Here is a 72089-nt window from a genome sequence, read left to right as displayed (position 1 = left end):
GTGGCATCATTTAAAAAGTGTAGCCTTAGGTATTTTAGAAATCACTTATAAAACGTAGCCTTATCTAAATATCTATAAATACACTTTTTTCATCAAAGGGAACGCTTTTAAAAAGTAGCTTATTTATTCTATTTCGGGTGCGCTTTTAAAATGTCTCCTGATATGAGAATCCTCAATAAACACTTAGTAAAAAAATTTGTTGGCCCTCCCCCTCACTCACGCAGCAGTGCAGCACACACTCTCATCCTCACTCAACATACACAAACACAAAAGAGAGAAGAAATCAGAGAGGAGAAGGGAAGGAAGGAAAGAGAGGACGACGCCGTCTAGGGCTCCGCCACCGTCACCGTCGTCGTCGAGCGCCAATGAGATAGAGAGCTCGAGGATGAGAGGAAACGCGATGGAGGAGAGAAAAAGGATGTGCTCCGTCGCCGCTGAAGCTCCACCACCACTGCTAGGGCTTGTTTAAGTCGCCGTTCTGCCACCGTCGGGCTTCTTGCCCCCGCCGAGGAGCTCGAAGGGAGGAAGGAGGGATGTATCGCCGCCTTCGTGCTCTGTCGCGGCGCTGCCGTCGATTGGAGCTCGCCGCTGAGCTGCTGCACCGTCTCCAAGCCGTTGCGTCGCCGCTCATCTCTTCACTGTCACTGCTCAACACCATCGTCGTATCCTCTGTCACCAGGTAAGCATTCTCTATTCGGTATCCTCTCTTTCTTGCTCATTCTCTAACTCGCTCTCACTTTGTAGTTCGAAGGTGTGTATGATTTTGATAGTGATGATGAACTATAATGGCTAATTGAGATACAGAAGGTATGTATCAATTTTCAATTGGTTCTGTGAATTTTTGGGGGTTTTGGGTTCTAATTTTAGGTTTTCTAATTTTGGGGGTTTCGCCTTCTGATTCTCAATTTGTTATGATTTCTTTCTGTGTTTGGCATAAACGGAAGCAATAGGTGCTGGAAATTTCATACGTGCGTGCTAAACTAGGGAAATCATTCTGTAGGAAAGTGTCGAGCTGCAGGAGTTTTCATTGGGTTCATGCCCTCCTAGTATGGGTCTTCAAGGGATGCGTTGGTCAACTATCATTGATCAGGTTTTACTTCCTTCACATTTCAATATTATAACCTGAAAAATAGTAGTTTTAGATATTTTATTAAGAATATTTGACATGATTAGGTTTTAATTCATGATATCCCTATATCATGAATTATTTTTCCACATGGTTTGAGCTAAAGTTGTTCCTGTGAAATCACATGAATGAATTTTTATCCTAAATCTTGATGGTTCTAAGTGAATGAATTGCTCAAGTTTCCAACTGCACTTTGCCAGCTTCAATGAGTAATCAACATTATGTTCCATTTTAGTTTTCTTTTGCACCATCTTTTAAGTGATCCATCTCTACTAGTCCTAGAAGCTGTGCATTCTTTTATACATTGAGAGGGGTTTGTTCTTGTTTGAGATTCAATGTGTTGAATCTGAGGCATATGCACACGATTGACATATTTTTTTATGTACTTGGAATTAATTGAAATCCTCTTGAACTTGTTGCAGTATTCAGGTGGTTGCACGAAATGGCTAAAATCCACATCGCCATCATCTTATTGGGGCTCTGCCTAGTATGCAATTCGGCAGGTTTTGATTCAGACACAAATGAAATGAGCATTTTCTTGGTATTTCACAGCGAGTCCTAAAACTGGGTTTAGATTGGGACACAAATGAAATGAGTATTTTGATGTTTGCTAAGCTTGCAAAGCCATTGATCGGAACTGTTGGGATTGTGATTAATAGTCTTCGTATCAAGGTTGATGTGTGTAAAAGCAATGTCTACATTTTGAATTTTGAAGAAGCAAATTTAGAGAAAAAGAAAACATGTGGATATCTTATCTTTACTTCTGGGGCTATGAACTATTGAACTGATTTTCATGCATTAATTAAAAACATGGTTTGGTACTTCATCTTTTTGTTATTAAAATTCATATTCATTTTGCAGTTTCTATTTACACCAATCCTGGATGGAAAAGCACTTTTGTATTCATTTGTATCCTGAATGGCCTGGTGTTTCTTCTTGGCTGGTATGTTTCTACTACGTTTGATTTAATATAATTGTTGTAAGAAAAATAATAAAATTTGAGTTGTGCTATTTTCCATAAAAGACTTCTGTTTGCGGTGCTTTTGTAGACAGAATATGAACTTCGGTTTTGATGCAACTCTTAGAAATTGTAATGCATTGTGGATTATGAAGCTGATTCTATGTAAATGGATATCAGCTTGATGCCTTTCTTGTAATCATGCTTATTTTGAATTTAAATTTTTGTAGGGAAAGCTTTTTGTGAGAGCCATTCAAGAGCTATGGCAGTGGTGGTCGTGGTTATTGCGCGTGGTGGTGGATACAGAGGAGGAGGAGGCGGTGGTGATGGTGCTTGCTACAGCTGCGGTGGTAGGTACAATGGCGGAGGCGGTGGTGGAAGCTGTAACAAGCTCTTGCTGAAAAATATAAGTATACAGCTTTAATTTCTCTGATCATTATGTTGTGTTTGAAAAATAGTAGTTTTGCAGAATCTTGTGTCTTTCAAGTAGGATTGATTGAAAATTTTTGGTACCTTTTTGGTTAAAAAATGATGTTAAAACTGAATTTTTGGTTAATTGTAATGATTTTAAAACTGAATTTTAAGATTGAGAAAGCGACTCCGTAGAGCACAGGAGCAATTTCAGATGGTTTTAGAGGAGAAAAGCAGGTTATCTCTCTTTGTTTTTATCTTTATTTTCTTATTATTTATGTTTTATTTTCTGTCTTTAATCTTTTTGTTACTTTGAATATATTGGGTACTGGATTAGAGTAGCCATAAATAAGAAGAAAATAACATGAAGCTAGGATAAAAGATAAGATGCACAATAATTTCTGTACGTATGTTATTCCCAAACATAATATGAAAATTGCACGGAGTATTAGAGACATATTCTCCTGTGTCCCGATCCAATTCTTTATTGCCTCTAACAAGAATTTCCAAGGTAGGGATCTTCTTGAACCACATTTCATGAGATGTGTAGTTTAATGCAGTTATTGTGCCCCAAGGGGAAATTTTCCACCGGTTTTAAACAGATGAACAAACTTCGAATATCTTATTAAATTTTTTGGTTAACTTAGAAAGGCATAGAAGGCTCATTTACAGATTCCTGTTTCTTGTTGATCTTTCAGATTTGCATTCGATGTTGATCTTGATGCTCCAAAAGTTAGAATTCCTCTCAGATCTCGTGGTTCAGCCAGATGTGATAGTCATTTTCTTTTGGACTTTGGTCATTTTACACTACACACTGCGGTATGCTGCTTGAGCTGTGGGGAATTGAGTTGCACTTTTGTTGTTTGGCCTTTTTATTGACAACGTTGTTTGGCCTTCTCTTGTATGATTTGGTGTTTTTACAGGAAAGCCAGTCTGATGAGCAGAGGCATAATCTTTATTCTCGATTTTACATATCAGGACGTGATTTTGCTGCCTTTTTTACGGACTGTGGCTCTGATTTTGGGAGTTGCAGTTTGGTTAAACTAACTCATGATAGTCAAATAATAAGCTCACCACGGGCCAAAGAAGCTGATAATGTGTATTCTGTCATTGATAGGTGTGGAATGGCAGTACTTGTTAATCAGGTTTGTCTGTCGTGTACTTATCAAAACTGTACTACAGTAATGATCTGCATCGCATTTTTGTTGAGCATAATTTGTTCTTATCTTGTTTGTGCCTCTGGTTTTCTGAAGATTAAAGTGCCTCATCCAAGTTACCCATCGACATGTATATCCATTAAAGTGCCAAATCTTTGATGGTAGAATTCTAGTTTCGAAGGTACTTCTGCAAACCTTTTAAAAATGTTTCCGTTAGCGATTATATTTGAGGTAATAACTTTTTTGGTTAAATCAGAAACCTAAATAGCCCTCATCTTACAGGGAATTGGGAATTCAATTGCTACGTGGCAAACATGTTTTCTGGTGCTTTCGGGGTCATATCTTTATGTATTTGAAACTGCAGAGTCTCAGAGTTACCAGCGATACCTAAGGTTTTAAACCCAACCCTCCTCCTCCTTTCCTGTTTTAGAACTTTGATATTATTTCCTATTTTAAATTGAAGAGAAGAGAATAAAGAAACATTTATATGGAGAGTGAAATATAGAAATATACTCCAAAGTAGGATGGCCAGTCCATTTGCATGTCCGAAATGGGAACTTCGTTAAAAGTTCAAACAATCATGATGCAGTAATGTAAAGAGGACAGTTACTGATGAGAGAGGCATCCTGGTTTATATTGGCATTTTTTTTCTCTTTGAAAATGCATCAAGTGGTTTATTTTAAACTGCTTTGTCATAAACTTGACATTCTTTTCTGTTCACCTTATCCTTGATATATTTATTTATTTATTTTTGAAAAAATAAGAATTTCATTAGGAAGAGAGTAGGATAATACAAATTGGGGATAAGGGTTCCCCCATACAAAAGCAAAGCAAACAAAAGATTTATCTATGAAGCATGAGTTGCATTTATTTATTTAATATATTTGTTTTACCATGAGTTGCATCAATTGTTGCTGCTGCAATGCCAGATGTATAGTTCAGTTGAATAAAGTGTTGTGCATGCTCTGTTCTGTTGTAAATTAGATAGGAAGAAGAATAACTTAATATTATTGATATTGTTATGTTTATAATTCTAGAGGTTATATTTCTCTAGGAACAGATGAACTTAAATTTATCAATTGTCAATCATGTGCATTATTGTTATGAAAATATTGTGCTGATTTCGATTATCTTTAAATGGGAACAACTACAATTGAGCTAAGCCCAATTCTATCTAATCTGATTTTTAACTTTTCATGAGACATAGTGCACACTATTTTCGAATGCTTATCAGTTATCATTATTTTTTGTTGTTGGTAAGATATGTTGATTGCAACATTCAATTCCTTTGTTCATATGCTTTTGCTGCAAAGTCGATCCAAGCAAGAAAGAGAACCAGATGCGAGCACAAATAAAACTTCTTCCGAGGGAAGCAAGTACACTGTCACAGTAAGTAACTCGTGTTGGCCATTGTCTCTGAGGGAAGCAAGTCACACCACCCGTTTTTTTCAATGAAAAAGAACCAACACTAGTAATTTATTTATTTTACTTTCTCATGATCTATCATGTGGATTGAGCACTAATAATAAAAAGTTAGGAATGACTTTAACATTTTGAATTTGGCTTATTTCTAAGCCAATTAAGGGTAGAAGATAAGCATATATTCTAGGTGTGTTTAGTGGAAAGCTCGTATCTACATTTGTCCTTAGGGAAATTAAAGGCGAAACACCCCATGAAAGTCTCAATGTTGAAAAGTAATTAAGTATATCTGAACAATTAATTTATATTTTATATCTGAATTTTTGCCTTGTTAAATAATTATTTTAATTTTTTTTTATAATTGCAAATGTCATTATAAATGTTTTTTTAATTATTTTTCTATATAATTATGCAGGATAATATTGAGGATGATAATGAAGATTAATCTGTTTATGATTGTGGTTTATTGACTAAGATGGAGTAGTGTTCGGAATGAATATATGTATGGTTGACTAATAATTTTTATTAGAAGATATTTATGTAGGATATAATATTTTAATTTAGTTTTTCGTAGAGTATTAGTAGTAAATTCTAAGTGATTTCATGCTTATTTTGATAAAGCTATGCTTAATTTAGTGTGAGATGTATGAATATTCAAAATGATCATTGTAAATATATATTGTTTATAGATAATTTGTTATTTAGAGAAATTATATATTTATTTTTATTTTGTAATATTCAACTCATTTAAATAAAAATGCAGAATTATTATACATGTAATCATATTAACTATTATACTATTATGTTGTATTAATAATTATTAGATAATTATATATATACAAGATCTAAGGCTACACTTATATACAGTAGTTATAGTATGCAAAAAAAAAACAAGACCTAAGGCTACACTTATTTACAGTAGCTATAGTATACAAAAAAAAAAAGAGGGACCTAAGGCTACGTTTATAAAAAGTAGCTATGGTATACAATGTGGCTACGCTTTATGAGTGATGCAGTAGCGTTGAAAAGCGTAGCCTATTCTAGAAAAATGAAAGCTGAAAAGCGTAGCCTTTGATCTTGGATAGCATCACTTGAAAAACGTAGCCTATTCTCAAACGCCAAAAGCGTAGTCCTTGGTGCAGAAAAGCGTAGCCTTTGAGAATAGGCAACGTAGGAATCACCCCAAAAAGTGTAGCCGTAGCCTAAGACATCATTTTTTTTCCCTTTTGGCTACACTTTTCAAGTATACCTGAATGAGTGTTTTTACCGTGAAACCACCCTTATTGCCTTCTACTTGGAGACCTCTGCCTCCCCTTTAATTTCACTTTCAAATTTGTTCTAGACATTAAACATTTTTGTTGAGAAATACATCTAACAATTTAAAAAATTATATTTTAGTCAAACTACCCGTTTAAATTATTTTTAGCTTATTTGTTCACTAAAAATAACAACGGATGTTAATAACTGCCGACAAAAAAAATATATACAAGTGGTATAATGCATGAAGGTGTAGATCAAATAAATACATAAAAAAGTAATTATTTAGTTATTTGGCTATACTATTTATGAAGCATACCTGCATTAATATATAAATAACTAACGATTTTACTTCCAAAGTAACTCAACAAATGATACAAATAAATAAATCAATAAATATATAGATCTCCTCCCTTTTTATTTTTTTAGAAAATAAGTCATTGTTCATGTTATAAATGATAAAAATAATATTTATACCAAAAATTAGTTATTAAAACAATAATTATGTATTTCCATATATATATATATATATATATATATATATATATATATATATATATATATATTATATATGATGTCCAAATGTTTTTGAATGGTCTGTCTGATGTCTTTTTCAATGAGGATAAATTCATCTGAGTTGTTTGTGAAGAGGTAGGGGTGGTACATGAAAGGGACTCTGATGGTTAAGCCAGCAAGGGTTTTAAGCAGGTTTTTAGTAGATTGGGTTCGAAGTATACCTAGGTAATCGTTCCCTTTTGTTTAGAGAGGTGATGAATCCATATTTGACGATATATTTTGTTTGACTTGAGTGGATTCCATCACATAAACCCACATTTATTCATCTAAATAGCATGCTTTTGAGATTTCTCCCTAAATTGTGCCTAATTGTGAAAACATGCTATTTTGAGCTTAAATTAGTGATTTTAATCCCACATTTATGCCATTCGGATGTAATACAAAAGTGGGAAAATTTGGGTAAGTAGGTAAGAGAACTTTGAAATTATATAAAGTATGTATGTTAAGTGAGATCTTAGACTAATCAAGGATTCACTTTGTTAGCTCACTTAGCCTTATATATACATCCTTACCCTTACCTTAGCCCCATTACAACCTGGAAAAAGACCTCATGATTTTTGTATGTCTATATTCAATATTTGTTGATTGGTTAGATGAAGAACAAAGTTTTAGAAAGCATGACTAGAAAAGAAGAGAGTGATTAACCCCAAACACTGAGTGATTAGAGAGTAAATACAAAAATCCAGTGAGGGTTCAATAGCTCATTCTCATATATCCATGTTTAATTATTATTTGTCTTGCAAGTTTGTGAACTATCTTAACTCAACTCAATGGTGACTGTACTTTAATGTGATTTGGCTTTAATTGTACATATATGATTCCTTGAGGATATGAATCAATTTAACTACATGTAAGCTTTATATATAAGTGAATAATAACTAGAATTGCATGACTCATTTAAGTAGTTTACATTTAGAGTAGATTGCATTGCATAAGATTCCACCACTCTACCTCCATTCTCTTTTCTTGGATTTAGCATGAGGACATGCTAATGATTAAGTGTGTAGAGGTTGATAAACCACTATTTTGTGATTTATCTTGTGCTCAATTGAGTGATTTTATCAATTCTTCACCCATTTATTCATATGAATTTGCATGGTTTTACAATTCCTTCCATATGATATGATAAATGTGAAAACATGTTTTCTATGCTTTAGAATTATTAAATTTAATTATCCTTTATTACCATTCGATGCCGTGATCTGTGTGTTAAGTACTTGCAGGCTTTATAGGGCAGGAATGGCTTAGAGGATGAAAAGGAAACATACAGAAATGGAAGGAACGCACAAAACGGAGTTTTTGAAGAAGTGGCAGCGACGCAAACACGTGGACGACGCGAACGCGCGCTCTGCGCAAAAAGGCATCGACGCGAACGTGTGGACGACGCGAACGCGTGCCTCGCGCGAAACACAACTGACGCGAACGCGTGACTTACGCGGACGCGTGGAAGAGCGAAACTCCAGATGACGCGGACGCGTGACCCACGCGGGCGCGTGACGTACGCGATCTGCAGAATTTACAGAAGTTGCCCCAGCAATTTCTGGACCACTTTCGGCCCAAATCCAAGCCCAGAAAACACAGATTTGAGACTATAAAGTGGCAGAATCCATTCATTCACACATACAGAATATACAACATTAATAATAAATAATTTTAGGATTAGATGTAGTTTTTAGAGAGAGAGGTTCTCTCCTCTCTCTTAGATCTTAGGATTAGGATTCCTCTTAAAGGATTTAGGATTTATTTCTTCGTCATATCAGGTTCAATGTTTCCTTACTTTAATTCCTTTTATGCTTTTATTTACTCTAATGCTTTTATGTGTATTTGATTTATGTTGCCAATTTGGCTTATGAACTTTTTCATGTTAGGATTTTCTTAATTAATATAATTTGAGGTATTTCAGACTTATTACTTCTTTTATTAATTGTTCTCAATTGATGTTTTAATTTATATTTTCTCTTCTTGGCTTTGGTTGAGTAATTGGTAATGCTTGAGTTGTTGAAATAAAGCAGTGGTTGAAATTGGCAATTGCTAATTGATTTAGATCGCTCTAAAAGTTGACTAGGACTTGAGGATCAATTTAATTAGTCCACTTGACTTTCCTTTATTTAATTAGGGATAACTAAGCGGGATTAAAACCCAATTTCAACACACCTGATAAGGATAACTAGGATAGGAATTCCAGCTCTCATACCTTGCCAAGAGATTTTCCTTAACTATTAATTTATTTTTCTTGCCATTTAAATTACTTGTTCTCTATTTCGAAAACCCAAAAATATATATGTTTTCCATAACCAATAATAAGAACACCTCCCTGCAATTCCTTGAGAAGACGACCCGAGGTTTGAATACTTCGGTTTATAAATTTAATTGGGTTTGTGACTTGTGACAACCAAAACTTTTGTAAGAAAGGGATTCTTGCAAGTCTAGAAGCTGTACTTACAACGAGGATTTATTTTGTGAAAGTTCTAGACCGCGCGAGAGTCTCATTCTTCACCAGCCCACCGAGATCTGTTTCCTCTGTTACCGTTGATGAAGAGCGTAGGGAAGGGAGAGATCGAGACCAGGTGTGAGATAGAGACCGTGAGAAGCAAGAAGATGACCACCACCACCACCCGAGGGACCAGATGCGGTTCCATTTGCTTCTGCCGCCAGCGAAGCGAGCGCAGGGGCATGGGACCGTGACGACGATCAAGGTGAGTGGACGAGGTGAGAGACTGAGAGAGCGACGAGGTGAGGCCATGAGAGACTGAGAGTGACGACTGTCAAGGTGATGGGAGAGACGAGAGAGGGACTATTGAGTACTGAGTTCTGACTGCCGAGCTAGAGACGGAGAGAGCACAGAGATTCAAGAGTCTTAGATTTGGCATTTGGGCATAGAGTTTCATCGAAAGGGGAAGGGGAGGAGGGGGTTATGAAACGACGCCGTTTCAGGTATTAAGAAGAAAAAAAAAACGACATGGACCGGGTTAAATTAATCAGTTGGGTCATCGGGTTTCACGATAACCCGTCGGGTCGAACCAGGTCTGTTGCACAATCGGTTCAATGATTGGCTCGATCTAGTCAGGTGACCAGGTGATCGGGTTTTCGGTCGAATCGGCCGAGTCGAGCCGAGTTTGATAACTATGTCTACAATAGACTATAAATAAAGACACAAATATCCTACATAATATAATTTGCAACATTCATATACAGGTCTCCAACATTCATTAAAAGTTTTCACCTATCGTCATTTTAATCTACATTATTATTTAATAGACAAAAAATTACAGCAGATGGATAGCTTTTTGTCATCTCCCAAAGCAATCACTCAATATTTTCTCACAACATTCTTTATTATTTTTTCTCCATCTTTTGTTATATGTCCATTCCCTTTGTAGCATTTAGTAACATGATACATATATAGAGATATCTTTTAGTCATCACAATATATTTTTAGATGTCCTTTATATCAATGTATATCTCGACTTTCTTTCTTCGTTCTTTCTTTCTCTTTTTATTTCTTTCTCTTTTTTTGCTTAACTCATTTTCTTCCTTGACATCTTTTGATTGTAAACTATTAATTTTTTTTAATCCAAAATGGGATGAAAGTGATCCCAGAGATTGTGTTTCTTTAACTTCTCAACTTTTTCAATGAATAATAATATTCTATGTGATTTGATATATTTCTATTAACAAATTAACATAGACAATAATAAAAAACAGGAATATGGTTGGTTTAACAAGCAGTCATCAATTGCATAGCCATAAAAGAGTCTCATTACATGAATAAAAGACAAATTGAGAATTGTAAATAATCATATGCAAGACACTTATTACATTGTATTTAATGAAGATGGATTAGTGAACCTAAATGGTAAGCAAAACCGAAGCAAACTAAGGCCTTCATTCTTCCATTTGTCTTTAATTAAATTCAAATGACAAGCAAATTAAGGCCCCAGAATGTTAACTAGTTCATTCTTTTATAAAGCAGCAAGGTTTAATCATACACAAGCAAATTATGCCTCTATTTGGGAAGAAAACATCACAAATATTAAAAAGCTCTCACTAAATTTAATAAAGTTTAATCGCACTGTATTTTCATCTCATAACGAGGCAACCTAGAACTAATCTAATAAAAAAGATAGATGAACAAAGAAATTTAAAAATTGAACTAATCCATATTCTTAACTGATCAAGTCATCAATATTCAATAATCAATTAATCAAAAATCAAGAGATGCACAGAAAAGTAGAAGAAGAAACACGCCATCAATGTCCATTCCATTAAGCAAATTCGAGTGCCAAAGTTCTATCATCCAGAAAATGACACAAAACAATCATACAAAATACAATAGTTTAAAAATAAATAAATTCAATTCACAGAGGAAGAGAAAAAAATATTTAGATAAAATAAAACAAGAGACATAAATTTAGGTTCCAAAATGAGAAATGACAACAAATAGAAGATGAAGAAGGAGAACACATACCTAATTTTTTGAAGGAAGGAGACATTCGTTGTAGTGCTGGCAGCACAGTTTGCAGGCAGCGGCGGAGGCTGCTAATGGATAAAACAGCGGCGGTGCGCGTAGAGAAAGCAAAAGGTTGGAGAGAGAGTACAGAGTAGAGAGCACAACAGCAGCGGAGAGAGGATAGGAGAGCAGATCGGCATCGAGCTCAAAGATTGCAGCGTCAACAGTAACAACAACGGTGTACAATGAAGAAATTGGAGGGATGCTGGAGAAAGAAGTGGCTGCCGTTCTGGTTTATGACAGAGTGAGAGACTCAAGGACTGTGGAAGAAGAAGATTGGGGATTTGAAAGTAGTGGGTATTGTTGGATAAGCAAAGAGAAAATGGGATGTCTAGTTGTTGGGGTATTTTTTGGGGGGTTTGTCACTCATGTATTAATTTGAAATTTTTAGATTTTTTATTTTTGTTAATAGTTTATTAGTTTAACAATATTTCTTTATATTTAAAGATAAAACTAAAATTATGATTAAAAATCAAATATTTAAAATTTAAACAATAAAATTTAAGAGACTAAATTGGAATAATTTAAAATAGTTTAAATATTTTAATAACAAACTATGTCAAAATATGACAAATTAGAGGAGGAGAGATTGAGTGTGACTAACTTACATCCTATATATGTATATTTTATAAAAATATGTTATAGGTGGGTATTAAACCAAGGACCTCTCACTTAGTGCAAAACTCTAGAAATACCCTAGAAAATCCTAAAAAATCCTAAAAAATTCTAGAAAACCCTAAAAAACCCTAAAAAAATTATGAAAAATCCTAAAAAACCCTACATAACCCTAGAAAACTTTAGAAAAATACTAGAAAACCCTAGAAAAACCCTAGAAAACAATAGAAAAATCCTAGAAAAATCTAGAAAATCCTAGAAAACCCCTAAAAAAATTCTAAAAACCATAAAAAAATCCTAGAAAATCCTAAAATCCTAGAAAACCCTAGAAAACTTTAGAAAACTCCAAAAAACCCTAGATAAACGAAGAAAACCCTAGAAAACCCTAAGAAAATCCTAAAAACCCATAGAAAATTCTAAAAATCGTAGAAAACTCTAGAAAACCCTAAAAAATTCTAAGTATCCTAAAAAACCCTAGAAAACCTTAGAAAACTCTTGAAAAACCCTAGAAAATCCTAGAAAACCCTAAAAAAATCCTAGAAAAATCCTACAAAACCCTAGAAAACTCTAGATAACCCTAGAAAACTTTAGAAAATCCTAGCAAACCCTAGAAAACTCTAGAAAAACCCTAGACAAGAATAGAAAAACTCTAGAAAATCCTAGAAAAATCTAGAAAACCCTCGAAAAACTCTAAAAAAAATCCTAAAAACTATAAAAAAAACTCCTAAAAAATCCTAGAAAACTATGGAAAACCCTAGAAAAACCTTGAAAACCTTAGAAAATCCTAGAAAAACCCTAAAAAATCCTAGATAACCCAAGAAAATCCTTGAAAACCCTAGATAACACTAAAAAACCCTAGAAAAACCATAGAAAAGCCTAAAATACACTAAAGAACACTAGAAAACCCTAAAAAGCCATAGAAAATACTAAAAACTCTAGAAAATCCTAAAAATCTTAGAAAACCTTAAAAACACTAGAAAATCCTAAAGAAACCTAAGTACCCAAACAAACCCGAGAAAATACCAGAAAACTCTAAAACACCCCAGAAAATCCTAGATAACCCTAGAAAATCTAATAAAAATCCTAGAAAACCCTAGATAACACTAGAAAACTCTAGAAAAACCCTAAAAAACCCTAGAAAAACCCTAGAAAATCCTAAAAAAATCCTAGAAAATCCTTAAAACCCTAGAAAACTCTATAAGATCCTAGAAAATGCTAGAAGATCCTAGAAAATTCTAGAAAAACCCTAGGAAACCCTAGGAAACTCTAGAAAATCCTAAAAAATACTAAAAACCCTAAGAAAACCCTAAAATCCTAAAAAACTCTAGAAAATCCTAGAAAATCGTAGATAACCCTAGAAAACCCAAGAAAAACCCTAGAAAACCCTCGAAAAACCTATAAAACCCTAAAAAACCTAGAAAACGCTAAAACTTCTAGAAAATCTTAGATAAACCTAGAAAACTCTAGAAAAAACTACTAAATCCTAAAAAATCCTAGAAAACCCTAAAAAACCCTAGAAAATCTTAGATATCTCTAGAAAAACCTAAGAAAACCCTAAAAAATCCTAGAAAACCCTAAAAGCCCCCTAAAAATTCCTAAAAACCCTAGAAAATCCTAAAAAACCATAGAAAATCCTAGATAACTTTAGAAAAACCATAAAAAATGCTAGAAAATACTAAAAAAATCCTAGAAAACCCTAGAAAAAATAGAAAAACCCTAAAAATGATAGAAATTCCTAGAAAACTCTAAAACTCCTAGAAATCCCTAGAAAAAACCTAGAGAACCCTAGAAAACCCTAGAAAATCCTAAAAACACCCTAAAAAACTCTAGATAACCCTAGAAAATCATAGAAAATCCTAGATAACCCTAGAAAACCTTAAAAACCCTAGAAAATCCTAAAAAACTCTAAAAAATCCTAGATAATCCTAGAAAACCCTAGAAAAACCTAGAAAACTCTAAATAACCCTAGAAAACCTTAGATAACCTAGAAAATTCTAAAAATCCTAGAAAACCCTAAAAATCTTAGAAAAATCCTAGGAAATCTGAATAAACCCTAAAAGTTCTAGAAAACCCTAAAAAACCTAGAAAAACCCAAGAAAACCCTAAAAAAATCTTGAAAAAGATTAGAAAAATCCTAAAAAATCCTAGAAAAAACTATAAAATCCTAGAAAATCTTAAAAATCCTAAAAAACCCTAGAAAAACCTTGAAAACCCTAGAAAAAATCTAGAAAGCCCTAGAAAATCTTAGAAAATTCTAGAAAACCCTAAATAACCCTAGAAAACCCTAGAAAACTCTAGAAAAATCTTAGAAAACCCTAAAAAAATCCTAGAAAACCCTAGAAAATCTTTGATAAACCTAGAAAAGCCTAGAAAAACCCTAGAAAACCCTAGATAACCCTAGAAAATCCAAGAAAAACCTAGAAAATCCTAGAGAATCCTAAAAAACCCTAGAAAACCCTAGAAAATCTTAGAAAAACCTAAAAATCCGTAGAAAAGCCATAGATAATCCTAAAAAAGCCTAAAAAATCTTAGAAAACTCTAGAAAACACTAGAAAATCCTAGAAAACCCTAGAAAATCCAAGAAAATCCTAAAAAACCCTAGAAAAACTCCTAGAAAATCCTAAAAAATCCTAGAAAATCCTAGATAATCTTAGAAAATCCTAGAAAAAACCTAGAAAATCCTAAAAAACCCTGGAAAAACCTTAGAAAATCCTAAAAAAATCTTAGAAAATCCTAGAAAACCCTAGAAAACCCTAGAAAACCATAATATACCCTAAAAAACCATAGAAAATCCTAAAAAATCCTATAAAACCCTAAAACCTCTAGAAAATCCTAGATAACCCTAGAAAAATCTAGAAAATCCTAGAAAACTCTAATAAACCCTAGAAAATCTTAGATAACCCTAGAAAACCCTAAAAAATCCTATAAAATTCTAAAAAATCCTGAAAAATCCTAGAAAACCCTAAAAATTCTAGAAAACCCTAGATAATCCTAGAAAACTTTAGAAAAACCCTAGAAAATCCTAGAAAAACACTAAAAAATGCTAGAAAATAATAGAAAAATCCTAGAAAACCCTAGAAAAATCTATAAAACCCTAGAAAAACCCTAAAAATCCTAAAAACTATAAAAAAACCTAGAAACCCAAAAAATCTTAAAAAACCCTAGAAAAAACCTAGCAAACCCTAGATAACCCTGGAAAAGATAACCCTAGAAAACCCTTGGATTCCGGTCACCATCAACCACGTTCACGTCAACGCCGAGAAGAATTCCATCGGAGGGTTATTCCCTTCAACAAATAGGGACGATGCCGAGACTTCAGGTTCTGTCCCTTTCAACAAATAACTTTTTAGGTTCGGTCCTCACTTCGTTGTTGTGCGATTCTTTGTCCATTCAAATTATTAAGCTTGTCTTTAATTTTCTCACGAGAGTTTTCGAGCTGCAAAGTACAAAGAACTGCATTAACTCGGGTTGAAGTGAGTCTTTGAATTAGAGCAACTTGGTGGGTTGTTGTTGTTGTTCTTGTTCTTGATTATGAAGGTTATAATCTTCTGCCATTTTTATTTTTTTGAATCAGTTTATTGAGATTTTTCGATTTCTTTTCTTTATTCTGTTTAGAAATAAGATTAAGGGGAAGATATGATGATAATAGTGGCGGTAGTGGTAAGGGGTTTGGTGATGGGGTATTTGGAAGAGAGACAAAATAATATTTTGGAAATGATGAAAGTAAATAGATTTTGAAGGGTAAAATTGAAAAAAAAATAGTGTTGACCATAGTTTGATCAGAAAATTTGAGAATAAGGATAAAATTGATGCAAATCGAAAAAATTAAAGATAAAATTGAAACAAATTAAAACTTAAGAATATTTTTAAAATTTTTAACAAATTTCAAGAACAAAAAATATACTTTACCTTAAAAATTATACATCTTCAATCTTTGTTTTTAGTCTGTATCTTCAACCTTCTTCCCCCATCTACCCCCAAGTTGCAATGGTAATAAACTAGGCCAATTCTTGCATAAACTTCTTTTGTTATTCTAAAAAGAACCACATCATTGTATTTTACCATGTGGTTTTGTTTTGTACATAGATTGTAGGAGCATGCATTTTACAACTCAAAATTCATGCCAACGATACCCTTTTTTTTTCTAAAAGTTAAAATAATCATCGAATACTAACAAAACTAGTGGTTCAATTTGTCAATATGTTTTTCTTCCTTCTTGAGATTCAACACGTATTGTATACTAACAAAATCACGATGGTAAATAATAAATATGCGCAATTTGAAAATTTAAGACTGAATTTTTATACAAAGGTTTTGCCGAATGAATTGATGAAAGAAAATTAAAACGAGCAGACTCAATGATGTAAATAAAAGCCCAAACTCTACGAAACGCTGTAGTTACAATGGGCTAAAGCCCAATCTAATAAAAGCCCGTTAACAATAATTACTGTCCATGCATGATGCATGGTGGATAGAGCTGTTTGGTTTAGGTAGTCGAGAAGAAGAGAACAAGGCAACCAGCATCATTAGCAATTTGCAGCATTGCCAAATGGCAATGGCAATGCCCATGACCTCATCCTTAATGTTATCAACAACTTGTTCTTTTAATTTCCCTTCTATCACTATATGCATTTCCTCTTACAACCCTAACCCTTCTAGAAGACTAGTTCTCTTTCACCTTCTTTCTGGTCCTTTTGGTAATTAACCTCCATTCACATCATCTTTATTATTATCCATTTGATACTTAGAGTTAATTAATTATATTATTACTCTGTTTACATTAACAGAATTGTTATGGCAATTTTTTTAGCTATTCCACAGTCCCAATCTCTGTTATTTGGTGTAAAAGGTTCAGAATTGTTTAGAGTAGCAAAGGCTAATGCAGCAGAGAATCTAATTCAACCAGAGCAAAACTTGTTTGAATGGGTCAAAAATGACAATAGAAGATTCTTACATGTTGTGTACCGTGTTGGGGACTTGGATAAGACTATAAAGTATGCTACCTATGATGCTTCAATCGCCCTAAATTAATGCAATTATTATACTATATTCTTAAATCTTGATTACATTTTCAGAATGTGTATATATATTTAGGTTTTACACTGAGTGCCTTGGCATGAAGCTGTTGAGAAAACATGATATACCTGAAGAAAGATACACAAATCCTTTTCTTGGATATGGCCCTGAAGATTCCAATTTTACAGTTGAGCTTACCTACAGTGAGTTTAGATGTGCAAGATACAAACTTTTGTTTAGCATAAAATAGTTTGTGCTTCTCATGTTTCTTGTTTGTATTTCTTGATCATTGCAGATTATGGAGTGGACAAGTATGACATTGGAAATGGGTTTGGTCATTTGGGTGTTGTAGTTGAAGATGTAAGCTCCTATTATAGAACAATTAGAAAACAAAGCATGATTGTTGATATTGTAGAATTAAGCAACAACAACTTAAAACTCAAATAGAGTCTCCAATTGAACACATTGGTGCATTAAGAACCAATTTATATTTTTCATGAACATTAGTTACCAGCTTATCTAACATCACCAGCCAATTAATCAATGTGTGTTGTTATCTTCAAACTATGAAATTCTCACAGGAAGTTAAAAACTAAATGGTCTTTTTAAGAGTGGTTTTTGGTACATTTCCTTTTATTGATGCTCAATTTTCATGTATGCTGCATGTCTCTGTCAAATTTCTGACTTTAATTATGATGATTATTGTCCTTACTCCAATTTCTAGACTGCCAAGGCAGTTGATCTGATAAAAGCAAAAGGTGAAAAGGTTATCAAGGAACCAGGGCCTGTCAAAGGTGGCAGCACAGTAACTTCTTTCATCCAATATCCTGATGGTTATGAATTTGAGCTCTTGGAAAGAGGACTTACTTCCGAACCCCTATGCTAAGTATCACTTCGTGTAGGCGATCTTGACCATGCCATAATCTTCTATCAGAAAGTGAGTGTTTTCTACTCCTGATAGGATGAAAATGTGAAAGGTTCTTTCATGAAGTGAATTCCATCTTTCTTTCATGTATTAATATTTTTCCTTGTTTTTATGGATTTCAAAAGTCTATTGGCATGCAACTTCTGCGTAGGAAAGACAATCCTGAGCACAAGGTAAACTTATGCTGGTGGCAATTATTAATATCATGCGCAAGTTGGCTTGTTTGGTTTCTGTTTTCATTTTCAGTAACTTTTGCTTATTAGATTTTGTGAAGAAAAAAAAGTAAAAACAAAAAACATGATTTTATTGATTTTTAGCTATCAATTGTCATTGGTTCTGATTGGTTTACAGAATACAGTTGCCACAATGGGTATGGTCCTGAAGATAAGAACACTGTTCTAGAACTTACATATATCTACGGAATCCCTAATTATGACAAAGGAAATGGCTATGGACAGGTAGATACTATTTGTTTTCCATTTTCGAAAGTGGTTTTATTGATTTTTGTGTTGTTCTCCGTGTCTATTTTCTATATCTTACTGTTAGAATGTAACTCATTTATGTGTTTGCACATATTGCAATAGGCACAAATGATGTGTATAAGAGTGCAAAGCAATCAAACTGTGTGGAGGCAAGATTATCCGTGAACCTGGGCCGCTGCCAGGTATCAACACCAAGATAGCAGTTTGCTTAGACCCTGATGGTTGGAAATTGGTATGCATAACCTTTCCATCTATTTGATTGTATGGGATTTATTATGTGCTTCTTCTAAGACTTCAACCAGGTCAACTATGTTGATGAATTCATGGGTGGTTTGTGTTTGATATGTAATTAGAGAGGAATGAATCATATGTGAAATAACGTGAGAAATACTAGGCAAATATATTTTATTTTAAACACCATGCCGACTCACACTATCCACGGTTGAACGGGGTGAGTCGGATGACTTGCGATGCAAGATATGTACACCAAACATAACTCAAAATACTATTTACCACTACTGCTTTTTCTCTATACCTATCATCTGAGTTCTCCTTTCATTTATACCCGAAACTTTGGCATAGAATGATACCATCTTATTGTATTTTAAAGTTTGACTTGTGTATTAATTATGTAGGCTTTTGTTGATAATGCTGATTTCCTGAAGGAATTAGAGTGACAATGTAACAGTTCTAGATCCTATGCCTCTTCATTGAAATCATTGTACTCTATCAATGTCCTTGGCAAAATCTTACAGTTATTCTATCAAATGTACATCTTTATAAGCATCTCACAAAGTAAAAGTAAAAGAGAAGTAGAAAAAGCAACCCCATATCAGCCATTTTATTTTTTCTTATTTTTTGTTTATATTTATGCCGCTTTGGCATGGCAATTCAACATATACTGAATCCCATCAAGCCAGAACTGTTTGTCTCTTTTACTCTCACATTCAAACTCTATTATCCTTTCTGCAGTTTTAATTCCGAAATATGCCCTCTTTTCTATTTAGTCTTCCTTCTCTCTTCCCGGCCAAGCTTAGACATCACTGCAGACTCCGGTGACTATACCTGCGATTTTATAGGCCATACCTTAAAGCATTGGTTTTCAGATTGTGGGAAAGAATAGTTATGAATGAAACTTTGAGCTTACATTTCTTCTTTTTGGTGAATGTTCCTGCCATGTGCTTGCTCTTCATTTTTGCTATAACCTGTTGTAATTTTGTTAGAACATTCCATGTAACTATTTAATTAGAGATATCAACAAAATCAGTGGTTATGATTATCTCCTATGCCTATTATTTGTTGATGGATTTTTGAGTTTCTTCTAGCAATTACCTGTAAATTTGAATTCATATTGAAAGATACTTGCTTCAAGTGAAGATCTCCTGCATTTGACATTCAGAAAGAAAGGGATACTTTGTGTTATAAATATAAACTTCTATGTGCATTTGCCATTTGTTTTAATTTATTTCAATTTCTATAAATATTTTAAGGATACCTTTTCTTGTACGCTTTAGAAGCTCCCCTCCTTCGAAAACAGAGTCCAATGCCAGCAAGATGTTTGCTTCTCTTCCTTTCTCGCATTTTTCATCGACTAGAGGGATTTTTAGGGTTTTTCCAGGATTTTCTAGATTTTTCTAAGGTTTTCTAGGATTTTTCTATTATTTTCTAGGGTTTTCAAGTATTTTTCTAAAGTTTTCCAGGATTATCTAAGGTTTTATAGGGTTTTGTAGGGTTTTCTAGGATTTTTCTAATGTTTTTTAGGATTTTTAGGATTTTCTAGGGTTTTCTAGGATTATCTAGGGTTTTCTAGGATTTTTTAGGGTTTTTCTTGGATTTTCTAGGGTTTTCTAGGGTTTGTTAGGTACTTAGGTTTTTTTAGGGTTTTCTAGGATTTTTCTAAAGTTTTCTAGGGTTTTCTAGGGTTTTTTAAAGTTTTCTAGGGTTTTCCAAGATTTTTTAGGGTTTTGTAGGGTTTTCTAGGAGTTTTATAGGATTTTTTAGGATTTTATAGGGTATTTTTTAGGGTTTTGCTCTAAGTGAGAGATCCTTGGTTTAATACCCACCTATAACATATTTTTATAACATATACATATATAGGATGTAAGTTAGTCACACTCAATTTCCAATCCTCTAACTTGTCAAATTTTGACATAGTTTATTCGTAAGGTATTCAAACTATTTTAATTTATTCCAATTTAGCCTCTTAAATTTTATTGTTTAAATTTGAAATATTTGATTTTTAATCATAATTTTAATTTGATCTTTAAATATAAAGAAATATTGTTAAACTAATAAACTATTAACAAAAATGAAAAATCTAAAGATTTCAAATTAATACATGAGTGACAAACCCCCCAAAAAATACCCCAACGACTATGACATCCCATTTTCTCTTTGCTTACCCAACAATACCCACTACTTTCAAATCTCCAATATTCTTCTTCCACAGCCCCTCAGTCTCCCACCCTGTCATAGACTAGAACGGCAACCACTTCTTTCTCTAGCATCCCTTTGATCTCTTCATTGTACACTGTTACTATTGCTGTTGAGGATGCAACCTTTGAGCTCGATGCCGATCTGCTCACTTCTCATCTCTTCGCTGTTGTTGTGCTCTCTACTCTGTATTCCCTCTCCAACCTTTTGCTTTCTCTACTCACACCGCCGCTATTCTAAAGAAAAGTTGAGATATTCATTTATATAAAAAAAATCTAAAAACACATTGTGATGACTAAATTAAAAGATATCTCTATATATGTATCATGTTGCTAAATGCTACAAAGGGAATGGACATATAACAAAAGATGGAAGGAAAATAATGAAGGATGTTGTGAGGAAATATTGAGTGATTGCTTCTGAAGATGACAAAAAGCTATCCACCTGCTTTAATTTTTTGTCTATTAAGTAATAATGTATATTAAAATACGATAGGTGAAAACTTTTAATGAATGTTGGAGACCTGTACATGGATGTTGCAAAAGATATTATGTAGGGTTTTTTAAAATTTTCTAGGTTTTTCTATGGTTTTTTAGGATTTTTCTAGAATTTTCTAGGGTTATCTAAGGTTTTCTAGGGTTCTCTAGTATTATCTAGGGTTTTTTTAGGGTTTTATTAGGGTTTTCTAGGATTTTTTATGGTTATCTAGGGTTTTCTAGGTTTTTTCTAGGGTTTTCTAGAGTTTTTGGGATTTTCTAGAATTTTTTTTCATGATTTTTAGGGTTTTTTTTAGAGTTTTCTAGTGTTTTCTAGGTTTTTTAGGATTTTGTTAGGTTTTTGAGGAGTTTCAAGGATTTTCTAGGTTTTGTCTAGGTCTATCTAGGGTTTTTAGGATTTTTAGGGTTTTCTAAGATTTTTTTAGGGTTTTTTAGAAATTTTTTTTTGTTTTTTCTAGGATTTTTTAAGGTTTTCTAGGGTTTTCTAGATTTTTTCTTAGGTTTTCTCGGGTTTTTCTAGGATTTTTCTAGGGTGTTTAGCATTTTTAGGATTTTCTAGGATTTTTCTAGGGTTTTCTTGGGTTATCTAGGGTTTTCTAGGATTTTCTAGGATTTTTTTTTGTATTTTCTAGGGTTTCCTAGGAATTTTTTTAGGATTTTCTATGGTTTTTTTAGGGGGTTTTTAGGTTTTTTTGTATTTTCTAAGGTTTTCTATGGTTATTTAGTGTTTTCTAAGGTTATATAGGGTTTTCTAGGGTTTTTTTTTTATGTTTTTTTAGGTTTTTCTAGGGTTATCTAGGTTTTTTAGAATCTTCTAACGTTTTTTTTGTTTTTTAGAGTTTTCAAGTGTTTTTTAGGTTTTTTCTAGGGTTTTCCAGGATTTTCTAGGGTTTTTAGGACTTTCAAGGGTGTTTTTATGGTTTTTAGGATTTTTCAGTATTTTTCTAGGATTTTATAGATTTTTCTAGAGTTTTCTAAGGTTTTTCTATTATTTTCTTGGATTTTCTAGGTTTTTCTAGGGTTTTCTAGGACTTTTTAGGATTTTTTAATATTTACTAAGATTTCTAGGGTTTTTAGGGTTTCTATTATTTTCTAAGATTTTTTAGGGTTTTCTAGGGTTATCAAAGATTTTCTAGTGTTATTTAGGGATTTCTAGGGATTTCTACGATTTTCTAGGATATTTTAGGATCTTCTAGGATTTTCTATGGTTTTTCTACAGTTTTCTATGATCTTCTAAGTTTTTCTATGGTTTTCTATGGTTTTTCTAGGATTTTTTAGGATTTTCTAGGATTTTTTAGGGTTATCTAGGGTTTTCTACAGTTTTTATGGTTTTTCTAGGATTTTCTAGAATCTTCTAGGATTTTCTAAGTTTTTTCTAGGATTTTTCAGAATTTTCTATGTTTTTTAGGGTTTTCTAGGGTTTTTTATGATTTTTCTAGGGTTTTTATGGTTTTTTCTAGGATTTGTTTTTATGATTTTTAGGGTTTTCTAGGGTTTTCTAGGGTTTTCGAGGATTTTCTAGTGTTATTTAGGGTTTTCTAGGATTTTTCTAGGGTTTTCTAGGGTTTTCAAGGGTTTTCTAAGGTTTTCTAGGTTTTTCTAGGGTTTTCTAAAATTTTCTAAGATTTTTAGGTTTTTAGGATTTTTTTATGGTTTTTAGGATTTTTAGAGTTTTTCTAGGATTTTCTAGATTTTTCTAAGGTTTTCTAGGATTTTTCTATTATTTTCTAGGGTTTTCTAAAGTTTTCTAGGGTTATTTATGAATTTCTAGGGTTTTGTAGGATTTTCTAGGGTTTTTCTAGTGTTTTTTAGGATTATCTAGGATTTTGTAGGATTTTCAAGGATTTTCTAGTAATTTTTAGGGTTTTCTAGGGTTTTTCTAAAGTTTTCTAGGGTTATCTAGAGTTTTTTAGGGTTTTCTAGGGTTTTCCAGGATTCTTTAGGGTTTTTTAGGGTTTTTTTAGGAGTTTTCTATGATCTTTTAGGATTTTTAGGGTATTTTTTAGGGTTTTGCACTAAGTGAGAGATCCTTGGTTTAATACCCACCTATAACATATTTTTATAATATATACATATATAGGATGTAAGTTAGTCACACTCAATTTCCAATCCTCTAATTTGTCATATTTTGACATAGTTTATTCGTAAGATATTCAAACTATTTTAATTTATTCCAATTTAGCCTCTTAAATTTTATTGTTTAAATTTGAAATATTTGATTTTTAATCATAATTTTAATTTGATCTTTAAATATAAAGAAATATTGTTAAACTAATAAACTATTAACAAAAATAAAAAAATCTAAAGATTTCAAATTAATACATGAGTGACAAACCCTCCAAAAAATACCCCAACGACTATGACATCCCATTTTCTCTTTGCTTACCCAACAATACCCACTACTTTCAAATTTCCAATATTCTTCTTCCACAGCCCCTCAGTCTTCCACCCTGTCATAGACCAGAATGGCAGCCACTTCTTTCTCCAGCATCCCTCTGATCTCTTCATTGTACACCGTTACTATTGTTGTTGAGGCTGCAACCTTTGAGCTCGATGCCGATCTGCTCACTTCTCCTCTCTTCGCTGCTGCTGTGCTCTCTACTCTGTACTCCCTCTCCAACCTTTTGCTTTCTCTACGCACACCGCCGCTATTCTATCCACTAGCAGCCTCCGCCGCCGCCTGCAAACTCTGCTGCCAGCATTGCAACAAACGTCTCCTTCCTTCAGAAAATTAGGTATGCGTTCTCCTTCTTTATCTTCTATTTGTTATCATTTCTCAATTTGGAACCTAAATTTGTGTCTCTTGTTTGATTTTATCTAAATATTTTTTTCCTCTTCCTTTGTGAATTGAATTTATTTTTTTTATACTATGGTATTTTGTATGATTGTTTTGTGTCATTTTCTCGAATAATAGAGCTTTGGCACTAGAAATTGCTTAATAAAATGGATATTGATGACGTATTTTTTCTTCTACTTTTCTGTGCATCTCTTGATTTTTGATTAATTGATTATTGAATATTGATGACTTGATTAGTTAAGAATATGGATTAGTTCAATTTTAAAATTCTTTGTTCATCTATCTTTTTTATTAGGTTAGTTCTGGGTTGCCTCTTTATGAGATGAAAATACAGTGTGATTAAACTTTATTCAATTTAGTTAGAGCTTTTTAATATTTGTGATGTGTTCTTCCCAAATAGAGGCTTAATTTGCTTGTGTATGATTAAACCTTGCTGCTTTATAAAAGAATGAACTAGTTAACATTTTAGGGACTTAATTTGCTTGTCATTTGAATTTAATTAAAGACAAATGGAAGAATGAAGGCCTTAGTTTGCTTTTGTTCTGCTTACCATTTAGGTTCACTTATCGATCTTCATTAAATACAATTTAATAAGTGTCTTGCATATGATTGTTTGCGATTCTCAATTTATCCTTTATTCACGTAATGCGACTCCTTTATGGTTATGCAACTGATGACTGCTTGTTAGACCAACCATATTTCTGTCTTTTATTATTGTCTATGTTAATTTGTTAATTGAAATATATCAGATCACACAGAATATTATTATTCAATGAAAAAGTTGAGAAGTTCAAGAAACACAATCTCTGGGATCACTTTCGTCCCATTTTGGATTAAAAAAAATTAATAATTTACAATCAAAAGATGTCAAGGAAGAAAATGAGTTAAGCAAAAAGAGAGAAAGAAATAAAAAGAGAAAGAAAGAAGGAAGAAAGCAAAGTTGAGATATGCATTGATATAAAGGGCATCTAAAAACATATTGTGATGACTAAAAGATATCTCTATATATGTATCATGTTGCTAAATGCTACAAAGGGAATGGACATATAACATAAGATGGAGGAAAAATAATGAAGGATGTTGTGAGGAAATATCGAGTGATTGCTTTGGGAGATGACAAAAAGCTATCCACCTGTTGTAATTTTTGGTCTATTAAGTAATAATGTAGATCAAAATGACGATAGTTGAAAACTTTTAATGAATATTGGAGACCTGTACATGGATGTTGCAAATTATATTATGTAGGATATTTGTACCTTTATTTGTGGTCTATTGTAGACATAGTTATCAAATCCGGCTTGACCTGGCCGATTCGACCGAAAACTCGGTCACCCGGTTACTTGGTCGGGCCAAGCCACTCATTGAACTGGTTGTGCAACAGACCCGGTTCGACCAAACGGGTTTTCATGAAATCCAATGATCCGGCTGGTTAATTTAACCCGATCCTGGTCATTTTTATTTTTATTTTTCTTCCTATTACTTGAAACGGCGTCCTTTAATAACCCCCTTCCTAACCTTTCCCTTTAGATGAAACCCTATGCCCAAATGCCAAATCTAAGACTCTTGACTCTGAGAGTCTAAGTAAAACCCCCTAACCCAGCCAGTCTCTGCGCTCTCTCCATCTCTAGCTCGGCAGTCGGAACTCAATACTCAGTAGTCCCTTTCTCGTCTCTCCCCTCACCTTGACAGTCGTCACTCTCAATCTTTCATGGCCTCACCTCGTCCCTTTCTCAGTCTCTCACCTCGTCCACTCACCTTGGTCGTCGTCGCGTCTCGTGCCCCAGTGTTCGCTTCGTTGGCGGCAGAAGCAGACGGAACCGCATCTGGTCCCTCGGGTAGTGGTGGTGGTCATCTTCTTGCTTCTCACGGTCTCTGTCTCACACCTGGTCTCGATCTCTCCCTTCCCTGCGCTCTTCGTCGCCGGTAATAGAGGCAACAGGTCCCGGTGGACTGGTCTTCATTGTCGTCTTCTTGCTTCGAGCCTTGCCGTTAGCTTCTCCCTCGCCATCAGCTTCTCCTTCGCCGTCAGATTCCTTCGTGCAACCCGATTTGGTGAGTTCCCCCTGATCTTTCTGTTTTAATTTTGTTGCTGAAAACCGAATGTGTTGCTGAAATTTGTTACTGATTATCATGAACCTTGAATTTGTTAATGAGTTCCCCCTGATCTTTCTATTTCAATTTTCTTGTTTTTTTTTGTTGTTTCCTGAAAGTTATCATAGTTTATATTTTTGTTGCTCCCTGAAAGTTATCATAGTTATCATACAACGTAACTAGTTTCTTGTATCTCTCTCTTCAAACTCTTTTTTCTCTTATTCTGATGTTCTGCATAACATCATAATGCAGTGTTTCTTATGAAAGATATAGATGCAAATCAAAATAAGAAAAATGTTGATCAAGCTCCAAATTTGTCATATGAAGATATAAATTTCAATTTTAAGATCACTTGGACTTGATTATCAATTATGTTATCTTTTGCTTGCTCTTGTTTATTTAAATAGAGAAAGTATTTTGTATTAAAAACTAATTTATTATCTTTTTTTTACATCATTAGTTGTCTAAAAATTAACATTTGATTATTATTATATTTGTAAAGACTTACATTTTAAGTCTTAGTATGTAATTTTAATTTTATTTATATAATTTATATTTTTTAAATTATGACCGGATCAACCGGGTAAACCAGTGACCCACCGGTTGATCCAGTAATCGGGTCACCTGGTCATTTGGTTCTGATAACTATGATTAATATTATATTAAAGTGTGTTTATGTATCGATTAGGATATACTAGAATTAATTAAGATCAATTAGGACTCATCATGTTCTTCTTTATTATATTATAATTATGAGTAATAATTTATTAGTGTATATAAATCTAAAAATTGAGGAGTTCATTAACCTTTTTCACATTATAATCACCGTCAAAAAGTGGTATCAGAGGCAAAGCATAGGTTTTGTCAGTTTTTTCAAAAAGCATTCTGTCAGTTTTTCTAGCCACTAATTAAGATGACTTAAAAACTCTTAACCTAAATTAAAATTTAATAAAAAAAAAAATCTGACATCGTATACCATAGATAAAAATATCATAAATAAACCAATATCAAAGATAGAATAAAATAAACCAATATCATAAACCAATACCATAGATAAAATTATCATAAATAAACTAATATCATAAATAAACCATTTGAAAAGAGAAACAAGGATAGAATAAAATAAGAACCCCACTTGTTAATGTCACCAGCAACAGCTCCTTGGAATTCTGTTGGTACTTTCAGCTCAACAAGCATAACAGGTTCTAATATAAATGGCCTGGAAGCTGTATAGCACTGATACAAATATCAAAGAATATGGTCATTACTATGAGAAAAAAACTATGGACAATATTATCAGGATGATATGTGCAATGTTATGAATATGGATGCAGAATTGTAAAGAACCTGTCTGAAAGCATAGATAGAAGCCAACTTAAATGCAAGTTCACTAGAATCAATGGCATGAGCAGCACCATCTATCAAGACAACTCTAAGATTTTCGACAGGATGTCCAATTAAAGCCCCCTGTATGAAAGCAACATTACGTTACCATAAAATGAGTATTGTAATACTATCATGGCTGAATCGCATAATAAAATTGATGTTTCGTAAATATGCCAATGAATGAACTTTGGCTTCCTTAATATTACATTCTTAGTCCCCATAAATTACTTTTGAATGCTCACTTATTCCATCATTACATTTTTCGGTGGTCTTTATTACATTCATGGGGAATAAGATAATATATGTTGAACAACAATTAGACTAAAAGTAGAAATCACAAATAAGCAATGATGAAAATTTCACTCACGAGTTGGCGGCTTCCTTAAAACCTTTTTCAATTGCAGGGATAAAACCTGATGGAATAGCTTGCCCAACAAGGAGGTTTTCAAATTCGAATTTAGTTGGTGATCCTGCTCGAAGTGGTTTAATATACCTGCAAACATAGAACATAGTGAATTCACTAAGCATCAAGAAACAAAAGGTGATTAGGGATAAGTTGGAACATCACAAATTCACAATCAGCTGCTATCATAAAGTAAGATATACTTTATACGGAAGCCATTAGCCCAGAACCAGAACCATAGCAAAGAGAAGAAGGCTTTATCCAATTTGTTTTAAATCTAAGGATTATTACACTTTTATTGAGAAAAGAAAAAGGATATTTATACACATGGAGAAGTCTGGAAGTAAATGAAAATCCCTATCTAAAATTTGATTGCCCTTGAATACCAGCAATTTTCTGTTCCTAAGAGACATGCATTTAGTTTGGATGACATTGTTTGAAAATCACGATGTATACTTTCTTCATTTATTAATTCACAACACCTTTTATTTAAAAAAACTTTTTTGACTAACTTTAATTTTTTTTAATAACGCATCAACTTAATTTTATTTCTAACCACACAGAAAAGAATATAAATTGAGACAAATTTGTTTAAAAACTAACATGGACAAAAATGCCTCTTTTGTCAAGCGCTTATATTAAAAGGAACTTCTCAAAAAGTAATTTCTGAATAAACAATTTGCTGTAAGATTAATATAAGTTACTTTTTTTTATCTTTTAGAAAGTACTTATTGAGCCTAATACAAAAAATATATAATTTAAACACTACAACGGCATATTTATCTTGTAATATTCAGTAAGTTAAAACTTGGGGAAAAATAATTAAAGAATCTTGTAATGATCAAACAGTTCTTCAAACAGTGCCTACTCCCTAATCTTGCCTTGCATGCAAGGTCTATGCATATTTAGACATGCAGTTGTTTGAGAGAAAGTTAATCAAGACTAAGTCACAGTCATTATATTTCTTGCAAGGTTGGTTCACATGTTCTATGCTCCAACCATAGGGTATTGAAAATTGTAATTGTAATTGCAATTAAACTTTATTTGGAGTTATATCTTTGATGCTAACAGTTTGTCAGTAAGTATCTCTCCTAAAGTTGTAATTATTGTAATTGGATAAAGGTAAAACTCAAAAGAATGGTTTAATATCGAACAGGCCCCTTCACACGAATGTCGCTTATTCTTTTTGAGTTTGAAGAATGGACAATGCACAGGTCCATCCTATCTTGGGATGCAGCTTTTATTAAGAATAATTGAGAGACAACAAGGATTGAACCCTCTGTCTAGTCATAGAAGCTCTTACACCATTATTGAAACTCAGTCACTCTAATTAAACTTTAAAAAATAGCTCAAGGGAGAGGGTTGCCCTAGACTTGTAAAGGCTTCTACCACACCTTATCCTTAGGACATGTGGAACTATAATATACCTTCTCATGCTCAAGACTGGACAAAGACTTGCTATTTGGTTGACTAGACATTTTGGGGTGACCCAAAAACAACCATAGAATAGGTTCTGGTACAGTAATATACCATGATATGAACCATCTTTCCCATGAACTTAAATTGTTGGTCAGTGACACGATTTTATATCTAACACTTTCATGAGAAACAAATCCAAATCTTGATTATTGATTTTGTAAATGTGAGATGTAAATTAGTGGGATACAAATAATAATTATAATTAGAGCATATGACGATCATAGTGCAAAGTGCCACTCTCGGGCAATCCACATGTCTAATATGATTTTAATAAAAAAAAATCTTATGTATGGTAACTAATATAAAAATTACCGATACATACCCGATTACCCGTCCATATTGACCTTGCCCTCCAGATTGCTTCTTGTGTAAATAATCAAAATCAGCACGTTGTGTAACAGTCTGAAGTTTACATGGGGCTTTCCAATAGTTGCATCAACCTTAACAAGTAGGAACATAATAATGAAACTCTAGAAGCAGGAAATATAAAACCAGTATCAGCAAGGATTAACAACATTAATGCATGGGAAAGGAATAGGTACCTTATACTCTCTTCGACTACGTTCAACATAAATATCTAAATGTAGTTCTCCCATTCCAGAAATGATAGTCTAACAACAAAGGTAAACTATGTCATTGCAAGTACAACAAATTTGCCACTTTTATGATCTAGAAAAATAGAATAGAACATTACCTGCCCACTCTCTGGGTCTAAACCAACACGGAATGTAGGATCCTCTTTCTAGAAGTGATTCAAAGCTTTTGAAAACTACAAGTGATATACCAAGAAAATCAAATACATGATAAGCTGGGACAGGGTGGTCAGTGTGTTACATAAAGAAACTACTTACTTGCCCTCCAGAATCTTTTGAAACTGGCTGTACAGCTAATGACATTACAGGTTCAGGAACATTCATGGAAGTCATTGTGTATTTAACTGATCCATCGGTAAAAGTATCTCCTAATAACCAATGGATGGAAAAAAGTTAGACAAGTAATCATGTATTAAGGCCAATATAAAACTAACTTAGGCAACATACTACTACAAGATTAAGTTCAAAATTGAGTGCAATTCATTCTCTACATCAATAGGCAGAGACTGCTAACAACAAAAGACTCAATTATCAGAAATTCAGAATGTTTAACAGCTGTTGAGAAGGATTGACAGTAATTAAGCCTAAAAAATTGATTAAACTATACAATTAGAGCCTTACAAATTAATTTAAAAGATTTAACTTGAGAGTTTCCTATGGGCATTGGTTAAGAGAGAAAATAGAAAAGTTTTGGTTTGCATTAAGTGCACAGAAAAATTAAAAAAAAATTAACATTTACTTGTTCTTATAGTATTCTTAGTAAGCGCCTTAACACTTGTTAACAAGACCCTTAATTAAATCTTGAATAAATAAAGGTACAATATAGGATTCCAGAAATCAATATTTGCCCTGCATGAGCCTCTTGAATGTCCTGCAATTTGGATAAAATCCTAATTGAATATTAAATATATTTAATTATTGAAATATATTAAATAGTCTTCGTAACAAATCAAGCAGGGAAAGGTACCCCTACCAAGTTACTCTATAGCAAAAACAATAGCCTATAACCTACCCAACAAAAGTTTCTTTTTCTTTTCTTTTCTTTTCTTTTTTGTTTTTTCTTGATAAAAGAAGACTTTTTTTAATATGAAGAGAAAACTAAACAAACTGGGTAGGACAAGGGGATAAGAGTTCCTCTTTACCATAAAAAAATAATGAGAAAAAAATACCAATAACATGAAAATCCTATATTATTATTATTATTATTTAATGAATATTTTATGAATTAAAAAAATTATTTATTTATTTTTACCAACTTATAAATTTTATTTCTATTATGTTATTGTTGATTTTTAAATATACTATTGAGATTCGTTATGCTGTTGTTTGTTATTTAAAATTTGATGTTGAAACTTGTTATGTATGTTTAATTTTGTAATTTACAAAACCACAAATCCGATTCCATCCAAACCGCACCTCAAGTAAAATTAGTATTCGAATCAAATGAGTGTTTGACTCAAAACCGATCCAAACTGCACGAACACCCATACCATCGACGTCGTCTCTCCCTCCCCTCTTCTCTCTTTCCTTCCTCTTCTTCCCTATCTTTTCATTCAGTCTCTGCTCTCTCTTTCTTTATTTCTTTCGTTTTCAATGTGTGGGATGACCGAATAGGAATTTTATTCTAATTTTAATTTTTTATTAATAAGGATATTTTAGTAATTTTGTTTATTTCAATTTCTATATTTATCTTCAACTAAACAGGATACTAACATATAACTCATTCTTATAGACTTTCCACTAAATATAATACAGAGACTTTATCTTTGAGCGAAGAGTGTGCCAATAGTCAGACCATGGATTAAACACCAACTACTTCAAGAAAAAAAAATACCAACTATTTGCAACATAAGAGAAAATATTACGATGTAAACTCTGTTAAACTCTAAAGTGGTCATTAAAATTGGCAGCTTGCACAAAAAAAATCACCGAAATTTTAATTGCACTATACAAATCTCCAAGATTAAAAAAATTGCACCACATGGTTCCTATCCCCTCTCTGTCGAGTTACACATCATATCTTGAGTAACTTGACTTAGACAAAAAGACGTTACTTTAGTTTTGACGATAAATATTTGTTGAAATGATAATAATACAATTTTTTTAATCTTAAAGATATTCATAATATATTTAAAATCTCAAAAACTTTTCCGGTGCAAACGAACAATCTCAAAAACTACTTTGGACTTAATCTTAATGCTACATTGCAAACGTCGATAGGGTGAAAAAGGAGAAAGATTTATTGCACAATCAACTTACGTCTACCTTTTTCTTTTCTTTTTTTATGGGATTGTATGCCGCTTGCTATTATTCTATTGCTTCTGCTATTACTTTCAGATTAAATACTACATGATGGTTTTCATAACAATATAAAACATCTATTAGCAAAGAGAATACACAATTCAAATTATTAAAATTTATAACATGAAGGGTTAACAAATGTCAATAGCCAATGGAATGCACGGAGGCTCAGACAAATTGAGTAGGATGGGAGAAAAATCTAAGCATAAATTTAAAATGAGGTTGACCGATACAATCAATCATAGCTATCACTTACATACTCATTTTAAGTAGTTTGTACTACTCTTAACAGAATGAAACCAATCCTAACATACATATTTAGGAGAATAATTCTCATTACTGACTAAATAACTGAACCTCAATGTAACTATGTAATAATCTAATAATTATGCTTCCCCAAGTATAAACCAACACTGAATTTGAAACTATATGGTATAAGCAACTTTGTAGAATGGTCTAGCAACTGAAAACCAATACTTGCATTTCTTCGATCTAATTAGTCAATGGCATTAATCTAAAACTGTAGAACATTAAATGAAAAATGATGAACTAGGCGCCACCAAATTTACATGGCCATCCTCTAAGGAGATGAAGAGGATGGTACTGTTAGTGCGCATAATAGCTTTAGCAGGCATTTAACCTTCTTCTGACTCTGCAGATAATAATAGATATCATAACTAGAGTATTCTGGAAGATTCCAAGATTTTCATTCAGTGTGAAAGAACAAAAACAAAATCAAGGGTTGAAATTATGCAAAGTCAACCCCAAAATTGACAATGCTCAAACTCAGCTTGATAATATTTAGCTCAACTCATGGTTTGACTGATTTATTATTGAGCTTAATCTTATTATGGAATCTTGATGCACGAGTAAAATTTCAAAGACCATTTTAAACATTAACCCTTAGATATTAATTAAGCTTTTGGCTATAAGTACATACTTATTTTCAACATATTTAATCTACAAGACACATTATGCAAATAATTGAGATATTATATATTATTATTGATAATATATAATGATATAGGTGATATTATGCCAAGGTCTCAGGCATCTACATATCTATGTGAACCGATAAATGAATATACAACCCTGCTCATGGAACATAGCAAAGTTAAGTTTGACTCATTTAATAGATGAGCTCAAATTTTTAGCTCAAGCTCAGTAGCTCACCGGCTCAAGAGCTTAGCTTATAAGGTAACAAACAAATTGAGCTAAAAATAGCTCACATGCTATTAGGAATAAGGTAAACTACCGAAATTGCACCAAAAAACTCATATTGCTATGAAAAATAATCAAATAAGATTTCTATGAATGACAAAGAAGTCTCAAAAGATTTAAAAACGTGACAAAATTAACAAAAATATCATATTTTTTTTACATAAATGATAAAGGAATTTTGTATTTAGCAAACAACTTGTGCATTTTATTTTAAATTCAATCATTCACAAAAAAACATTGAAAAAATTCCTTGACAAATCACCAAATTTTAACTATGACAAAGTCTCATTTTTCTAATAATACTTACAAAAAATCGCATCGAAATCTAATATCTAAAGTATTTTATGAAAAAATATGACTAATATCCGGTTAGTTTTTTCACTTTTTAAATCTTTTGGATCTTATTTGTTATCTTTCCAGGTTATTTTTATTAGCGGCATAAACTTTCGAGTACCATCTTGGAAGTTTATTTTTGGAAAAGTATGCAGATGTTAAACAAAAGGAGTTGTCGCCTTCTCTTAATGCAACAAGGAAACTAAATGAATAAGATATAGCATTAGTTTCAAATAGAACATTTGCTTTATACCATATATAGCTTCCATGTTATTCTCCTTTACAAGCGTACATCTTGCAAGTTATGTTCACCGCATTGTGATGCTTTGAATTGGTAGGATTCTTGGACTATCATGTCACCTTAACCCTATATATTCCCATATATTCTTGGAGGATAGATTCACCCTTGACCAAGTAGGTAGATGCATTTGCATTAGTTGCATTCCACAACTCTCTTTTCCCTATATCCTTTGGTCTTCTTATCTTTAGCATGAGGACATGCATGGTTTAAGTGTGGGGAGGTTTGATAAACCCTAATTTTGTGGTTTATCTTGTGCTGATTTGAGGGAATTTTGTCAATATTTTCCGCACTTATCCACTTGAATTGCATGGTTTTGTATCTCCATCCGTGTTTGACCTTGTGATTGAAAACATGCTTATTTGAGCCAGAATTGCTATATTTTGATCTCTTCTATTACCACTCGATGCCGTGACGTGTTTGTTCAGTGATTTTAGAGTTTCCAGGGCAGGATTGGTCTAGAAGAGGAAAAGGAAGCATGCACAAGTGAAGAAACATAGAGCCTTGGAGCCTTGGAGTTCAGTCATCAATGCGCACGCGCACCTGGCGCATACACGTGGATGCGTACTATTGTGGCCACTCGCATATAGCTGACGCTCCTGCGCACATTGGAAGAATCGTCATCGGCGCGCACGCGTGGATTCAGGAGCTCATCGGCGCGCGCGCGCACCTGGCGCGCACGCGTCGCGACCAGCACGTGACCTCATTAATGAAATCGTGGCTGGCGATTTCTGAGGCCTGGAGGGGCCCAATTGAAGGCTAGCTCTGCATGGACATGACCCAGGGATTGTAGGAGCAAGGGGGATCACACATTAGACACTTAGACACATTTTGAGTTTTTGGGTAGTTTTTGTTCATCTAGAGAGGGAACCCTTCTTCCTCCCTAGATCTAGCTTGATTTTGATCTCCCATTGTGAAATTGCTGGATTGGATCTTGTTGTTTGATACTCTTGTTTACTCAATTTGAATCCTCTAGTGTTATTTTGTTTAGATTTTATCTTGATTGTGTTGTCTTGTTGCTTTTCAATTTTCTACCCCAATTCATGAACATTGTGGGTGTTGATTTCTATGAATATGTTGGTGCTTCTTGTGATTGCTAGTGTTAATTGTGTAGTTTCTATAGATGATTGTTAGTGGGTCCTCATAATTCTCAATTTAATTGTAATTTGAACATGTCTCTAGTTAGTGCATTCTATGTGTTTGATAAAATGTTTGCTTTAATTATGGAGTAGTTTTTTTTACTCTTGGTCTAAGTTATGAGAATTGGGTGACCTTGAGTCATTGGGTCTCATTGGATTGTTGATTGGAGAACCCTTAGTGACCAAATTAACACCCATTAACACCAACCCACTACTAATTAGTAGATTGGTTGGGACTTATGGGTTGAAATTGGTCAAACCACTTGACGTACCTCAACCCTAGGAGTAAATGTTACGTACTTAAGGTTCTTTGAGGTAGACTTAGTGAGTTTGGTTCGTCACAATTGGCTAATTATAGTTGAAGACAAGGATAGAGACCCCAATTCCCATACTTAGTCAAGAGTACCTTTGATTCATATTTGAAAAACCAAAATTCTTAGTTGCTAGTTCTTGATTTAGTTAATTGCTTAAATTTAGAGTTTCTTGCATTTTAAGATTTCTTGCATGACAAGCTTGGTAGTTAATTTTCATCACCATGATTCTCAACCCCGTATTTCTGATCAATGCTAAAGCACATGCTTGCCCATTCTTCGTGAGATGACCCAGAGTCTAAATACTCCGGTTACATTCTTATTTGGGGTTAGCACTTGTGACAACCACCCTTTCTTAATTTGGGATTGAGGATTGATTATCGGTTGGGCTATACTAACAACGGAAGTATTTTGTGGAATTCCGAACCGGTATACCTTCCATAAACTCTACCAAATTAATGGCGCCGTTGCCGGAGAATGAGTGCAACATATGCCTTAGCATTGGTTATGTGAATATGTTGATAGTGTGGATAGTTTACTTGTTTTCTCTATTTTGCTCTTAGTATAGATTTCTTGTGTACATGAGCTATGACTCTCAAGTTTGATGACTCAGTCCCAACTAAATGCTAGCTTAGCGGAGCTTGACTTAGAAATTGAAAGGACTTTATTGCATACTCAGCAAGCTAAGCGTCGGTTGGACTACGCGCCCAGTGTAGTGGATAAGTTTCGATCTTACTTGCTAGGCTCTAAGATAGTGGTATACACGGATCATGCTGCCTTGAAATATTTATTGACAAAGAATGAGTCAAAACCTAGGCTCATACGTTGGATCTTGCTTTTGCAAGAATTCGACATTGAGATTAGGGACCGGAGTGGATCACAAAATTTAGTTGCGGATCATTTAAGCCGCTTGGAAAATCTTAAGTATGATCCATTTCCGATCAATGAATCATTCCCTTTAGAAGGTTTGCATGCTATTTCGGATAGTTTTCCTTGGTTTGCCCCCATGGCGAACTACTTGGTTGCTAAGATTTACCCTGCCATCTTTTCCAAACACCAAAGAGATAAGTTAAGGAGTGATTCCAAATATTATATTTGGGATGACCCCTACTTATGGAGGAGAGGAGTAGACCAAGTAATTCGCAGATGTGTTCCAGAATCTGAAATCCAACCAATTCTTGAATCTTGTCACTCGTCCGAGTTTGGTGGCCACTTTGGCCCACAACGGACGGCGAAAAAAGTTTTGGATTGTAGATTCTGGTGGCCCACGCTGTTCAAAGATGCTAACCAATTCTGTGTGTCATGTCACCAATGTCAAAAGTCAGGGAATGCATCTCAAAGGGATGAAATGCCTCAACAACCCATGCTATTTTGCAAAATCTTTGATGTATGGGGCATAGACTTTATGGGACCATTTCCCAACTCAAGTGGGTACTTGTATATCCTGTTAGCGGTTGACTACGTCTCAAAGTGGGTAGAAGCGATACATACTCACCTTGATGACACCAATGCTGTGATTTCTTTCATTAGAAATAATATTGTGTGCCGTTATGGGTCGCCACGAGCAATCGTGAGCGATCAAGGTTCCCATTTTTGTAACAGAAAAGTAGAAGCACTACTCAAGCGCTATGGGATAGCACATAAGGTTTCAACTGCATATCACCCCTAAACAAATGGGCAAGCAGAAGTGTCAAACCGAGAGATTAAGCGAATCCTGGAGAAAGTGGTAAACCCACAAAGGAAGGACTGGAGCACTCGGTTGGGAGATGCATTGTGAGCATACAGGACGGTCTACAAGACATCGTTAAGGATGAGCCCCTTTCGAGTCGTCTATGGTAAGGCATGCCACCTCCCGGTGGAAGTTGAACACAAAGCCTATTGGACAGTGAAGTAGTGTAATATGGACATCACCAAGGCGGGTGTAGCCCGAAAATTGCAGTTAGAGGAGCTTGAATATCTTAGAATAGAGGCATATGAAAATGCCCGGATCTACAAGGAAAAGACTAAGGCATTCCATGACCACCACATTCAGAAGAAAGATTTTCATGAAGGTGACAAAGTTCTCCTCTATAACTCGAGGCTCAGATTCATGCCTGGAAAGCTCCGTTCAAGATGGAAAGGTCCCTTTAAGGTGAAGGAAGTTAAACCCTATGGTGTAGTGGAGCTGTTTGATCCTCAAAGTAAGACAACCTTCAAGGTGAATGGCCATAGAGTAAAGAAGTACCATGGCTACAAATCACCCAAGGAAGTGGAAGTGCTCCTCCTAGAGGATGCACCAAAAGAAGAGGAAGCTTGAGCACAGGATCGTCCAACTTAAGGACGTAAAAGAAAAGTGCTGGGTGGGAGACACCCCATCGCGGTATGATCGTTCTTGTATATACTTTCTTGTTTCTAGCTTAGATACTTGTGAATTCCATGATTTTTGATGATTGTTGAGCTTGTTTTGATATATGTTGATATGATAGGTATAGTTGAATTTGTTTGAATGTTGTGATACTCATTAGGATTTTGTCAACCTTGGCAATCTTTGTTGTATTGGTTGTGTTGTTGAAATATTTCATCTTGAGTGTTGTATGATTTTGTGAGTGTTTTTTCAACCTATCTAGTTGATTGTATACCAAGAGTATGTTGAATTACATTTTCTTTTTCCTGTGTTGTTAAAAAAAACAAAAAAAAGAAGGGGGAAATTGGGCATCCGCGCGCCAGCGCGCCGTGCGCGCGCGCGCGCCGGTGGTGCATTTATACTCTGGTATAAAAAATCAGAGAGTTGTGCCTCTTTTGTGCCCACTTCGTGTCAGGCGGCCCACGCGCAAGCATACGTGGCGCCTGCGCGCAACCCTGCTGTCTCGCTATCGACGCGCAAGCGTACCGTGCGCGCACGTCGTGTGTGTATTCTGAGCTTTCTGGTACAAAAACCAGAGAGTTGTGCCAAAGTCGTGCCTGCTCTGTTCCCGCGACCTGACGCGCAAGTGCACCTGGCGCGTCGGCGTCGGTCGCCACCCTCTTCATACGCGCGAACACGCACTGTGCACGTCCGCGTCGCTTATGCCGCACGCCAACTCTGGTACAACAACCAGAGAGTTAAGTCTACTCTGGGCCTACCCCGTGCCAATCTTCGCGCGTACGCGCAAGGGACGCGCACGCGTCCCTTACCCAACCCTTATCGGCGCGCTAGCGCGCTATGCGCGCGTGCGCCAGCCGCTCAGCCCAGCTTTAAACTTCGCCCCTGCTTCACATGACTTGTTCTTTCTTTTGGATACTTGAGTGCACTCTTCTCATGCCACATTGCATGCATTATTCGCTCTTGCATCCCATGCTAAGTGTTGTGACCCATGCTTCTTTAGTTGTTCTTGATCACATGTGCAGTTGTCGCGTCTTCAAGATCCACAATTTACTCTGGGCACTACTTCTCACTTGCATGATGTTTTCCATGAGATGATTATTTGGGTTTAATGTTTTTTGTTCTCTTTCCTTTTTCAGAATGGCAACCAAAAAAGGCAAGGGGAAGGAACCAAGGAAATCGGCCACAAAAAGGGCGCCCAAAAGTCATCTTCCAAGGCGCATCCTACACTAGGAGCCAAACCTCTTTCTAAGAAAGCGAAGGCATCCGCTCCTATTGATGAAAAAGAGAAGAGCAATCCGGAAAGGGACTCTTCAAGGTTCCCCAACCGCTTCTGTGAACTTGTGTTCGCCGCCATGGTTGATTGGAACTATCATGCTGAGCATCTACTCACCCCTCCGGACAAGATTGCCCATTGTATCCTACCCCGCATCGAGCGGCGAGGATGTAATTTTCTTCTGAGAAAACCACAAGAGGTCAATCTCTCGTGGGTGGTAGAGTTTTATACCAACTACCACCTCCTATCTCTTCAGTCAGTATATGTGCGCCGAAAGCAAGTCCCGGTTTTAGAAGAGGCTATTCAACAAGTGCTTAATGTCCTACCGGTACCAAGGGAAATAGATGGATACCAAGAGGTCTTACGTCAGCAGAGTGCGTTTGGGTTTGATTGGGACTCAATTCTTCGAGTCATCGCTGAGCCAGAGACATTTTGGACCCAAGGACGACTCCGGATGCGGCCCAAGTGCATCGATGCACGTTACCTTACTGTGGAAGCTAGAGCTTGGGCCCAGATCCTCTCCCACTATGTGCTACCTAGCACCCACAAGTCGTCCTTCATGGCGGATCTTGCCTTGCTTGTTTGGTGTGTTCTCACAGAGAGACCGGTGAACATTCCACTTCTTGTCCAACAAGCAATGAGTCAAGTCCATGCTCGAGGTAATTTGCCATTTCCAGCATTGGTATCTACTTTAGTCGCTGCAGCGGGTGTTCCTTGGGAGACCACGGACACGAAGGCTATAATTCTGGCCAAGGGCGATGTAGTCCCGAGTGGGAGATACTTACAGCTTCCCTTGACTACCCCAAGCCTTGACATTACCCCGCAGCCTATTTTTCCTTCCACATCATCATCACTACCACCACAAAGATCCACCCATCAATGAATTGAAGATCTCCACCGGAAGATTGATAGATATGAGCGGCGCAACCAACGCCGCTATACTTACATCAAGAAGCTTCTGTGTTGTGTTACCCCCAAACTGAAGGAACCTGAAATATTCACATCCACTTTGAACCCAACTGACGGGAGCTCCGATGAAGAGGATAGTGCTAGTTCTGGTCCCGACCGTCCTTTGCGCATTGCTAGTAGCACGGAGGACCGTGCTATATTCTAAGTGTGGGGAGGTCGTTCGACCGATCTCCATGGGTAACCATATCTTCCTCACCCATGGATGTTCTTGATTAGTCAGTAGATTGCATGTTAGTTAACTTTTGCTTGTGAATACTCCTTGCATGATAGTTAGTTTACACTTGGTCAAAGTAATAACTTCCTTTTCTGAGAAAATGTGTTTTTAGGGCACCCTACCAATTAATTGAAAAAAAAAATTTTTGTGACAAACTTGCTAGAAGAATGTACTTTGGAACATGATTGTTGAGTTAAGAACACAAGCTTGTGGGACTTGAGCCTAATGGCGTGGTCACATCTTATGACTACTTATTTTCCTTCTTGTGTGTGAACGTTCTCTTTCCATGAGTGTAATCCTTGCTTTGTCTGACTCTATATGTCCTTTATTTGGTGAATGAATGCATTTACATGATTAAGGCCATCATTTCAATATTCACTTCCCCAAAATAGCCTGAACCCTTATCTACCGTTGCTAACCAACTTTGAGCCTATAATAATCCCTTTTGTTCTTAATTTTAGCACGTCAACACCCCTAAGCAGAAAACAATGAATGTCCCTGGAATTGGATCCTTGATTAGCTTAGGTGAGTGAGGGTGTGTGTTATTCAATTGGGAGGGAATACCTGGGAACTTGGGTAGATGTAAAGGTAGGTTTTTGTAATTGTAATGAAAAAAATTTTGGGAGGTAAGAACATACTTATGTATTGAATGATTGGACCGCATGCATTAGCACTCTTGTACATAAAATCCCCAAAAAGAAGGGGACAAGCAAAGAGAAACAAAAAGAAAGAAAAGGAAGAATGTAAAAAAAAAAGAATAGAAAAAAAAAAGAAAAAACAAAAGAGACAAAAACATAGAAAAAGAAACAATGAAAAGGGGACAAATTACCCCAAGGCAAAGCCAATGATCACCAATGCATGCAGATGAAGAACTAAAGAGAAATACATGAGCATGAGGAAAAGTGGATAATTGGGTAGCTAGGTTATGTATTAGAATTGCATAGGTTATTGTATGTGTTAGGTGAGGATCTAAGCTAATCAAAGATACAAATCTTAAGCTCACTTGGCCATACATGCATCCTTACCCTCACCCTAGCCCCATTACAACCGAAAATAAGACCTCATGATAACTGTATGCATGCATTAAAATAATTGTTGATTGTTAGATGAAGGACAAATCTTGGAGAGCATGATTGGAAGGGAATTGAGTGGCGAACCCTATACACTTGAGCGAATAGAGCGGATACACTTCCGGTGAGGGTTCGATGCTCAACTTCTTGTTCCCGGCTTTCACAAGCGTACATCTTGCAAGTTATGTTCATTGCATTGTGATGCTTTTAATTGGTAGGATTCTTGGACTATCATGTCACCTTAACCCTATGTATTCCCATAAATTCTTGGAGGATAGATTCACCCTTGACCAAGTAGGTAGATGCATTTGCATTAGTTGCATTCCACAACTCTCTTTTCCCTATATCCTTTGGTCTTCTTATCTTTAGCATGAGGACATGCATGGTTTAAGTGTGGGGAGGTTTGATAAATCCAAATTTTCTGGTTTATCTTGTGCTGATTTGAGGGGATTTTGTCAATATTTTCCGCACTTATCCACTTGAATTGCATGGTTTTGTATCTCCATCCGTGTTTGACCTTGTGATTGAAAACAAGCTTATTTGAGCCGGAATTGCTATATTTTGATCTCTTCTATTACCACTCGATGCCATGATGTGTTTGTTCAGTGATTTTAGAGTTTCAGAGCAGGATTGGTCTAGAAGAGGAGAAAGAAGCATGCACCAGTGAAGAAACATGGAGCTTTGGAGCCTTGAAGTTCAGTCATCGATGCGCACGTGCACCTGGCGCGCACGCGTGGATGCTACGCGTGGATGCGTACTATTGTGGCCACCGCGTATAGCTGACGCTCCCGCGCACATTGGAAGAATTGTCATCGGCGCGCACGCATACCGTGCGCGTACGCGTGGATTCAGGAGCTCATCGGCGCGCGCGCGCGCACCTGCCGCACATGCGTCGCGACCAGCACGTGACCTCATTAATGAAATTGTGGCTGGCGATTTCTGAGGCCTAGAGGGGCCCAATTGAAGGCTAGCTCTGCATGGAAATGACCCAGGGATTGTAGGACCAAGGGGGGATCACACATTAGACACTTAGACACATTTTGAGTTTTTGGGTAGTTTTTGTTCATCTAGAGAGGGAACCCTTCTTCCTCCCTAGATCTAGCTTGATTTTGATCTCCCATTGTGAAATTACTGGATTGGATCTTGTTGTTTGATACTCTTGTTCACTCAATTTGAATCCTCTAGTGTTATTTTGTTTAGATCTTATCTTGATTGTGTTGTCTTGTTGCTTTTCAATTTTCTACCCCAATTCATGAACATTGTGGGTGTTGATTTCTATGAATATGTTGATGCTTCTTGTGATTGCTAGTGTTAATTGTATAGTTTTTATAGATGATTGTTAGTGGGTCCTCATAATTCTCAATTTAATTGTAATTTGAACATGTCTCTATTTAGTGCATTCTATGTGTTTGATGAAATATTTGCTTTAATTATGGAGTAGTTTCTTTTACTCTTGGTCTAAGTTATGAGAATTGGGTGACCTTGAGTCATTGGGTCTCATTGGATTATTGATTGGAGAACCCTTAGTGACCAAATTGACACCCATTAACACCAACCCACTACTAATTAGTAGATTGGTTGGGACTTATGGGTTGAAATTGGTCAAACCACTTGACGTACCTCAACCCTAGGAGTAAATGTTACGTACTTAAGGTTCTTTGAGGTAGACTTAGTGAGTTTGGTTCGTCACAATTGGCTAATTATAGTTGAAGACAAGGATAGAGACCCCAATTCCCATACTTAGTCAAGAGTACCTTTGATTCATATTTGAAAAACCAAAATTCTTAGTTGCTAGTTCTTGATTTAGTTAATTGCTTAAATTTAGAGTTTCTTGCATTTTAAGATTTCTTGCATGACAAGCTTGGTAGTTAATTTTCATCACCATGAGTCTCAACCCTGTATTTCTGATCAATGCTAAAGCACATGCTTGCCCATTCTTCGTGAGACGACCCGGAGTCTAAATACTCCGGTTACATTCTTATTTGCGGTTAGCACTTGTGACAACCACCCTTTCTTAATTTAGGATTGAGGATTGATTATCGGTTGGGCTATACTAACAACGGAAGTATTTTGTGAAATTTCGAACCAGGATACCTTCCATCAACTCTACCAAATCCTGCTCATGGAATATAGCAAAGTTAAGTTTGACTCATTTAATAAATGAGCTCAAATTTTTAGCTCAAGCTCAGTAGCTCAGCGGCTTAAGAGCTTAGCTTATAAAGTAACTAACAAATTGAGCTAAAAATAGCTCACATGCTATTAGGAACATGGTAAACTATTGAAATTGCACCAAAAAACTCATATCGCTATGAAAAATAACCAAATAAGATTTCTATGAATGACAAAGAAGTCTCAAAAGATTTAAAAACGTGACAAAATTAACAAAAATATCATATTTTTTTTTACATAAATGATAAAGGAATTTTGTATTTAGCAAACAACTTATGTATTTTATTTTAAATTCAATCATTCACAAAAAACATTGAAAAAATTCCTTGACAAATCACCAAATTTTAACTATGACAAAGTCTCATTTTTCTAATAATACTTACAAAAAATCGCATCGAAATCTAATATCTAAAGTATTTTATGAAAAAATATAACTAATATCCGGTTAGTTTTCTCACTTTTTAAATTTTTTGGAGCTTATTTGTTATCTTTCTAGGTTATTTTTATTAGCGGCATAAACTTTCGAGTACCATTCTTGGTAGTTTATTTTTAGAAAAGTATCTCTTCATGCAACAAGGAAACTAAATGAACAAGATATAGCAATAGTTTCAAATAGAAAATTTGCTTCATACCATATATAGCTTCCATGTTACTTTCCTTGTAAACACCAAAAGGTGATCCATGGACAGAGAGAAGCATCTCGCTAGGTTTCGGAAGCCTAAGGGTTTTGGGTGTCATCCCAACAGACAAGTGCTGACTACTCACCTGCAAAAGGCAACAAATCCAAATCAATCACAACTGTTTAAAAAATAGCTTCAGCAATGAATACTAGAGTTCATAAAGTCATCCATAAAAAACAAAAGGTAAAAAATAAAGGGAGAAAATTCAGACATTGGGAGTCTGAAGACCTTCTTGACTTGTGAGAGTCTGAGCTTCACATGGCTCCTTAAAAACCTATGTAACAGACATTCAATCAATTCATATTATCACAATACAATGCAATCACTAATTAGTTTTTATTTGCAAGCTGTTTAAGTTAGTCATAATAGATTTAGCAGCGTATGCAATGAAACTAGTAATAGAGACAAGTTCTCTTCCATCTGCACATGAAAGGATCCTAAATGAATAGCAACATTTCTCATTCAAATCAATTCGTGGATGCTTCAGCACATCATGGAAATGAGAATGGAAGTGCTATATTAATGCTGCTCCTACACAGCTACCCCAATTTTATGTCGCATCAAGTCCTATGTAAGTGACCCAAACAAGCCAGCTAAGGATGTTACAAAATATAATTAATCAAAGTGCACAGATAAGATAGAGAACATACAAAGTCCTTAAAATAAAGATTTTCATCACCAAGAAATCCTGTTCTCCCTACCAACAAAGAAGTAAACTAACAGGTATCAACTACAATCTATGCCAAAATGTATAAGAACTATAATATCTATAGTAAAATCGTTCAAAATTGAAGGAACTCAAACATTTAAAGGGGCACAGAACAATAGTTTGTTTCGTAACATACATTTCCATTTTTTTAAATTCAATTTAGGAAACTTTAATTCAGATATGAAATGAGTTAAATCGAAAGAGAAAACTAAACACTACCAGTATTGCTAGAGTATTCAAAACCACCAAACTGAGGAACCAAAAAAGGACATTCCGAAGGAAAAGCAATCGAAAGCCTCTAGAACAGAGAAGCGTGCAAATCTCTTCCTACACCACCACAAGTCGTGGACATTCTGCTCCCTCTCTCTTTCCACTTCACATCAAATTTTCCATTCCCTTCATCTTTCACAATTGAGGGATTCGGTAAGGTTTCTTCGAAGACCTGCAGCATTGGCTTCCGGAGCTGTTCCTCACTGAAACACGACCGAACCAAACGAAGTTCCATCAACAATCGCTCAATCTCAACATTACGAACCACCTTAATTGCACTGATTTGACGCTCCACTGCCACAAACACACAGGTAGAGGTTTAATAAAAATAAATAAATAGTGAAAACTTTATGCTGATCAAGAAATTTGTTATTTGATTTTGCTGTACCTTCGATTTCAAGCTCTTTGAATTGAGGTTGCTGCATTTGGGTTTTAAGTTCCTTCAATTGAGTTGATTGTTTGACCATTTTCTTCGCTCTACGCCTTGGAAATTTTGCCTTTAATATACTAAAACTTATATAGTAAGAAAAAAGGGCTACAAATCTACAATTATAGTTATCAGAACTGAATCGGCAATCCACCCGGTCATATGACCGGGTCACTAGTTAAACCGATGGATCACTGATTCACTCGGTTGACCCGGTCATAATTTAAAAAATATAAAATTATATAAATGAAATTAAAATTACATATTAAAACTTAAAATGCAAGTCTTTACAAACATAATAATAATAATAATAATAATAATAATAATAATAATAATAATAATAATAATAATCAAATGTTAATTTTTAGACAACTAATGATGCAAAAAGAGATAATAAACTAGTTTCTAGTACAAAATACTTTCTTTATTTAAATAAACAAGAGTAAGCAAAAGATAACATAATCGATAATCAAGTCCAAGTGATCTTAAAATCGACATCTATATCTTCATAGGACAAATTTGGAGCTTGATCAACATTTTTCTCACTTTGATTTGCATCTATATCTTCCATAAGAAACACTGCATTATGATGTTATGCAGAACATCTGAAACAGAGAAAGAAGAGTTTGAAGAGAGAGGTACAAGAAACTAGTGAACTGAATTAACTTCATCTTATTCTTCCATCAATGAATCAATTCTACACACCTATTAGAGGGATGCAAGAGCTTTATTTATAACAGAGTTGAAAAAGAGAAAAAGATCAGACATCAGAATAACAAACCCTAACTAACTGTACCAAACTGATTTTGTTATTGACTAACTCTCTTATCTCTTATCCCTTAACATACAACAACAAAAGATTTAGCATTTTTTAAGCAACACAACAAGAAGGTTCAGTAACAAATTCAACTCAAGTCAGTTATCCAGTAACAAATTCTACTTCTAGCAACAACCACATTTATGATAGGTTCAACATCAAATTCAACTTAACAACAAATTCTACTTCTAGAGTTCTAGCAACAAATTCAGCTATGATAACTATGATAACTTTCAGGCAGCAACAAAAACATAAACTATGCTATAACAAATTTCAGCAACACATTCAACTTTCAGCAACAAATTATTTTGGCAACAAAATCAAAGTGCAGTGATGCAGCAACAAAGTTGAAACAGAAAGAACAGGGGGAACTCACCAAATCGGGTTGCACAAAGGAATCTGAGAGCGAAGGAGAAGCTGATGGCGAGGAAGAAGCTGATGGCAAGGCTCAAAGCAAGAAGACGACTGATGAGCGGATAATTTATACGCTTTTTGGCATTGTTTTTAGTATGTTTTTAGCAGAATTTAGTTACTTCTAGGGATGTTTTCATTAGTTTTTATGTTAAATTCACATTTCTGGACTTTACTATGAGTTTGTGTGTTTTTCTGTGATTTCAGGTATTTTCTGGCTGAAATTGAGGGACTTGAGCAGAAATCAGATTCAGAGGTTGAAGAAGGACTGCTGATGCTGTTGGATTCTGACCTCCCTGCACTCAAAGTGGATTTTCGAGAGCTACAGAACTCAAAATGGCGCGCCTCCAATTGCGTTGGAAAGTAGACATCCAGGGCTTTCCAGCAATATATAATAGTCCATACTTTGCTCGAGGATAGATGACGTAAACTGGCATTCAACGCTAGCTCTCCGCCCAATTCTGGCGTCCAGCGCCAGAAACAAGCTGCAAAGTGGAGTTCAACGCCCAAACTGGCACCAAAACTGGAGTTCAACTCCAGGAATAACCTCTGCACGTGTAACATTCAAGCTCAGCCCAAGCACACACCAAGTGGGACCCCGAAAGTGGATTTATGCATCAATTACTTACTTATGTAAACCCTAGTAGCTAGTCTAGTATAAATAGGACCTTTTACTATTGTATTAGACATCTTTGATCAGTTTTATGCTATCCTAGATCACGTTTTGGGGGCTGGCCATCTCGGCCATGCCTGGACCTTTCACTTATGTATTTTCAACGGTAGAGTTTCTACACTCCATAGATTAAGGTGTGGAGCTCTGCTGTTCCTCAAAGATTAATGCAAAGTACTACTATTTTTCTATTCAATTCATCTTCTTCCGCTTCTAAGATATTCATTCGCGCCTCAACATGAATGTGATGAACGTGACAATCATCATCATTCCCCATGAACGCGTGTCTGACAACCACTTCCGTTCTACCTTCGATTGAATGAGTGTCTCTTAGATCTCTTAATCAGAATCTTCGTGGTGTAAGCTAGAATGATGGCGGCATTCAAGAGAATCCGAAAAGTCTAAACCTTGTCTGTGGTATTCCGAGTAGGATTCAATGATTGAATGACTGTGACGAACTTCAAACTCGCGAGTGCTGGGCGTAGTGACAGACGCAAAAGGATAGTAAATCCTATTCCGGCATGATCGAGAACCTCCAGATGATTAGCCCTGCAGTGACAGCGCATCGGACCATTTTCACAGTGAGGAAGAGGATGCTACCATCGACAAGGGTGATGCCTCCAGACGATTAGCCGTGCTGTGACAGAGCATTTGGACCATTTTCCCGAGAGGATTAAAAGTAGCCATTGACATCGGTGATTTCCTTACATAAAGCCAGCCATGGAAAGGAGTAGGACTGATTGGATGAAGACAGCAGGAAAGCAGAAGTTCAGAGGAACGAATGCATCTCTATACGCTTATCTGAAATTCTCACCAATGAATTACATAAGTATCTCTATCCTTATTCTATTATTTATTTTCGAAAACTCCATAACTGTTTTATATCTGCCCGACTGAGATTTACAAGATGACCATAGCTTGCTTCATACCAACAATCTCCGTGGGATCGACCCTTACTCACGTAAGGTTTATTACTTGGACGACCCAGTGCACTTGCTGGTTAGTTGTATCGAAGTTGTGACAATTATGAATTGAGATCAGAGCACCAAGTTTTTGGCACCATTACCAGGGATTGTTCGAGCCTGGAGATCACAATTTTGTGCACCAAGTTTTTGGCGTCGTTGCCGGGGATTGTTCGAGTTTGGACAACTGACGGCTCATCTTGTTGCTCAGATTGGGTAACTTTCTTTTCGTTTTTCTTTTCAAAAATTTTTCAAAAATATTTCAAAATTTTCTCACCTGTTTTCGAAAAAAATTATTCAAAATTTTTAAGAATGAATTCTAGTGTTTCATGAAGCATGTGAAGCCTGGCTGGCTGTAAAGCCATGTCTAAATTCTTTTGGACTGAGGCTTCCAAACCATCAGCATAGAGGCAAGTTACTTTGATAAGTAATGAGCAGTATATTCTCTGATGTTACATGCTGAAGCTTGGCTGGCCATTGGCCATGTCTGGTGTTTTGGACCGGAGCTTTCATTGAAAGCTTGGCTGGCTAGTGAGCCATGTCTAATTCCTGGACTGAAGCTTTAGACTAAGAATGCAAGATTCCTGGAATTCATATTAAAAATTTTGGAATCCTTATTTTCCTTTTTCAAATAAATCTTCAAAAAAAATCCAAAAAAATTAGAAAATCATAAAAATCAAAAATATTTTTGTGTTTCTTGTTTGAGTCTTGAGTCATATTTTAAGTTTGGTGTCAATTGCATATGCATCTTGCATTTTTCGAAAATTCATGCATTCATAGTGTTCTTCATGATCTTCAAGTTGTTCTTGGTAAGTCTTCTTGTTTGATCTTGATGTTTTCTTGTTTTGCATCTTTTGTTGTTTTTCATATGCATTTTTCGTTTGTTAGAGTCTAAACATGAAAGATTTCTAAGTTTGGTGTCTTACATGTTTTCTTTGCATCAAAAATTTTTCAAAAATGTGTTCTTGATGTTCATCATGATCTTCAAAGTGTTCTTGGTGTTCATCTTGACATTTATAGCATTCTTGCATGCATTCATTGTTTTGATCTAAAATTTTCATGCATTGCATCATTTTTATGTTTTTCAAAAAAAAAAATTCAAAAAAAAATTTCAAAAATCAAAAAATTATCTTTCCTTTTTTCTTCTCATCAAATTCGAAAATTTGAATTGACTTTTTCAAAAATTTTTAAAATCTAGTTGTTTTTATGAGTCAAATCAAATTTTCAATTTAAAAATCTCATCTTTTTCAAAATCTTTTTCAAAAATCAAACCTTTTTCATTTTTTTATTTTATTTTCGAAAATTATAAAAATATTTTTCAAAAATCTTTTTCTTATCTTTATCACATAATTTTCGAAAATAACAATAACAATTAATGTTTTGATTCAAAAATTTGAAGTTTGTTACTTGTTAAGATTCAAACTTTAAGTTCTAGAATCATATCTTGTGATTTCTTGTGAATCAAGTCATTAATTGTGATTTTAAAAAAATCAATTCTTTTTCAAAATTAATTTCAATCATATCTTTTCAAAAATATCTTTTTATCTTATCTTTTTCAAAATATGATTTCAAAATATCTTTTCTAACTTCTTATCTTCTTATCTTTTCAAAATTGATTTTCAAAATTTGTTTCAACTAACTAACTAACTTTTTGTTTGTTTCTTATCTTTTTCAAAACTACCTAACTAACTCTCTCTCTCTCTCTAATTTTCGAAAATATCTCCCTCTTTTTCAAAAATTTCTTTTTAATTAATTATTTCAATTTTTGATTTTAATTTTCAAAAAATTACTAACCTTTTTCAAAAATTATTTTCGAAAATCACTAACTCTTTTTCAAAAAAATTGTTTTCGAAAATCCTCTTTCTCTCTCATCTCCTTCTTTTTATTTATTCATCTACTAACATCTCGCCCTCACCCACTAAAAAAATCCGAACCCCCTATCTCTTTCTGAGTTCAGATTTTCTCTTCTTCCTTTCTTCTACTCACACAGGGAACCTTTATACTGTGGTAAAAAGGATCTCTATTATTATTATTTTTCTGTACCCTCTTCTTTGTCATATGAGCAGGAGCAAGGACAAGAATATTCTTGTTGAAGCAGATCCAGAACCTGAAAGGACTCTGAAGAGAAAATTAAGAGAAGCTAAATTACAACAATCTAGCAAGCACCTTTCAGAAATTTTCGAACAAGAAGAGGAGATGGCAGCCGAAAATAATGATAATGCAAGGAGAATGCTTGGTGACTTTACTGCACCTAATTCCAATTTACATGGAAGAAGCATCTCTATCCCTACCATTGGAGCAAACAATTTTGAGCTGAAACCTCAGCTAGTTTCTCTGATGCAACAAAACTGCAAGTTTCATGGACTTCCATCTGAAGATCCTTTTCAGTTCTTAACTGAATTCTTGCAGATATGTGATACTGTAAAGACTAATGGAGTAAATCCTGAAGTTTACAGGCTCATGCTTTTCCCTTTTGCTGTAAGAGACAGAGCTAGACTCTGGTTGGACTCTCAACCTAAGGATAGCCTGAACTCATGGGATAAGCTGGTCAAGGCTTTCTTAGCCAAGTTCTTTCCTCCTCAAAAGCTTAGTAAGATTAGAGTGGACATTCAGACCTTCAGACAGAAAGAAGGTGAATCCGTCTATGAAGCTTGGGAGAGATACAAAGGACTGATCAAAAAGTGTCCTACTGACATGCTTTCAGAATGGACTATCCTGGATATCTTCTATGATGGTCTGTCTGACTTAGCTAAAATGTCATTGGATACTTCTGCAGGTGGATCCATTCACCTAAAGAAAACGCCTACAGAAGCTCAAGAACTCATTGACATAGTTGCTAACAACCAGTTCATGTACACTTCTGAGAGAAATCCTGTGAATAATGGGACGCCTCAAAGGAAGGGAGTTCTTGAAATTGATACTCTGAATGCCATATTGGCTCAGAACAAAATATTGACTCAGCAAGTCAATATGATTTCTCAGAGTCTGAATGGAATGCAAGCTGCATCCAACAGTACTCAAGAGGCGCCTTCTGAAGAAGAGGCCTATGATCCTGAAAACCCTGCAATCGCAGAGGTAAATTATTTAGGTGAACCTTATGGAAACACCTATAACTCATCATGGAGAAATCATCCAAATTTCTCATGGAAGGATCAACAAAAGCCTCAACAAGGCTTTAATAATGGTGGAAGAAACATGTTTAATAATAATAAACCTTTTCCATCCACTCAGCAACAAACAGAGAACTCTGAACAAAACAATTCTAATTTAGCAAACTTAGTCTCTGATTTTTCCAAGGCCACTCTGAGTTTCATGAATGAAACAAGGTCTTCCATTAGAAATTTGGAAGCACAAGTGGGCCAGCTGAGTAAAAGGATCACTGAAATCCCTCCTAGTACTCTCCCAAGCAATACAGAAGAAAACCCAAAAGGAGAATGCAAGGCCATTGACATAGTCAACACGGCCGAACCTAGAGAGGAAGGAGAGGACGTGAATCCCAAGGAGGAAGACCTCCTGGGACGTCCAGTGATCAATAAGGAGTTTCCCTTTGAGGAACCAAAGGAATCTGAGGCTCATCTAGAGACCACAGAGATTCCATTGAACCTCCTTATGCCCTTCATAAGCTCTGATGAGTATTCCTCTTCTGAAGAGAATGAGGATGTCACTAAAGAGCAAGTTATCAAGTTCCTTGGTGCACTCATGAAGCTGAATGCCAACTTATTTGGTAAAATGACTTGGGGAGATGAACCTCCCCTGTTCACCAATGAACTAAATGCATTGGAATTACTGAGATTACCTCAGAAGAAAAAGGATCCAGGAAAGTTCCTCATACCTTGTACCATAGGCACTATGACCTTTGAGAAGGCTCTGTGTGACCTTGGGTCAGGTATAAACCTCATGCCACTCTCTGTAATGGAGAAACTTAGAATATTTGAGGTGCAAGCTGCTAGAATCTCATTAGAGATGGCAGACAACTCAAGAAAAGAGGCTTATGGACAAGTAGAGGACATGTTAGTAAAGGTTGAAGGCCTTTACATCCCTGCTGATTTCATAATCCTAGATACTGGAAAGGATGAGGATGAATCCATCATCCTTGGAAGACCCTTCCTAGCCACAGCAAGAGCTGTGATTGATGTGGACAGAGGAGAATTAATCCTCCAACTAAATGAGGATAACCTTATGTTTACAACTCAAGGATCTCTCTCTGCAACCATGGAGAGGAAGTATGAAAAGCTTCTCTCACTACAGAGTCAACCAGAGCCCCCATAGTCAAACTCTAAGTTTGGTGTTGGGAGGCCACAACCAAACTCTAAGTTTGGTGTTGAACTCCCATATCCAAACTCTATGTTTGGTGTTGGGGAGTCTCAACAAAGCTCTGAACATCTGTGAGGCTCCATGAGAGCCCACTGTCAAGCTATTGACATTAAAGAAGCGCTTGTTGGGAGGCAACCCAATGTTTATCTAATTCTATTATTTTTGTTTTTCATGTTTTCTTAGGTTCATGATCATGTAGAGTCACAAAATAAACAAAAAAAATTAAAAACGGAATCAAAAACAGCAGAAGAAAAATCACACCTTGGAGGAAGCATCTGTCTGGCGTTCAACGCCAGAACAGAGCATGGTTCTGGCGCTGAACGCCCAAAATGGGCAGTAGCTGGGCGCTGAACGCCCAAAATGGGCAGCATCTGGGCGCTGAACGCCAGAATTGCACCCTGGAGAAAAGCTGGCGCTGAACGCCCAGAACAAGCATGGTTCTGGCGTTCAACGCCAGAAATGGCCAACAAATGGGTGTTGGACGCCCAAAATGGGCACCAATCTGGCGCTGAACGCCCAGAGTTGCGTGCAAGGGCATTTTGCATGCCTAATTTGGTGCAAGGGTGTAAATCCTTGAACACCTCAGGATCTGTGGACCCCACAGGATCATCTCAGGATCTGTAGACCCCACAGGATCCCCACCTACCTCCACTCACTCTCTTCTCTCTTCTCAATCATCCTCTCTTCCCAATAAACACTCTTCCCCAAAACCCTCACATATCACCTCCACCCACTCTTCCCCATAAACCTACCTCATAAATTCCACCTACTTTCAAAATTCAAAACCCATTTCCCACCCAAACCCACCCATATGGCCGAAACCTTACCCCCCTTCCTTCCCTATATAAAGCCCTCCATTCCTCCTCATTTTCACACAACTCAACACTCTCTTCACCATCTTGGCCGAACCACATCTCCTTCTCCCTCTCCATATTTCTTCTTCTTCTTCATCTATTCTTTCTTTTATTGCTCGAGGGCGAGCAATATTCTAAGTTTGGTGTGGTAAAAGCATAAGCTTTTTGTTTTTCCATTACCATTGATGGCACCTAAGACCGGAGAATCCTCTAGAAAAGGAAAAGGGAAGACAAAAGCTTCCACCTCCGAGTCATGGGAGATGGAAAGATTCATCTCCAAAGCCCATCAAGACCACTTCTATGATATTGTGGCCAAGAAGAAGGTGATCCCCGAAGTCCCTTTCAAGCTCAAAAGAAATGAGCATCCGGAGATCCGACATGAAATCCAAAGAAGAGGTTGGGAAGTTCTAACAAATCCCATCCAACAAGTCGGCATCCTAATGGTTCAAGAGTTCTATGCCAATGCATGGATCACCAAGAACCATGATCAAAGTAAGAACCCGGATCCAAAGAACTATGTTACAATGGTTCGGGGGAAATACTTAGATTTTAGTTCGGAGAATGTGAGGTTGGCGTTGAACTTGCCAAACATGGAAGAGAACGCATGCCCCTACACAAGGAGAGTCAACTTTGATCAAAGGTTGGATCAAGTCCTTATGGACATATGTGTAGAAGGAGCTCAATGGAAAATTGACTCCAAAGGCAAGCCGGTTTAATTAAGAAGACTGGACCTCAAGCCTATAGCTAGAGGATGGTTGGAATTCATCCAATGCTCCATCATCCCCACTAGCAACCGATCTGAAGTTACTGTGGATCGGGCCATCATGATTCATAGCATCATGTTTGGAGAGGAAGTAGAAGTTCATGAAGTCATCTCCAATGAACTCTACAAAATAGCCGAAAAGCCCTCTCCTGGGTCAAGGCTAGCTTTTCCTCATCTTATTTGTCATCTATGTTACTCAGCTGGAGCTTTCATAGAAGGAGACACTTCCATTGAGGAAGAGAAGCCCATCACTAAGAAAAGGATGGAGCAAGCAAGAGAGCCCATTCATGGAGCTCAAGAGGCGTATGAAGCTCATCACCATGAGATCTCGGAGATGCCTCAAATGCATTTTCCTCCAAACAACTTTTGGGAGAACATCAACACCTCCCTAGAAGAATTAAGTTCCAACATGGGACAACTAAGGGTGGAGCATCAAGAGCACTCCATATTCCTTCATGAAATAAGAGAATATCAAAAAGCAATGAGGGAGGAGCAACAAAGACAAGGAAGAGACATAGAAGAGCTCAAGGACATCATTGGTTCCTCAAGAAGGAAACGCCACCATCACTAAGGTGGACTCATTCCTTGTTCTTATCTCTTCTGTTTTTCGTTTTTTTCATGTTATGTGCTTATCTATGTTTGTGTCTTTATTACATGATCATTAGTAGTTAGTAACTATGTCTTAAAGTTATGAATGTCCTATGAATCCATCACCTCTCTTAAATGAAAAATGTTTTAATTCAAAAGAACAAGAAGTACATGAGTTTCGAATTTATCCTTGAACTTAGTTTAATTATATTGATGTGGTGACAATGCTTCTTGTTTTCTGAATGAATGCTTGAACAGTGCATATGTCTTTTGAAGTTGTTGTTTATGAATGTTAAATATGTTGGCTCTTGAAAGAATGATGACAAGGAGACATGTTATTTGATAATCTGAAAAATCATAAAAATGATTCTTGAAGCAAGAAAAAGCAGCAAAGAACAAAGCTTGCAGAAAAAAATAGCGAAAAAAAAAGAGAATAGAAAGAAAAAGAAAAAAAGCAAGCAGAAAAAGCCAAAGCTCTTAAAACCAAGAGGCAAGAGAAAAAAGCCAATAGCCCTTAAAACCAAAAGGCAAGGGTAATAAAAAGGATCCCAAGGCTTTGAGCATCAGTGGATAGGAGGGCCTAAAGGAATCAAATCCTGGCCTAAGCGGCTAAACCAAGCTGTCCCTAACCATGTGCTTGTGGCGTGTAGGTGTCAAGTGAAAACTTGAGACTGAACGGTTAAAGTCAAGGTCCAAAGCAAAAAAAGAGTGTGCTTAAGAACCCTGGACACCTCTAATTGGGGACTTTAGCAAAGCTGAGTCATAATTTGAAAAGGTTCACCCAGTTATGTGTCTGTGGCATTTATGTATCCGGTGGTAATACTGGAAAACAAAGTGCTTAGGGCCACGGCCAAGACTCATAAAGAAGCTGTTTTCAAGAATCATCATACTGAACTAGGAGAATCAATAACACTATCTGAAATCTGAGTTCCTATAGACGCCAATCATTCTGAACTTCAATGGATAAAGTGAGATGCCGAAACTATTCAAGAGGCAAAAAGCTACAAGTCCTGCTCATCTAATTGGAGCTATATTTCGTTGATAGTTTGGAATTTATAGTATATTCTCTTCTTTTTATCCTATTTGATTTTCAGTTGCTTGGGGACAAGCAACAATTTAAGTTTGGTGTTGTGATGAGCGGATAATTTATACGCTTTTTGGCATTGTTTTTAGTAGAATTTAGTTACTTCTAGGGATGTTTTCATTAGTTTTTATGTTAAATTCACATTTCTGGACTTTACTATGAGTTTTTGTGTTTTTCTGTGATTTCAGGTATTTTCTGGCTGAAATTGAGGGACTTGAGCAGAAATCAGATTCAGAGGTTGAAGAAGGACTACTGATGCTGTTGGATTCTGACCTCCCTGCACTCAAAGTGGATTTTCTGGAGCTACAGAACACAAAATGGCGCGCCTCCAATTGCGTTGGAAAGTAGACATCCAGGGCTTTCCAGCAATATATAATAGTTTATACTTTGCTCGAGGATAGATGACGTAAACTGGCGTTCAACGCCAGCTCTCCGCCCAATTCTGGCGTCCAGCGCCAGAAACAAGCTGCAAAGTGGAGTTCAACGCCCAAACTGGCACCAAAACTGGCGTTCAACTCCAGGAATAACCTCTACACGTGTAACATTCAAGCTCAGCCCAAGCACATACCAAGTGGGCCCCGGAAGTGGATTTATGCATCAATTACTTACTTATGTAAACCCTAGTAGCTAGTCTAGTATAAATAGGACCTTTTACTATTGTATTAGACGTCTTTGATCAGTTTTATGCTATCCTAGATCACGTTTTGGGGGCTGGCCATCTCGGCCATGCCTGGACCTTTCACTTATGTATTTTCAACGGTAGAGTTTCTACACTCCATAGATTAAGGTGTGGAGCTCTGCTGTTCCTCAAAGATTAATGCAAAGTACTACTGTTTTTCTATTCAATTCATCTTCTTCCGCTTCTAAGATATTCATTCGCGCCTCAACATGAATGTGATGAACGTGACAATCATCATCATTCCCCATGAACGCGTGCCTGACAACCACTTCCGTTCTACCTTCGATTGAATGAGTGTCTCTTAGATCTCTTAATCAGAATCTTCGTGGTGTAAGCTAGAATGATGGCGGCATTCAAGAGAATCCGAAAAGTCTAAACCCTGTCTGTGGTATTCCGAGTAGGATTCAATGATTGAATGACTATGACGAACTTCAAACTCGCGAGTGCTGGGCGTAGTGACAGACGCAAAAGGATAGTAAATCCTATTCCGGCATGATCGAGAACCTCCAGATGATTAGCCATGCAGTGACAGCGCATCGGACCATTTTCACAGTGAGGAAGAGGATGCTACCATCGACAAGGGTGATGCCTCCAGACGATTAGCCGTGCTGTGACAGAGCATTTGGACCATTTTCCCGAGAGGATTAAAAGTAGCCATTGACACCGGTGATTTCCTTACATAAAGTCAGCCATAGAAAGGAGTAGGACTGATTGGATGAAGACAGCAGGAAAGAAGAAGTTCAGAGGAACGAATGCATCTCTATACGCTTATCTGAAATTCTCACCAATGAATTACATAAGTATCTCTATCCTTATTCTATTATTTATTTTCGAAAACTCCATAACTGTTTTATATCCGCCCGACTGAGATTTACAAGATGACCATAGCTTGCTTCATACCAACAATCTCCGTGGGATCGACCCTTACTCACGTAAGGTTTATTACTTGGACGACCCAGTGCACTTGCTGGTTAGTTGTATCAAAGTTGTGACAATTATGAATTGAGATCAGAGCACCAAGTTTTTGGCGCCATTACCAGGGATTGTTCGAGCCTGGAGATCACAATTTCGTGCACCAACGACAACGAAAACCAGCTCACCGGGATCTGTTGCCTCTGTTACCGGTGATGAAGAGCGTAGGAAAGTGAGAGATCGAGACCAGGTGTGAGATAGAGACTGTGAGAAGCAAGAAGATGACCACCACCACCACCCGAGGGACCAGATGTGGTTCCATTTGCTTTTACCGCCAGCGAAGCGAGCACAGGGGCATGGGACCGTGACGACGACCAAGGTGAGTGGACGAGGTGAGAGACTGAGAGAGCGACGAGGTGAGGCCGTGAGAGACTGAGAGTGATGACTGTCGAGGTGAGGGGAGAGACGAGAGAGGGACTATTGATTACTGAGTTCTGACTGCCGAGCTAGAGACGGAGAGAGCACAGAAATTCAAGAGTCTTAGATTTGGCATTTGGGCATAGAGTTTCATTGAAGGGTGAAGGGGAGGAAGGGGTTATGAAACAACGCCGTTTTAGGTATTAAGAAGAAAAAAAAATGACCTGGACCGGGTTAAATTAATCAGCTGGGTCATCGGGTTTCACGTAAACCCGTCGGGTCAAACCAGGTCTGTTGCACAATCGGTTCAATGAGTGGCTCGATCTAGTCAGGTGACCGGGTGATCGGGTTTTCGGTCGAATCGGCCGAGTCGAGCCGAGTTTGATAACTATGTCTATAATAGACTATAAATAAAGACACAAATATCCTACATAATATAATTTGCAACATTCATATACAGGTCTCCAACATTCATTAAAAGTTTTCACCTATCGTCATTTTAATCTTCATTATTATTTAATAGACAAAAAATTACAGTAGATGGATAGCTTTTTGTCATCTCCCAAAGCAATCACTCAATATTTTCTCACAACATTCTTTATTATTTTTTCTCCATCTTTTGTTATATGTCCATTCCCTTTATAGCATTTAGTAACATGATACATATATAGAGATATCTTTCAGTCATCACAATATATTTTTAGATGTCCTTTATATCAATTTATATCTCAACTTTCTTTCTTCCTTCTTTCTTTCTCTTTTTATTTCTTTCTCTTTTTTTGCTTAACTTATTTTCTTCATTGACATCTTTTGATTGTAAACTATTAATTTTTTTTAATCCAAAATGGGATGAAACTATGAAAGTGATCCCAGAGACTGTGTTTCTTCAACTTCTCAACTTTTTCAATGAATAATAATATTCTGTGTGATCTGATATATTTCTATTAACAAATTAACATAGACAATAATAAAAGACAAGAATATGGTTGGTTTAACAAGCAGTCATCAATTGCATAGCCATAAAAGAGTCTCATTACATGAATAAAAGACAAATTGAGAATTGTAAACAATCATATGCAAGACACTTATTACATTGTATTTAATGAAGATGGATTAGTGAACCTAAATGGTAAGCAAAACCGAAGCAAACTAAGGCCTTCATTCTTCCATTTGTCTTTAATTAAATTCAAATGACAAGCAAATTAAGGCCCCAGAATGTTAACTAGTTTATTCTTTTATAAAGCAGCAAGGTTTAATCATACACAAGCAAATTAAGCCTCTATTTGGGAAGAACACATCACAAATATTAAAAAGCTCTCACTGAATTGAATAAAGTTTAATCGCACTGTATTTTCATCTCATAACGAGGCAACCCAAAACTAGTCTAATAAAAAAGATAGATGAACAAAGAAATTTTAAAATTGAACTAATCCATATTCTTAACTGATCAAGTCATCAATATTCAATAATCAATTAATCAAAAATCAAGAGATGCACAGAAAAGTAGAAGAAGAAACACGCCATCAATGTCCATTCCATTAAGCAAATTCTAGTGCCAAAGTTCTATCATTCCAGAAAATGACACAAAACAATCATACAAAATACAATAGTTTAAAAATAAATAAATTCAATTCATAGAGGAAGAGAAAAAAATATTTAGATAAAATAAAACAAGAGACATAAATTTAGGTTCCAAAAAGAGAAATGACAAAAAATAGAAGATGAAGAAGGAGAACACATACCTAATTTTTTTTTAAGGAAGGAGACTTCGTTGTAGTGCTGGCAGCATAGTTTGCAGGCGGCGGCGGAGGCTGCTAATGGATAAAACAGCGGCGGTGTGCGTAGAGAAAGCAAAAGGTTGGAGAAAGAGTACAGAGTAGAGAGCGCAACAGCAGCGGAGAGAGGAGAGGAGAGCAGATCGGCATCGAGCTCAAAGGTTGCAGCGTCAACAGTAACAACAACGGTGTACAATGAAGAAATTGGAGGGATGCTGGAGAAAGAAGTGGCTGCCGTTCTGGTTTATGACAGAGCGAGAAACTCAGGGACTGTGGAAGAAGAAGATTGGGGATTTGAAAGTAGTGGATATTGTTGGATAAGCAAAGGGAAAATGGGATGTCTAGTTGTTGGGGTATTTTTTGGGGGGTTTGTCACTCATGTATTAATTTAAAATTTTTAGATTTTTTATTTTTGTTAATAGTTTATTAGTTTAACAATATTTCTTTATATTTAAATATAAAACTAAAATTATGATTAAAAATCAAATATTTAAAATTTAAACAATAAAATTTAAGAGACTAAATTGGAATAATTTAAAATAGTTTAAATATTTTAATAATAAACTATGTCAAAATATAACAAATTAGAGGAGGAGAAGTTGAGTGTGACTAACTTACATCCTATATATGTATATTTTATAAAAATATGTTATAGGTGGGTATTAAACCAAGGACCTCTCACTTAGTGCAAAACTCTAGAAAATCCTAAAAAATCCTTAAAAAATCCTAGAAAACCCTAAAAAACCCTAAAAAATAATGAATAATCCTAGAAAACCCTACATAACCCTAGAAAACTTTAGAAAAATACTAGAAAATCCTAGAAAAACCCTAGAAAACAATAGAAAAATCCTAGAAAAATCTAGAAAATCCTAGAAAACCCCTAAAAATTTCTAAAAATCATAAAAAAAATCCTAGAAAATCCTAAAATCCTAGAAAACCCTAGAAAACTTTAGAAAACTCCAAAAAACCCTAGATAAACCAAGAAAACCTTAGAAAACCTTAGAAAATCCTAAAAAACACTAAAGAAGCCTAGAAAACCCTAAGAAAATCCTAAAAATCCTAGAAAACCCTAAAAAAATTTTAAGTACCCTAACAAACCCTACAAAACCTTAGAAAATCTTAGAAAATCCTGGATAATCCTAGAAAATCCAAGAAAAATCCTAAAACCCTAGAAACCCCTAGATAATCCTAGAAAACTCTAGAAAAACCCTAGAAAATCCTAGAAAACCCTAAAAAATCCTACAAAACCCTAGAAAACTCTGGATAACCCTAGAAAACTTTAGAAAAATCCTAGCAAACCCTAGAAAACTCTAGAAAAACCCTAGACAACAATAGAAAAACCCTAGAAAACCCTAGAAAAATCTAGAAAACCCTTGAAAAACTCTAAAAAAAATCCTAAAAATCATAAAAAAAACTCCTAAAAAATCCTAGAAAACCATGGAAAACCCCAGAAAAATCTTGAAAACCTTAGAAAATCCTAGAAAAACCCTAAAAAATCATAGATAACCCTAGAAAAACCATAGAAAATCCTAAAATACACTAAAGAACAGTAGAAAACCCTAAAAAGTCATAGAAAATACTAAAAACCCTAGAAAATTCTAAAAATCTTAGAAAATCCTAAAAACACTAGAAAACCCTAAAAAAACTTAAGTACCCAAACAAACCCGAGAAAATACCAGAAAACTCCAAAACACCCTAGAAAATCCTAAAAACCCTAGAAAACTTTAGAAGATCCTAGAAAACGCTAGAAGATCCTAGAAAATCTTAGAAAAACCCTAGAAAACCCTAGGAAACTCTAGGAAATCCTAAAAAATACTGAAAAACCTAAGAAAACCCTAAAACCCTAAAAAACTATAAAAAAAACATAGAAAATCGTAGATAACCCTAGAAAACCTGAGAAAAGCCCTAGAAAACCCTAGAAAAACCAATAAAACCCTAAAAAACCCTAGAAAACTCTAAAACTTCTAGAAAATCTTAGATAACCCTAGAAAACTCTAGAAAAAACTACTAAACCCTAAAAAATCCTAGAAAGCCCTAAAAAATCCTAGAAAACCTTAGATAACCCTAGAAAAACCTAAGAAAACCCTAAAAAACCCTAGAAAATCCTAAAAGCCCCTAAAATTTCCTAAAAACCCTAGAAAATCCTAAAAAACCGTAGAAAACCTTAGATAACCCTAGAAAACTTTAGAAAAACCCTAAAAAATGCTAGAAAATACTAGAAAAACCCTAGAAAATCCTAGAAAATCCTAGAAAAAAATTGAAAAACCCTAAAAACAATAAAAATTCCTAGAAAACCCTAAAACCCCTAGAAAACCCTAGAAAAAACCTAGAGAACTCTAAAAAATCCTAGAAAATCCTAAAAAACCCTAAAAAACCCTAGATAACCCTAGAAAATCATAGAAAACCCTAGATAACCTTAGAAAACCCTAAAAACCCTAGAAAATCCTAAAAAACTCTAAAAAATCATAGATAACCCTAGGAAACCCTAGAAAAACCTAGAAAAACCTAAATAACCCTAGAAAACCTTAGATAACCTAGAAAATCCTAAAAATCCTAGAAAACTCTAAAAATCCTAAAAAAATCCTAGGAAATCCTAATAAACCCTAAAAGTCCTAGAAAACCCTAAAAAAACCTAGAAAAACCCTAGAAAACCCTAAAAAAATCTTGAAAAAGATTAGAAAAATCTTAAAAAATCCTAGAAAAAACTAGAAAACCCTAGAAAATCTTAAAAACCCTAGAAAATCCTAGAAAACCTTGAAAACCTTAGAAAAAACCTAGAAAGCCCTCGAAAATCTTAGAAAACCCTAGAAAACCTTATATAACCTAGAAAACCCTAGAAAACTCTAGAAAAATCCTAGAAAACCCTAAAAAATTCTAAAAAAACCCTAGAAAATCCTTAATAAACCTAGAAAAGCCTAGAAAAACCTTAGAAAATCCTAGATAACCCTAGAAAAACTAAAAAATCCTAAAAAACCCTAGAAAACCCTAGAAAATCTTAGAAAACCCTAAAAATCCGTAAAAAACCATAGATAATCCTAAAAAAGCCTAAAAAATCTTAGAAAATCCTAGAAAACACTAAAAAATTCTAGAAAACCCTAGAAAACCCTAGATAACCCTAGAAAACCCAAGAAAATCCTAAAAAACCCTTGAAAAACTCCTAGAAAATCCTAAAAAATCCTAGAAAATCCTAGATAATCCTAGAAAACCCTGGAAAAACCTTAGAAAATCGTAAAAAAGCCTTAGAAAATCCTAAATAAATCTTAGAAAATCCTAGAAAACCCTATATAACACTAGAAAACCCTAGAAAATCCTTGAAAATCCTAGAAAAACCTATAAAACCCTAGAAAACCCTAAAAAACTCTAGAAAATCCTAATATACCCTAAAAACCATAGAAAATCCTAAAAATCCTAAAAAATCCTAAAACCCCTAGAAAATCCTAGATAACCCTAGAAAAACATAGAAAATCCTAGAAAACTCTAAAAAACCTTAGAAAATCTTAGATATCCCTAGAAAACCCAAAAAAATCCTAGAAAATTCTAAAAAATCCTTAAAAACCCTAGAAAACACTAAAAAAATCCTAGAAAACCCTAGATAACCCTAGAAAACTTTAGAAAAACCTTAGAAAATCCTAGAAAACACTAGAAAAATTCTAAAAAACGCTAGAAAATAATAGAGAAACCCTAGAAAATCCTAAAAAAATTTAGAAAATCCTAGAAAAACCCTAAAAATCCTAAAAACTATAAAATAAACCCTAGAAACCCAAAAAATCCTAAAAACCCTAGAAAACTCTAGAAAAAACCTAACAAACCCTAGATAACCCTAGGAAAATCCTAGAAAACCCTAGATAACCCTGGAAAACCCTTGGTTTCCGGTCACCATCAACCACGTTCACGTCAACGCCGAGAAGAATTCCATCGGAGGGTTATTCCCTTCAAAAAATAGGGACGATGCCGAGACTTCAGGTTCTGTCCCTTTCAACAAATAACTTTTTAGGTTCGGTCCCCACTTCGTTGTTGTGCGATTCTTTGTCCATTCAAATTGTTAAGCTTGTCTTTAATTTTTTCACGGGAGTTTTCGAGCTGCAAAGTACAAAGAACTGCATTAACTCGGGTTGAAGTGAGTCTCTGAATTGGAGCAACTTGGTGGGTTGTTGTTGTTGTTCTTGTTCTTGATTATGAAGGTTATAATCTTCTGCCATTTTTATTTTTTTTGAATCAGTTTATTGAGATTTTTCGATTTCTTTTCTTTATTCTGTTTAGAAATAAAATTAAGGGGAAGATATAATGATAATAGTGGCGGTAGTGGTAAGGGGTTTGGTGATAGGGTATTTGGAAGAGAGAGAAAATAATATTTTGGAAATGATGAAAGTGAATAGATTTTGAAGGGTAAAATTGAAAAAAAAATAGTGTTGACCATAGTTTGATCAGAAAATTTGAGAATAAGGATAAAATTGATGCAAATCGAAAAAATTAAAGATAAAATTGAAACAAATTAAAACTTAAGAATATTTTTAAAATTTTTAACAAATTTCAAGAACAAAAAATATACTTTACCTTAAAAATTATACATCTTTAATCCTTGTTTTTAGTCTGTATCTTCAACCTTCTTCCCCCATCTACCCCCAAGTTGCAATGGTAATAAACTAGGCCAATTCTTGCATAAACTTCTTTTGTTATTCTAAAAAGAACCACATCATTGTATTTTACCATGTGGTTTTGTTTTGTACATAGATTGTAGGAGCATGCATTTTACAACTCAAAATTCATGCCAACGATACCCTTTTTTTTTTTTCTAAAAGTTAAAATAATCATCGAATACTAACAAAACTAGTGGTTCAATTTGTCAATATGTTTTTCTTCCTTCTTGAGATTCAACACGTATTGTATACTAACAAAATCACGATGGTAAATAATAAATATGCGCAATTTAAAAATTTAAGACTGAATTTTTATACAAAGGTTTTGCCGAATGAATTGATGAAAGAAAATTAAAACGAGCAGACTCAATGATGTAAATAAAAGCCCAAACTCTACGAAACGCTGTAGTTACAATGGGCTAAAGCCCAATCTAATAAAATCCCGTTAACAATAATTACTGTCCATGCATGATGCATGGTGGATAGAGCTGTTTGGTTTTGGTAGTCGGGAAGAAGAGAACAAGGCAACTAGCATCATTAGCAATTTGCAACATTGCCAAATGGCAATGGCAAAGGCCATGACGTCATCCTTAATGTTATCAACAACTTGTTCTTTCAGTTTCCCTTCTATCACTATATGCATTTCCTCTTACAACCCTAACCCTTCTAGAAGACTAGCTCTCTTTCACCTTCTTTCTGGTCCTTTTGGTAATTAACCTCCATTCACATCAGCTTTATTATTATCCATTTGATACTTAGAGTTAATTAATTATATTATCACTCTGTTTATATTAACAGAATTGTTATGGCAATTTGTTCAGCTATTCCACAGTCCCAATCTCTGTTATTTGGTGTAAAAGGTTCAGAATTGTTTAGAGTAGTAGAGGCTAATGCAGCAGAGAATCTAATTCAACCAGAGAAAAACTTGTTTGAATGGGTTAAAAATGACAATAGAAGATTCTTACATGTTGTGTACCGTGTTGGGGACTTGGATAAGACTATAAAGTATGCTACCTATGATGCTTCAATTGCCTAAATTAATGCAATTATTATACTATATTCTTGAATCTTGATTACATTTTTGGAATGTGTATATATATTTAGGTTTTAAACTAAGTGCCTTGGCATGAAGCTGTTGAGAAAACGTGATATACCTGAAGAAAGATACACAAATTCTTTTGTTGGATATGGCCTTGAAGATTCAAATTTTACAGTTGAGCTTACCTACAGTGAGTTTAGATGTGCAAGATACAAACTTTTGTTTAGCATAAAATAGTTTGTGCTTCTCTTGTTTCTTGTTTGTATTTCTTGATCATTGCAGATTATGGAGTGGACAAGTATGACATTGGAAATGGGTTTGGTCATTTGGGTGTTGTAGTTGAAGATGTAAGCTCCTATTATAGAACAATTAGAAAACAAAGCATGATTGTTGATATTGTAGAACTAAGCAACAGCAACTTAAAATTCAAATAGAGTCTCCAATTGAACACATTGGTGCATTAAGAACCAATTTATATTTTTCATGAACATTAGTTACCAGCTTATCTAACATCACCAGCCAATTAATCAATGTGTGTTGTTATCTTCAAACTATGAAATTCTCACAGGAAGTTAAAAACTAAATGGTCTTTTTAAGAGTGGTTTTTGGTACATTTCCTTTTATTGATGCTCAATTTTCATGTATGCTGCATGTCTCTGTCAAATTTCTGGCTTAAATTATGATGATTATTGTCCTTACTCCAATTTCTAGGCTACCAAGGCAGTTGATCTGATAAAAGCAAAAGGTGGAAAGGCTATCAAGGAACCAGGGCCTGTCAAAGGTGGCAGCACAGTAACTTCTTTCATCCAATATCCTGATGGTTATGAATTTGAGCTCTTGGAAAGAGGACTTACTTCCAAACCCCTATGCTAAGTGTCACTTCGTGTAGGTGATCTTGACCATGCCATAGTCTTCTATCAGAAAGTGAGAGTTTTCTACTCCTGTTAGGATGAAAATGTGAAAGGTTCTTTCATGAAGTGAATTCCATCTTTCTTTCATGTATTAATATTTTTCCTTGTTTTTATGGATTTCAAAAGGCTATTGGCATGCAACTTCTGCATAGGAAAGACAATCCTGAGCACAAGGTAAACTTATGCTGGTGGCAATTATTAATATCATGCGCAAGTTGGCTTGTTTGGTTTCTGTTTTCATTTTCAGTAACCTTTGCTTATTAGATTTTGTGAAGAAAAAAAGTAAAAACAAAAAACATGATTTTATCGATTTTTAGCTATCAATTGTCATTGATTCTGATTGGTTTACAGAATACAGTTGCCACAATGGGTATGGTCCTGAAGATAAGAACATTGTTCTAGAACTTACATATATCTACGGAATCACTAATTATGAAAAAGGAAATGGCTATGGACAGGTATATACTATTTATTTTCCATTTTCAAAAGTGGTTTTATTGATTTTTGTGTTGTTCTCCGTGTCTATTTTCTATATCTTACTGTTAGAATGCAACTCATTTATGTGTTTGTACAGATTGCAATAGGCACAAATGATGTGTATAAGAGTGCAGAAGCAATCAAACTGTGTGGAGGCAAGATTATCCGTGAACCTGGGCCGCTGCCAGGTATCAACACCAAGATAGCAGTTTGCTTGGACCCTAGACCCTGATGGTTGGAAATTGGTATGCATAACCTTTCCATCTATTTGATTGTATGGGATTTATTATGTACTTCTTCTAAGACTTCAACCAGGTCAACTATGTTGATGAATTCATGAGTGGTTTGTGTATGATATGTAATTAGAGAGGAATGAATCATATGTGAAATAACGTGAGAAATACTAGGAAAATATATTTTGTTTTAAACACCATGCCGACTCACACTATCCACGGTTGAACGGGGTGAGTCGGATGACTTGCGATGCAAGATATGTACACCTAACATAACTCAAAATACTATTTACCACTACTGCTTTTTCTCTATACCTATCATCTGAGTTCTCCTTTCATTTATACCCGAGACTTTGGCATAGAATGATACCATCTTATTGTATTTTAAAGTTTGACATGTGTATTACTTATGCAGGCTTTTGTTGATAATGCTGATTTCCTGAAGGAATTAGAGTGACAATGTAACGGTTCTAGATCATATGCCTCTTCATTGAAATCATTGTACTCTATCAATATTTTTGGTGAAATCCTACGGTTATTCTATTAAATGTACATCTTTATAAGCATCTCACAAAGTAAAAGTAAAAGAGAAGTAGAAAAAGCAACCCCATATCAGCCATTTTATTTTTTCTTATTTTCTATTTATATTTATGCCGCTTTGGCACGGCAATTAAACATATATTGAATCCCATCAAGCCAGAACTGTTTGTCTCTTTTACTCTCACATTCAAACTCTATTATCCTTTCTGCAGTTTTAATTCCGAAATATGCCCTCTTTTCTATTAAGTCTTCTTTCTCTCTTCCCGGCCAAGCTTGGACATCACTGCAGACTCCGGTGACTATACCTGCGATTTTATAGGCCATACCTTAAAGCATTGGTTTTCAGATTGTGGAAAAGAATAGTTATGAATGAAACTTTGAGCTTACATTTCTTCTTTTTGGTGAATGTTCCTGCCATGTGCTTGCTCTTCATTTTTGCTATAACCTGTTATAATTTTGTTAGAACATTCCATGTAACTATTTAATTGGAGATATCAACAAAATCAGTGGTTATGATTATCTCCTATGCCTATTATTTTTTGATGGATTTTTGAGGGTCTTCTAGCAATTACCTGTAAATTTGAATTCATATTGAAAGATACTTGCTTCCAGTGAAGATCTCCTGCATTTGACATTCAGAAAGAAAGGGATACTTTGTGTTATAAATATAAACTTCTATGTGCATTTGCCATTTGTTATAATTTACTTCAATTGCTATAAATATTTTAAGGATACCTTTTCTTGTATGCTTTAGAAGCTCCCTTCCTTCGAAAACAGAGTCTAGTGCCAGCAAGATGTTTGCTTCTCTTCCTTCCTCGCATTTTTCATCGACTAGAGGGATTTTTAAGATTTTTCTAGGATTTTCTAGATTTTTCTAAGGTTTTCTAGGATTTTTCTATTGTTTTCTAGGGTTTTCAAGTGTTTTCTAAAGTTTTCTAGAGTTATCTAAGGTTTTCTAGGGTTTTGTAGGATTTTCTAGGGTTTTTCTAGTGTTTTTTAGGATTTTTAGGATTTTCTAGGGTTTTCTAGGATTATCTAAGATTTTCTAGGATTTTTTAGGGGTATTCTTGGATTTTCTAGGGTTTTCTAGGGTTTGTTAGGTACTTAGGTTTTTTTACAGTTTTCTAGGGTTTTTCTAAAGTTTTCTAGGGTTTTCTAGGGTTTTTTAAAGTTTTCTAGGGTTTTCCAGGATTTTTTAGGATTTTTTAGGGTTTTCTAGGAGTTTTCTAGGATTTTTTAGGATTTTCTAGGGTATTTTTTAGGGTTTTGCTCTAAGTGAGAGATCCTTGGTTTAATACCCACCTATAACATATTTTTATATCATATACATATATAAGATTTAAGTTAGTCATACTCAATTTCCAATCCTCTAATTTGTCATATTTTGACATAGTTTATTCGTAAGGTATTTAAACTATTTTAATTTATTCCAATTTAGCCTCTTAAATTTTATTGTTTAAATTTGAAATATTTGATTTTTAATCATAATTTTAATTTGATCTTTAAATATAAAGAAATATTGTTAAACTAATAAACTATTAACAAAAATGAAAAATCTAAAGATTTCAAATTAATATATGAGTGGCAAACCCCCCAAAAAATACCTCAACGACTATGACATCCCATTTTCTCTTTGCTTACCCAACAATACCCACTACTTTCAAATCTCCAATATTCTTCTTCCACAACCCCTCAGTCTCCCACCTTGTCATAGACCAGAACGGCAGCCACTTCTTTCTCCAGCGTCCCTCTGATCTCTTCATTGTACACCATTACTATTGCTGTTGAGGCTGCAACCTTTGAGCTCGATGCCGATCTGCTCTCTACTCCTCTCTTCGCTGCTGCTGTGCTCTCTACTCTGTACACTCTCTCCAACCTTTTGCTTTCTCTACGCACACCGCCGCTATTCTATCCACTAGCAGCCTCCGCCGCCGCCTGCAAACTCTGCTGCCAGCACTGCAACGAACATCTCATTCCTTCAGAAAATTAGGTATGCGTTCTCCTTCTTTATCTTCTATTTGTTGTCATTTCTCAATCTGGAACCTAAATTTGTGTCTCTTGTTTGATTTTATCTAAATATTTTTTCCTCTTCCTCTGTGAATTGAATTTATTTATTTTTAAACTATGGTATTGTGTATGATTGTTTTGTGTTATTTTCTCGAATGATAGAGCTTTGGCACTAGAATTTGCTTAATAAAATGGACATTGATGACGTATTTTTTCTTCATTTTTCTGTGCATCTCTTGATTTTTGATTAATTGATTATTGAATATTGATGACTTGATCAGTTAAGAATATTGATTAGTTCAATTTTTAAATTTCTTTGTTTATCTATCTTTTTTATTAGGATAGTTCTGGGTTGCCTCTATATGAGATAAAAATACAGTGTGATTAAACTTTATTCAATTTAGTGAGAGCTTTTTAATATGTGTGATGTGTTCTTTCCAAATAGAGGCTTAATTTGCTTGTGTATGATTAAACCTTGCTACTTTATAAAAGAATGAACTAGCTAACATTCTGGGGCTTTAATTTGCTTGTTATTTGAATTTAATTAAAGACAAATGGAAGAATGAAGGCCTTAGTTTGCTTCGATTTTGCTTACCATTTTGGTTCTCTAATCCATCTTCATTAAATACAATGTAATAAGTGTCTTGCATATGATTGTTTTCAATCTCAATTTATCTTTTATTCACGTAATGAGACTCTTTTATAGCTATGCAATTGATGACTGCTTGTTAGACCAACTATATTCCTGTCTTTTATTATTGTCTATGTTAATTTGTTAATTGAAATATATCAGATCACACAGAATATTATTATCCATTGAAAAAAGTTGAGAAGTTGAAGAAACACTATCTCTAGGATCACTTTCGTCCCATTTTAGTTTTAAACAAAATTTATAATTTCAATCAAAAGATGTCAAGGAAGAAAATGAGTTAAGCAAAAAAAGAGAAAGAAACAAAAAGAGAAAGAAAGAAGGAAGAAAGAAAAGTTGAGATATTCATTTTATATAAAGGAAATCTAAAAATACATTGTGATGACTAAATTAAAAGATATCTCTATATATGTATCATGTTGCTAAATGCTACAAAGGGAATGGACATATAACAAAAGATGGAAGGAAAATAATGAAGGATGTTGTGAGGAAATATTGAGTGATTGCTTCGGAAGATGACAAAAAGCTATCCACCTGCTGTAATTTTTGGTCTATTTAGTAATAATGTAGATTAAAATACGATAGGTGAAAAATTTTAATCAATGTTGGAGACCTGTACATGGATGTTGCAAATAATATTATGTAGGGTTTTTTTTAGAGTTTTCTAGGTTTTTTAGAATTTTTCTAGGATTTTCTAGGGTTATCTAAGGTTTTCTAGGGTTCTATAGTATTATCTAGGGCTTTTTTAGGGTTTTCTAGGGTTTTTAGGATTTTCTAGACTTTTTTTTCATGGTTTTTAGGGTTTTTTAGGGTTTTTCTTGTGTTTTCTAGGTTTTCTAGGATTTCTTAGGTTTTTGAGGGGTTTCAAGAATTTTCTAGGTTTTGTCTAGGTCTATCTAGGGTTTTTAGGATTTTTAGGGTTTTCTAGGATTTTTTAGGGTTTATTTTGGTTTTTCTAGGATTTTTTAAGGTTTTTTAGGGTTTTCTAGGGTTTTCTAGATTTTTTCTTAGGTTTTCTGAGGTTTTTCTAGGGTGTTTAGCATTTTTAGGATTTTCTAGGGTTTTTCTAGGATTTTCTTGGGTTATCTAAGGTTTTCTAGGATTTTTTAGGATTTTTTTGTATTTTCTAGGGTTTCCTAGAAATTTTTTAGGATTTTCTATGGTTTTTTTTTAGGGGTCTTTTAGGTTTTTTGTATTTTTTAAGGTTTTCTATGGTTATCTAGTGTTTCCTAAGATTTTTCTTGGGTTATCTAGGATTTTCTAGGATTTTTTTATGTTTTTCTAGGGTTTTCTAGGGTTATCTAAGGTTTTTTAGAATCTTCTAATATTTTTTCGGGTTTTTTAGAGTTTTCATGTGTTTTTTAGATTTTTTCTAGGATTTTCTAGGGTTTTTAGGACTTTCAAGGGTGTTTTTATGGTTTTTAGAATTTTTCAGGGTTTTTCTAGGGTTTTATAGATTTTTCTACAATTTTCTAAGATTTTTCTATTGTT

The 72089-nt window shown here is 35.0% G+C and overlaps 3 protein-coding genes, 1 non-coding gene and 3 pseudogenes across 5 annotated transcripts; 3 read left to right on the top strand and 4 right to left on the bottom strand.

Moving 5' to 3' along the window:
- The first annotated feature begins 828 nt into the window (after positions 1-828).
- Positions 829-3839, top strand: LOC112726214 (uncharacterized). 2 transcript variants are annotated; one of them, XR_003165233.2, is made up of 5 exons: positions 829-1090; positions 1549-2069; positions 3194-3314; positions 3419-3640; positions 3749-3839. XR_003165233.2 is itself a non-coding variant. In XM_025775518.2 (4 exons), the coding sequence occupies exons 1-4, from the start codon at positions 2710-2712 to the stop codon at positions 3809-3811; spliced, it is 429 nt and encodes a 142-aa protein (XP_025631303.1). In that variant the 5' UTR covers positions 2692-2709; the 3' UTR covers positions 3812-3839. The 2 variants fall into 2 exon arrangements, 1 of the variants encoding a protein (XP_025631303.1); XM_025775518.2 differs by lacking the exons at positions 829-1090; positions 1549-2069 and adding an exon at positions 2692-2732.
- Positions 3840-16482: 12643 nt separating this feature from the next.
- On the top strand, positions 16483-19129 carry LOC112729091 (lactoylglutathione lyase-like; annotated as a pseudogene).
- Positions 19130-27302: 8173 nt separating this feature from the next.
- LOC112726212 (elongation factor G-1, mitochondrial-like) lies at positions 27303-30521 on the bottom strand (annotated as a pseudogene).
- Positions 30522-43652: 13131 nt separating this feature from the next.
- LOC140177173 (uncharacterized) lies at positions 43653-45899 on the bottom strand. Its single transcript, XM_072210002.1, has 5 exons — positions 45821-45899; positions 45542-45726; positions 44665-44727; positions 44406-44538; positions 43653-43720 (listed from the first exon to the last, which is right to left on the bottom strand). Exons 1-5 carry the CDS (start codon positions 45897-45899, stop codon positions 43653-43655), a joined length of 528 nt encoding a protein of 175 aa, XP_072066103.1.
- A 5412-nt stretch (positions 45900-51311) lies between these two features.
- Positions 51312-51418, bottom strand: LOC112732047 (small nucleolar RNA R71). The gene has a single exon (XR_003167788.1). It is a non-coding gene; the product is annotated as a small nucleolar RNA R71 (small nucleolar RNA).
- Positions 51419-65206: 13788 nt separating this feature from the next.
- Positions 65207-67859, top strand: LOC112729088 (putative lactoylglutathione lyase; annotated as a pseudogene).
- Positions 67860-68050: 191 nt separating this feature from the next.
- On the bottom strand, positions 68051-69715 carry LOC112729089 (VAN3-binding protein-like). Its single transcript, XM_025779453.2, has 5 exons — positions 69647-69715; positions 68678-68756; positions 68515-68564; positions 68330-68387; positions 68051-68247 (listed from the first exon to the last, which is right to left on the bottom strand). Exons 1-5 carry the CDS (start codon positions 69713-69715, stop codon positions 68051-68053), a joined length of 453 nt encoding a protein of 150 aa, XP_025635238.2.
- Between the last annotated feature and the right edge of the window lie 2374 nt (positions 69716-72089).

Source organism: Arachis hypogaea, chromosome 12 (assembly GCF_003086295.3).
Source record: "Arachis hypogaea cultivar Tifrunner chromosome 12, arahy.Tifrunner.gnm2.J5K5, whole genome shotgun sequence".
Lineage (NCBI taxonomy): Eukaryota > Viridiplantae > Streptophyta > Magnoliopsida > Fabales > Fabaceae > Arachis > Arachis hypogaea.
This window is presented reverse-complemented; position numbering and strand designations above follow the sequence as displayed.

Bases quoted from the DNA above. Each gene is read 5' to 3' on its own strand.
- LOC112726214 (XM_025775518.2), top strand. From the start codon at position 2,710: ATGGTTTTAGAGGAGAAAAGCAG. The intron at 2,733-3,193 runs GTTATCTCTCTT...TTGATCTTTCAG, and splicing joins GTTTTAGAGGAGAAAAGCAG to ATTTGCATTCGATGTTGATC. The intron at 3,315-3,418 runs GTATGCTGCTTG...GTGTTTTTACAG, and splicing joins ATTTTACACTACACACTGCG to GAAAGCCAGTCTGATGAGCA.
- LOC140177173 (XM_072210002.1), bottom strand. From the start codon at position 45,899: ATGGTCAAACAATCAACTCAATTGAAGGAACTTAAAACCCAAATGCAG. The intron at 45,727-45,820 runs GTACAGCAAAAT...TGTTTGTGGCAG, and splicing joins CAAAGAGCTTGAAATCGAAG to TGGAGCGTCAAATCAGTGCA. The intron at 44,728-45,541 runs GTGAAGTGGAAA...TCTGTTACATAG, and splicing joins AAGGGAATGGAAAATTTGAT to GTTTTTAAGGAGCCATGTGA.
- LOC112729089 (XM_025779453.2), bottom strand. From the start codon at position 69,715: ATGGTGTACAATGAAGAGATCAGAGGGACGCTGGAGAAAGAAGTGGCT. The intron at 68,565-68,677 runs GTATCCTTAAAA...TGTCAAATGCAG, and splicing joins TCTAAAGCATACAAGAAAAG to GAGATCTTCACTGGAAGCAA. The intron at 68,248-68,329 runs GTAAGCTCAAAG...ATAAAATCGCAG, and splicing joins ATTCACCAAAAAGAAGAAAT to GTATAGTCACCGGAGTCTGC.